This window comes from Ips typographus, linkage group LG3 (assembly GCF_016097725.1).
Source record: "Ips typographus isolate SLU linkage group LG3, UJ_Ityp_2.0, whole genome shotgun sequence".
NCBI classification, from domain to species: domain Eukaryota; kingdom Metazoa; phylum Arthropoda; class Insecta; order Coleoptera; family Curculionidae; genus Ips; species Ips typographus.
In genome coordinates, this window is record NC_138424.1 from 15,394,885 (window position 1) to 15,456,944 (window position 62,060).

Consider the following 62,060-nt stretch of genomic DNA (forward strand, 5'->3'; position numbering starts at 1 on the left):
AATTCATACTAAACTATCTTTATCTGTCAATAATTCAATTTTACGATACCGTGCAATTCAGTTAAAGTAAGACTTGTACTTTAATAAAAAGTTTCGCATTTAGTTCGGTAGTTTTGTATTTCTAGCTCGTCAAAACGTAAAAGTCATACTTCAATCCGAACTAGTATTAAGGTGACAGTCACCACTACACTGACATACACACAATCCTTGTGTAGTGATAGAAATGGAGAGCTGGCATTGTTTTGGCGGGATTACAAAACACGCTCGCCGCAATTTTACGTTTACAGTCCGCGATTTACCACCGCTGCGCAACTTAAACATATTATTAGCCGCGCTTATTACTACTCCTTTTTTCAAATCGCTTAAATCATATTTTTGTTAAATAGTGAACTATTTCATCACAGAAATCACTTTGGAATAATTGTGCCCAAAGCCTCGGTACATCCTCCAGTTTTCAAGTGGTCCAGATTTCGAGTAAACAAAACGAGGTAAGTTTGAAAATAGATTTTGTGTTTTCACTATCAATCCTTAAAAGTTTTTAGTTTACGATTTTGGGTAAACAAAACAATATTCACTAATAATAATTTTACATCAATACGTACGTCAGCATATTGTAATGATGGACGTAAATTGACCTGTTATTTCCCGGTAAGGACAGTGTGACAGGAAAACTTACCAATTTTACCAGTAAATTCCAGTTTGATCAATAAATTTATGGGTCTAATTGAAATTTGCTTTAAAAATATCATTTTACTTTCATGACTGTCGTTAACTTGAAAAGTCTTAAATCCGAATTACAATAATTGCGTACAGGATGGCCAAAAAATCTGAATCACTACACTTTTCATTTTCATTCATCATACCCCCTGTATAGCAGTGGTACTGACGGACTGTAAAATTTCTAGTAGGGCAGTTCTCTTCGAGGAGTTGAGCAGTTCTTTACGAACATTTTTGCTCTCTTTCAAAGTTTTCGCAACTTTCACCCTTTCTGAGTTATTTAGCAAAAACTGGTTTGATGCAACAAATTTTCAAATCAGTTGAAATTTGAGCACCCTGTAATTCGGTTATTTTTGGGAGTTCAGGGAGATTGATCTACTCAAATTAACCGTCTTAAGCTCCTTTTTCGCGTGGTGTAAAACAGAAAATTCTATCTAAAAAATTGCGTACAGAGTAACCAAAAACAGTCAATCACCATAATTTCATGCATAGTCTGTATACTGAAAGCAAAATCGGTCCCGCAAACTTACGGTGCTGAGTTAAAGAGTTAATTAGGAACATTTTTGATCTCTTTCAAAATGTTCGTAACTTTCACGGTTTTCGAGTTATTTAGCAAAAACCGGTTTGACTCAACAAATTTTCAATTCAGTTGAAATTGTGGTTTGAAATTTAAACATCCTGTAACTCAGTTATTTTTGGGAGTTCAGGGTGATTCAACCACTTAAAAAAACCGTTTTGAGCTTCTCTTTCCAGTGGTGTAAAGTAAACAATTCTATCCTAAAAATTAAGTACAGGGTGAGAAAAATAGTGAACCACCACAATTTTCTTGAACACCCTGTATACTGGAAGCAAAACCGGTCTTGCAAAGTTACGGTGTTGAGTTAAACAGTTGATAAGGAACATTTTTGGTCTCTTGCCATTTTTTTGCAAATTTCACCGTTTTCGAGTTATTTAGCAAAAACTGGTTTGATGCAACAAATTTTCATATCAGTTGAAATTGTGGTTTGAAATTTGAATACCCCGTAACTTAATTATTTTTGGAGGTTCAGGGTGGTTCAACCACTTAAAAGAATCATTCTGGGCCCTCGTTATAGTGGTGTAGAGTAAAAAATTCTATCTTAAAAATTGCTTACAGGGTGACCAAAAACAGTCAATTACCATACTTTTCATGCACAATCTGTATTCCGGAAGAAAAAAAAGGTTTCTGCAAACTTACGGTGCTGAGTTAAAGAGTTGATTGGAATCCTCATCAAATTTCTGATAACTAAAAAAAACTACAAAATTTGGTACAGCCAGGGAGAAAAGCGGTGTGACAGTTTGAACTGCCAGAAACAGTTTATAAGAACAGTCAGGGACAAAATCGCCAATAAAACCCACTTGAAGTAAGAAAATGATTGTTTTAAGCACATTTTTGGAATCCTCATCAAATTTCCTATCCGATAACCTAAAAAAACTACAAAATTTGGTACAGCCAGGGAGAAAAGCGGTTTGAAAATTTGAACTGCCAGAAACACAGTTTAAAAGAACAGCCAGGGAGAAAATCACCTATAAAACCCACGAAGTAAGAAAATGATTGTTTTAAGCACATTTTTGGAATCATCATCAAATTTCCTATCCAATAACCTAAAAAAAAAACTCCAAAATTTGGTACAGCCAGGGAGAAAAGCGGTTTGAAAATTTGAACTGCCAGAAACACAGTTTATAAGAACAGTCAGGGACAAAATCGCCTATAAAACCCACTTGATGCAAGAAAATGATTGTTTTAAGCACATTTTTGGAATCTTCATCAAATTTCCTATCCGATAACGTAAAAAAACTACAAAATTTGATACAGCCAAGGAGAATAGCGGTGTAAAAATTGGAACTGCCAGAAACACAGTTTATAAGAACAGTCACGGACAAAATTGCCTATAAAACCCACTTGAAGCAAGAAAATGATTGTTTAAAGCTCATCTTTGGAATCCTCTTCAAATTTCCTATCCAATAACCTAAAAAAACTACAAAATTTGGTACAGCCAGGGAGAAAAGCGGTTTGAAAATTTGAACTGTCAGAAACACAGTTTAAAAGAACAGCCAGGGAGAAAATCACCTATAAAACCCACTTTAAGCCAGAAAATGATTATTTTAAGCACATTTTTGGAATCCTCATCAAATTTCTTATTCGATAACCTAAAAAAAAAACTACAAAATTTGGTACAGCCAGGGAGAAAAGCGGTGTGAAAATTTGAACTGCCAGAAACACAGATTAAAAGAACAGTCAGCAAGAAAATCACCTATTAAACCCACTTGAAGTAAGAAAATGATTGTTTTAAGCGCATTTTTGGAATCCTCATCAAATTTCCTATCCAATAACCTAAAAAAAAAACTACAAAATTTAGTACAGCCAGGGAGAAAAGCGGTGTGAAAATTTGAACTGCCAGAAACACAGTTTATAAGAACAGTCAGGGACAAAATCGCCTATAAAACCTACTTGAAGTAAGAAAATTATTGTTTTAAGCATATTTTTGGAATCCTCATCAAATTTCCCATCGGATAACCTAAAAAAACTCCAAAATTTGGTACAATCAGGGAGAAAAGTGGTGTGAAAATTTGAACTGCCAGAAACACAGTTTATAAGAACAGTCAGGGACAAAATCGCTTATAAAACCCACTTGAAGCAAGAAAAATATTGTTTTAAACACATTTTTGGAATCCTTATCAAATTTCCTATCCAATAACCTAAAAAAAAACTCCAAAATTTGGTACAGCCAGGGAGAAAAGCGGTGTGAAAATTGGAACTGCCAGAAACAGTTTAAAAGAACACTCAGGGCAAAATCGCCTATAAAACCCACTTGAAGTAAGAAAATGATTGTTTTAAGCATATTTTTGGAATCCTCATCAAATTTCCTATCTGATAACATAAAAAAACTATAAAATTTGGTACAGACAGGGAGAAAAGCGGTGTGAAAATTTGAACTGCCAGAAACACAGTTTATAAGAACAGCCAGGGAGAAAATCACCTAAAAAACCCACTTGAAGTAAGAAAATGATTGTTTTAAGCACATTTTTGGAATCATCATCAAATTTCCTATCCAATAACCTAAAAAAAAACTCCAAAATTTGGTACAGCCAGGAAGAAAAGCGGTTTGAAAATTTGAACTGCCAGAAACAGTTTAAAAGAACAGTCAGGGACAAAATTGCCTATAAAACCCACTTGAAGCAAGAAAATGATTGTTTTAGGCACATTTTTGGAATCCTCATCAAATTTCCTATCCGATAACGTAAAAAAACTACAAAATTTGATACAGCCAAGGAGAATAGCGGTGTAAAAATTGGAACTGCCAGAAACACAGTTTAGAAGAACAGTCACGGACAAAATTGCCTATAAAACCCACTTGAAGCAAGATAATGATTGTTTAAAGCTCATCTTTGGAATCCTTTTCAAATTTCCTATCCAATAACCTAAAAAAACTACAAAATTTGGTAAAGCCAGGGAGAAAAGCGGTTTGAAAATTTGAACTGCCAGAAACACAGTTTAAAAGAACAGCCAGGGAGAAAATCACCTATAAAACCGACTTTAAGCCAGAAAATGATTGTTTTAAGCACATTTTTGGAATCCTCATCAAATTTCTTATTCGATAACCTAAAAAAAAAATTACAAAATTTGGTACAGCCAGGGAGAAAAGCGGTGTGAACATTTGAACTGCCAGAAACAGAGTTTAAAAGAACAGTCAGCAAGAAAATCATCTATTAAACCCACTTGAAGTAAGAAAATGATTGTTTTAAGCGCATTTTTGGAATCCTCATCAAATTTCCTATCCAATAACCTAAAAAAAACTACAAAATTTAGTACAGCCAGGGAGAAAAGCGGTGTGAAAATTTGAACTGCCAGAAACACAGTTTATAAGAACAGTCAGGGACAAAATCGCTTATAAAACCCACTTGAAGCAAGAAAAATATTGTTTTAAACACATTTTTGGAATCCTTATCAAATTTCCTATCCAATAACCTAAAAAAAAACTCCAAAATTTGGTACAGCCAGGGAGAAAAGCGGTGTGAAAATTTGAACTGCCAGAAACACAGTTTATAAGAACAGTCAGGGACAAAATCGCTTATAAAACCCACTTGAAGCAAGAAAAATATTGTTTTAAACACATTTTTGGAATCCTTATCAAATTTCCTATCCAATAACCTAAAAAAAAACTCCAAAATTTGATACAGCCAGGGAGAAAAGCGGTGTGAAAATTGGAACTGCCAGAAACAGTTTAAAAGAACACTCAGGGCAAAATCGCCTATAAAACCCACTTGAAGTAAGAAAATGATTGTTTTAAGCATATTTTTGGAATCCTCATCAAATTTCCTATCTGATAACATAAAAAAACTATAAAATTTGGTACAGACAGGGAGAAAAGCGGTGTGAAAATTTGAACTGCCAGAAACACAGTTTATAAGAACAGCCAGGGAGAAAATCACCTAAAAAACCCACTTGAAGTAAGAAAATGATTGTTTTAAGCACATTTTTGGAATCATCATCAAATTTCCTATCCAATAACCTAAAAAAAAACTCCAAAATTTGGTACAGCCAGGAAGAAAAGCGGTTTGAAAATTTGAACTGCCAGAAACAGTTTAAAAGAACAGTCAGGGACAAAATTGCCTATAAAACCCACTTGAAGCAAGAAAATTATTGTTTTAGGCACATTTTTGGAATCCTCATCAAATTTCCTATCCGATAACGTAAAAAAACTACAAAATTTGATACAGCCAAGGAGAATAGCGGTGTAAAAATTGGAACTGCCAGAAACACAGTTTATAAGAACAGTCAGGGACAAAATCGCCTATAAAACTTACTTGAAGTAAGAAAATTATTGTTTTAAGCATATTTTTGGAATCCTCATCAAATTTCCCATCGGATAACCTAAAAAAACTACAAAATTTGGTAGAGACAGGGAGAAAAGCGGTGTGAAAATTTGAACTGCCAGAAACACAGTTTATAAGAACAGCCAGGGAGAAAATCACCTATAAAACCCACTTTAAGTCAGAAAATGATTGTTTTAAGCACATTTTTGGAATCCTCATCAAATTTCCTATCCAATAACCTAAAAAAAACTACAAAATTTAGTACAGCCAGGGAGAAAAGCGGTGTGAAAATTTGAACTGCCAGAAACACAGTTTATAAGAACAGTCAGGGACAAAATCGCTTATAAAACCCACTTGAAGCAAGAAAAATATTGTTTTAAACACATTTTTGGAATCCTTATCAAATTTCCTATCCAATAACCTAAAAAAAAACTCCAAAATTTGGTACAGCCAGGGAGAAAAGCGGTGTGAAAATTGGAACTGCCAGAAACAGTTTAAAAGAACACTCAGGGCAAAATCGCCTATAAAACCCACTTGAAGTAAGAAAATGATTGTTTTAAGCATATTTTTGGAATCCTCATCAAATTTCCTATCTGATAACATAAAAAAACTATAAAATTTGGTACAGACAGGGAGAAAAGCGGTGTGAAAATTTGAACTGCCAGAAACACAGTTTATAAGAACAGCCAGGGAGAAAATCACCTAAAAAACCCACTTGAAGTAAGAAAATGATTGTTTTAAGCACATTTTTGGAATCATCATCAAATTTCCTATCCAATAACCTAAAAAAAAACTCCAAAATTTGGTACAGCCAGGAAGAAAAGCGGTTTGAAAATTTGAACTGCCAGAAACAGTTTAAAAGAACAGTCAGGGACAAAATTGCCTATAAATCCCACTTGAAGCAAGAAAATGATTGTTTTAGGCACATTTTTGGAATCCTCATCAAATTTCCTATCCGATAACGTAAAAAAACTACAAAATTTGATACAGCCAAGGAGAATAGCGGTGTAAAAATTGGAACTGCCAGAAACACAGTTTAGAAGAACAGTCACGGACAAAATTGCCTATAAAACCCACTTGAAGCAAGATAATGATTGTTTAAAGCTCATCTTTGGAATCCTCTTCAAATTTCCTATCCAATAACCTAAAAAAACTACAAAATTTGGTACAGCCAGGGAGAAAAGCGGTTTGAAAATTTGAACTGCCAGAAACACAGTTTAAAAGAACAGCCAGGGAGAAAATCACCTATAAAACCGACTTTAAGCCAGAAAATGATTGTTTTAAGCACATTTTTGGAATCCTCATCAAATTTCTTATTCGATAACCTAAAAAAAAAATTACAAAATTTGGTACAGCCAGGGAGAAAAGCGGTGTGAACATTTGAACTGCCAGAAACAGAGTTTAAAAGAACAGTCAGCAAGAAAATCATCTATTAAACCCACTTGAAGTAAGAAAATGATTGTTTTAAGCGCATTTTTGGAATCCTCATCAAATTTCCTATCCAATAACCTAAAAAAAACTACAAAATTTAGTACAGCCAGGGAGAAAAGCGGTGTGAAAATTTGAACTGCCAGAAACACAGTTTATAAGAACAGTCAGCGACAAAATCGCCTATAAAACCTACTTGAAGTAAGAAAATTATTGTTTTAAGCATATTTTGGGAATCCTCATCAAATTTCCCATCGGATAACCTAAAAAAACTCCAAAATTTGGTACAATCAGGGAGAAAAGTGGTGTGAAAATTTGAACTGCCAGAAACACAGTTTATAAGAACAGTCAGGGACAAAATCGCCTATAAAACTTACTTGAAGTAAGAAAATTATTGTTTTAAGCATATTTTTGGAATCCTCATCAAATTTCCCATCGGATAACCTAAAAAAACTACAAAATTTGGTAGAGACAGGGAGAAAAGCGGTGTGAAAATTTGAACTGCCAGAAACACAGTTTATAAGAACAGCCAGGGAGAAAATCACCTATAAAACCCACTTTAAGTCAGAAAATGATTGTTTTAAGCACATTTTTGGAATCCTCATCAAATTTCTTATTCGATAACCTAAAAAAAAAACTACAAAATTTGGTACAGCCAGGGAGAAAAGCGGTGTGAAAATTTGAACTGCCAGAAACACAGTTTATAAGAACAGTCAGGGACAAAATCGCTTATAAAAGCCACTTGAAGCAAGAAAATGATTGTTTTAAGCACATTTTTGGAATCGTTATCAAATTTCCTATACGATAACCTAAAAAAAACTACAAAATTTGGTACAGCCAGGGAGAAAAGCGGTGTGAAAATTTGAACTGCCAGAAACACAGTTTATAAGAACAGTCAGGGACAAAATCGCCTATAAGACCTACTTGAAGTAAGAAAATTATTGTTTTAAGCACATTTTTGGAATCCTCATCAAATTTCCTATCCGATAACCCAAAAAAAAACTACAAAATTTGGTACAGCCAAGGAGAAAAGCGGTTTGAAAATTTGAACTGCCAGAAACACAGTTTAAAAGAACAGCCAGGGAGAAAATCACCTATAAAACCCACTTTATGGGCCGAAAATGATTGTTTTAAGCACATTTTTGGAATCCTCATCAAATTTCTTATTCGATAACCTAAAAAAAAAACTACAAAATTTGGTACAGCCAGGGAGAAAAGCGGTGTGAAAATTTGAACTGCCAAAAACAGTTTAAAAGAACAGTCAGAGACAAAATCGCCTATAAAACCCACTTGAAGCAAGAAAAATATTGTTTTAAGCACATTTTTGGAATCATCATCAAATTTCCTATCCAATAACCTAAAAAAAAACTCCAAAATTTGGTACAGCCAGGGAGAAAAGCGGTGTGAAAATTTGAACTGCCAGAAACACAGTTTATAAGAACAGTCAGGAACAAAATCGCTTATAAAAGCCACTTGAAGCAAGAAAATGATTGTTTTAAGCACATTTTTGGAATCGTTATCAAATTTCCTATACGATAACCTAAAAAAAACTACAAAATTTGGAACAGCCAGGGAGAAAAGCGGTGTGAAAGTTTGAACTGGCAGAAACACTGTATTTGTATTTTACCAGAATTTACTGATCAAATGTTCCTAGTAAAGTAAAATATTTTCTTTACTGGTAATTAACTCATCACTAGTATATTGTTTAATATAAATTTAAAAAGAAGGAAAAAAGTTGCACATTTGTTTTGATTGGAAATTATGTATGTATCACATAATATGATTGGAAACTAAAACAAATCTGATTGATAAGCTATTTTCGACTATTGCAACCTTTAAAACTGAAAGATAATTTGAAATTGTATCGAGACAAGAGGTCCTCATAATTGTGGCGTAATTTTATTTTCGATAAGTACCTAAATATTTCATCAAATTGTAATTCCATGCTTTCTTATCCTTTGAACGTGGAATTTGTAGAACACTTGATTGTCCTTCATAAGGATAACAGCAGGATATCAGTCAGTGATAAGTGTCAGGTTTTTTGATATAATACAATAAGATTTGCGCTACATTTCGTCATTAATTGAGTGACTATCCTAGTCTTTATGTGTTAATCTTGACGCTATTTTTCTGTTTTTTCAGTGCAATAATGGGGAGATTGTTCCATAAAGTTGAGAAGTTTTGGGAGTTTGGCGGTGGCAGAATGGTAAGTACGATTTTTTAATACGTTTAATGGTATTAATAAGTTGTACTACAGAGCTAATAAGCTTCTGAAAGTAAAGTAAAATATCGATATAAATTAATCAATAATATACAAGATAGTGTGTGAAATTTAACTTCTCTACTAAAAGATGTAGATGTAGTTTATGAAATAAGTAACATTAAACTACAAAAATAGTAGATACTACAGTGTCCAACTTTTCGTCTAACTTTATAATTTAATTGTTATTTTTTACCTGTGGAAGTTTATACAGGGTGTCACAAACCGTAACTAGATATAGTACATAAAAGAAGATGAGAAATAATTTCTATAACTCTCGTAATTGCCCCTTTTTCAAGTTACAGGGTGTCAAAAAATATATTTTGCCCCTACGCCACTGAAAAAAATGAGTTCTTTATAAACGTTTCCCAAAAGCTTTGGAGTGTTCTACGTCAAAAATTACTTTTTCAAATAAACTTTAAAAGAATGGCATTTTATGATCAAAACCAAGCAAAGTTAGTCATTTATTGCGAGAAATACAAAAGTTTTAGACAATATTAAGATGTATAGTATACAGGGTGGTTCATAAAAAAACCCCCATATTTTTTATACAGTTTTAGATTCTCCATGAAATTCTAAAACTTTTTGGTTAATAATGTCATATACCTAAACCTAATAGTTTTTCTAATATTTTATTTTTTTCAAATAATTATTAGTATTTACTATGATGAACAATTGTCTGCAACGACATTAAAATTTAAAGGTAAAATGTTAATTTTACTAATAGACAACACACAAAATGTATGCAAATAAATTTGCTTTAGATGCTACAGGATTTTCAATTTTTTTAAAAAATATTTTGGGTAATTTAACTTAAGAAATTTCGACTTTTTTAAATGGAACACCCCGTGTATTATCTTTTTTCTGATTGCTTTTACGAAATACTCCAAGTTTTATGAAGTATTTCAGTCATTTTTAAAGTTGTCATGTGATACTAAAACACCATTTCCTTAGACATTTCCGTGTCAACTGTCAAATTATGGATCAGCAAGCTATAAAACTCATCTTGTGTCTAACAGTAAAAAAAAATGTACCAAACTTTGATTGTCGCAGCTTCATGTTTCATGTTGCATGCAAACTTTGACGTCTGTGACAGTAATCCCGTGATGCTGGAACAGTATTTAATTAGACAGTCACGTGGTAACTGTCAAAATAATGACCGTGAAGGTAAAAAACACGACTTGTCTCAAATACTGTGATTTTTAGAGCTTTATGCCCAACTGGGCAAAGTTTGTCAATTTATGAAGTTTCTGTCAGTTGTGACATGATACACTATTTACCTTGACAATGACGTGACCAAACAATAAACTGTCAAATTATAGATCAAGAAGCTATAAATCAGGTCTTTTGTCGAAAAGTATCAAGCAAATGTACCAAATTTTGATTTTTGCAGTTTCATGTTTTGGTTAAGCAAACTTTGGCATCTGTGACAGCAATTACGTTATACTGGTACACTATTTAATTAGATAGTCACGTGACAACTGCCAAAATAATGACCGAGAAGCTATAAACATGTCTTGTGTCGAACAGTATCAAAAATATACCAAATTTTGATTTTTGTGGATTCACGTTTTAGTTGAGTAAACTTTGACGTTTGGGACAGCAATCACGTGATACTGGTACACTACTTAATTAGACAGTCACGTGACAACTGTCAAAATAATGGCCGTGAAAGTAAAAACTTTGATATTTTCAGTTTTATGTTTTGCTTAAGCAGACTTTGACGTCTGTGACAGCAATCACATGATATTGGTAGGCTATTTAATTGGACACTAACGTGACAACTGTCAAAATAATGTCCAAGAAGCAAAAACCACGACTTGTCTCGAATATTTTAGAAAACTCTTTCATACTGTAATTTGTAGAGCTTCATGCCCAAATTGGGCAAAGTGTGTCAGTTTTAATGTTTCTGGCAGACGTAACGTAATACTGGTACACTACTAAATTAGACAGTCACATGACAACTGTCAAAATAATGGCCGTGAAGGTAAAAACCACACATTGTTTCGAATACTTCAAGAAAACTGTTCTATACTGTGACCTTTAGAGCTTCATGCCTAAACTGGGCATAGGTTGGTCAGTTTTGACGTTTCTGGCAGTGGTCACGTGATATTAGAACACTATTTACCTATACATTGATTCATTAACTGTCAAATTATAGATCAAGAAGCTATAAAACACGTCTTGTGTCGAACTGTATAATAAATTGACCGAATCGTCGAAGTATTGACTTATCTTAATATCTTAATTATTACTCTAACTTTGAACTTTTCATTAAAAACACACACACTCAAGGCAATGTTGATACGTTTCCATTGTCCTTTAGCAAAAGAAAATCAGGAAGAAAGTTAAAAATCAGCTTAACTACATTTATACACAGTGGAAAGCTTTACGCGTTGACCTTTACATTCAAAACGTTTACACACAGCCAATAAGGTCAACTTCTCTGTAAGGAGTATCACATCAGGGTTGTACCAATTTGTTGATGAATGATGTTGAATTAGTGACTCAGTTATTAAAACACTTTTGTTTGAGAGTTGTTTCAATTAGTGAAATTTGAGGTAGTTAAACGGGGGAATAAAATTGTTATTTAAAATGAACTTTATTTTTATAATTTTTAATTTAAAAAAAGTAATTATACAGTAATAGCCGGAGAATCAAACAAATTTCACTTTTTTGCACGCACTTATTTCACACCCTGTATAAGGCAGTTAGAATTCATTAAAGCAAACGTTTTTTACATCAGTAAAAAGCCAATAAACCAAGCCCAATGACAGTCCAAACCGCAAATCTGTTTATTCGTTTCGAAGAGGGACGTTCGAGCAGCCAAAAACTGTAATATTTCAATTTATAAAAATAGTACTGCAAGAAGTGGTTGTCCTTAAAATAGTTTAAAAAATAGTAGTTTTCCTAACAAGTGTGCAAAGTAAGTCTTGTACGCACGATGGCTGAAAATATGATCGACGATTGCACCAGACAAGTGTGGACAAGACACTTTGCACACGCGAGTAGAAAAAACAGGATTTTTGGACTAGTTTTTACTGGCATACAATTTTTTTAGACTATAAGTAGTGTAAAACTGAACATTTAAGACTTGTGAGAGTCCAAATTTCTACTGAATAGTCTAAAAACCTGTTATTTACTACTAGGAATAATCTATAATTCGTTTTTTCAGACTGCAATCTATGGTCGAATGTCTGAAACTGGATTGCAAGCACTAAAAACAGTCCGGAAATCAAGACAAAGATTGTTCTTTACTACTAAAAATATTCTAAAAGTTGACTTTTTGGACTAGAACTGACTTTACTGAGACTAAAGAGAGTCCAAAAGTATATTTTTAGAACTTTAATTGGTGTGCAACTCAATTTTCTGGACTGAAACAAGTTTAGAGTTCAATTAAACAATGGAAACAGTCCAAATTAAATTTTCAGATTAATTCATTTCTAAAAATTAGTTTTCAAGACTAATATTGTAGCCTTTAGTGCCAACATTTTTTACTTTCATTACTGAAGAGTCTGAAACTGAACTCCATTTTTCAGTCGTAAAGCACTAAAAACAGTACGAATTTCTCAGAAAGGCAACAATTTTTTTGCACTTATGAATGTAGAAGTCAATTTTATAGTGAATAAGCTTGAAATTACATTTTCAAGACTATGCACAGTGTACAAACTGGCTTAAACAGTTCAAATTAAATTTTCAGACTAATTCATTTCTAAAACTTGTTTTCAAGACTAATATTGTAGCCTTTAGTGGCCAAATATTATACTTTCATTACTGAAGAGTCTGAAACTTGACTTTTACTATTATAAATAGTCCTAAACTGCATTTTTCAGTCTTAAAGCACTAAAAACAGTGCGAATTTCTTAGAAATGCTACAAATTTTTGCACCTATGATTGTAGAAGTCAATTTTGTAGTGAAGAAGCTTGAAATTACATTTTCAAGACTATGCACAGTGTACAAACTAGCTTAAACAGTTCAAATTAAATTTTCAGACTAATTCATTTCTAAAAATTAGTTTTTAAGACTAATATTGTAGCCTTTAGTGGCCAAATATTATACTTTCATTACTGAAGAGACTGAAACTTGACTTTTACTATTATAAATAGTCTTAAACTCCATTTTTGAGTCTTAAAGCACTAAAAACAGTGCGAATTTCTCAGAAATGCTCCAATTTTTTGCACCTATGAGTGTAGAAGTCAATTTTATAGTGAAGAAGCTTGAAATCACATTTTCAAGACTATCCACAGTGTACAAACTGGCTTAAACAATAAAAATTAAATTTTCAGACTAATTCATTTCTAAAATGTGTTTTCAAGACTAATATTGTAGCCTTAGTGCCAAAATTTTTTACTTTCATTACTGAAGAGTCTGAAACTTGACTTTTATTATTATAAATAGCCCTAAACTCCATTTTTGAGTCTTAAAGCACAAAAAAAAGTGCGAATTTCTCAGAAATGCTCCAATTTTTTGCACCTATGAGTGTAGAAGTCAATTTTATAGTGAAGAAGCTTGAAATAACATTTTCAAGACTATGCACAGTGTACAAACTGGCTTAAACAGTCCAAATTAAATTTTCAGACTAATTCATTTCTAAAAATTTGTTTTCTAGACTAATATTGTAGCCTTTAGTGCCAACATTTTTTACTTTATAGATCGTAGTAGTTTACTTTCCTTACTGAAGAGTCTGAAACTTGACTTTTACTATTAGAAACAGCCCTAAACTCCATTTTTCAGTCTTAAATCACTAAAAACAGTTCGAATTTCTTAGAAATGCTACAACTTTTTGCACCTGTGGGTGTAGAAGTCAATTTTATAGTGAATAAGCTTGAAATGACATTTTCAAGACTATACACAGTGTACAAACTGACTTTCAGGCCAACAACTGTGAAGATGGTTGGTTAAATTCGATTTTTAGGCTACAAAGCACTCAAAAAAAGTATAATTTTTAAAAAATGCTTGAATTTTTAGCACTAAGGGGTGTAAGTGTAAGTCAAATTAATATTGACAAAGTTTTTGAGCCTATGGAGAATGTAAAAATTGTTTTTAACTGTGCTATGTCAAAAACTTGGTGCTCGATTTTCCAAGCTGAAAGCAGTTTTAAAGCACTAAAAATGACCCAGAAATCTAATAAATTGAAAAGCAAAGTAAAAAGAATTTGAATGTTAGTTTTTAAGTCAATTTTCATGAACCTAAATCAATATCCTGTATCTAAGACTAAAATATTGTAATTTGTCTTCAAATTATGAAAACGTAATTCAAATGCAAATTTTAAGCTTTTCATGTCACTTTTCATTAGTTCAGAGTCACTTTTTGGTGTCCAAGTCAATTTTCAATACTGTAATGTCTAAGTATTTCAATTTCTCTGAACACTATGAAAACTGTTGAAAAAATACATTGTATGTTATCTTTGTTTTAACCCGTTATAGTCATATTAATCGTAGATTAATGCAGTGTAATTACAAAACGATTAACATTACCCAAAATAATCTGTAACAAGTTTTCTATGTTGCTATAGGTATACCATTTTGATGAGTTAATTATAAAAAAATGTTAATTATCAAACACAATGTATTGTCTGATTTATGGCTTACTTTGATAATGTTAACAATTCTGTAATTAATTGTAATTACCATATAGGTTATTATACACGGTTTTAATAACTCAATAACGGTTACGCCTATAAATATAACATAGAAAATAGTGGTTTTTAAGTAAAAAATTGAAATTTTTTAACTTTTTTTGATCTAGTGCAACAGAGTTCTCGGGTACTATAAATTTTAAATAAGGTAACGCTATTTGATAATTATGACAGTTTATAAGTTACGTTAACGGAGAGACCTTATTGGATGGCACCAAAAAATTTAGTAGTAGAGTAACTTAATATTTTTATGGTTTAGCTGGTACTAGGACTTGCTTGCTTATTATGGACAGGTATTGAAGGAAAAAATCTGGAATTACCTATACAGAGTGATTAATGGTCGATGGTAGATTAGACGTTTAGGAAAAACGAAACGTTAAACAAAACTTCGAATGTTCGAAAAATATACCAAGAAACTAAAAAACAGAAGAGCCCCAGGAATCGACGAATTGAATAACGAACTGATAAAGTACGGAGGTAAAACACTAAGCGAACAACTAGCCAATCTTTACCAGAAGATCTTCAATGAAACATCTATACCAATCGACTGGCAGAAAAGCATCACTATCCCTATCTTCAAAAAAGGCGACAAAAAACAACCAGGAAACTACAGAGGAATAACTCTCCTAAGCGCCGTGATGAACGATTCACGAAAATCATATGCGCTATCATCTCAGAACAAATATCCAAAATGGAAGAACAACAGGGATTCAGGAAAAACAGGTCTACCACAGACGCCATATTCATCATTCGAGAAATCAATCGAATAGGAAAAAGCGGCGTATATGTGCTTCATAGATCTGAGCAAAGCGTTTGATCGAGTGAGGCTAAATGACATCACAACCATATTGAGATGGGGCAGCATTCCGGAAGAAATAGTTAGAACTATTGAAAACTTGAACACCAGTACAACGACGAGAATAGTTGTGAACAACAGCCTGACCCAAGAAGTGCCCATATGAACAGGAATAAGACAGGGAGACTCTCTAAGCCCGGTACTCTTTAACCTAATCATGAACGAAATAATAAAAGACGTTAAAAACGCGGGGCATGGTTACAGAACTAACAAAGAAGAAATACCAATACTGTGCTACGCGGATGACGCAGTAATTATATCAGTAAACGAAGATGAGCTGGAGAGACTACTTCATCAATTCTACCTGGCAGCAAAACGCTACAATATGTCGATTGCGGCAAACAAGACAAAATCACTAGTTGTAGCAAAAGAACCTAGAAGATGCAAACTAGCTGTTAACGACAAAATAGTAGAACATGTGATGTCCTTCAGATATTTAGGGGTAGAAATAACTGCCCATCAAGACAGGAGATCTGAGTTAAAGAATCAAATAGATAAGGCCTCTAGAATAGCCGGATGTTTGAAAGACATTATATGGAAAAACCAGTTCCTAAAATAGAAGCAAAGACCAGAATATAGAAATCATGTGTAAGGCAATCACATATGCCGCAGAAACCACGGCAGACACCAGCAGAACCAAGAGCATAACCCGAACGGCAGAGATGAGAACGAAATATCACGGGACACAATACCAATACCCAACCAAGAAATAAGACAAATCTGTGACATACAGGAGATTGTAAGATTGACGAGGCAGAGACGGCGAAAGTGGAATCAACACATCAACAGAATGGAAGACAATAGAATTGCTAAAATTGCGAGAGACGGAACACCACACTCTAGAAGACCGCCAGGCAGACCACCAAAGAGGTGGAAGGATAACTGGATGTCGACGTCGCATTGAACCCCTTAAAGCTGGAAAAACAGGCTGAAAGCCTATTTCAAGAAGAAGAAGAAGAAGAAGAGTACTTATTTGCTCATTTGATTCTAGACAAATTGGTATTTAAGACAGTAAGTTCTCAGTATTGTACCCTGTATAATCTGCTGCTCCTGGCAAATTTTAATTATAATGTGTAACTAGTGATTCCAGCAAATTGTGTGGTACATTACTAATTGTGTTTAAAAAAGCCAAATTAGCACCGTTTGTATCGTTGCGGGGCAAAGGTTTCTTCTTCTTTAAGTGTTAGCTCTTCTTACAAGGTTCTATTTCCTAACTTTTGATGCTGCTTTGAGCTCTAAGCAACTCAATGGAACTACAGTTGTACCAGTTTCTCAGGTTATTTAATCGGGAAATGCGTCTACTTCCACTGCTCTTCCCTATATCTTTTAATAGTCAGCAACAATACATTATTATCTTCCCTCATCACGTGGCTCAGATATTACAGCTTCCTTATTTTCCTTCTCATTTTTCTCAGTGCCTATTCATTTATTGACATATTTATCCAACTTAATCTTAACACCTTCTATATGACCACATCCCAAATGCGTCCAGTTAATCACTTTTTTCTTTAACGTCCAAGACTCGATCTCATAGCAACAACGAGAAAACGTACTCTTCTTCTTATAGTGCATTTCCTATTGGAGGTTTTCTATAATCACAGCAATCAGGACCTTTTTGACTGCAACTCTGAACAGTTGCACATTGCTACATATAAACCAGTCCTGTAGGTACTTTAGCCAGGACACACGTCGTCTGCAAATACCCCCCTTTCCACTAATCTTTCTTTGGACTTTGGAAAGTGTGTATTTTTGTCCGCTTAGTATTTGATCCAGGTATTAAAGCTTTCTTTTCTTTTGGTTATTAATTCTATCGGTTTAGGGAATACGCCACATTCTACGGTAACACCACACTTTCTAAAGCTTGTAGCTTGTCTATGTGATTCTTCGCCAATATTCTTTGGCAGGGGATGCGGCCTCATATAGATGGGTCAAGCAAGACTACTGTTTTTTACCCTCCCATCGCTGTAGACCAAAAGGATAGGTCTGGAATAGTCAAGTCGCGACAAGTCCAGGAATTTTTCCTCTCAGGAAGTTCCCAGAGTTGCATCGGCATCCTCTGTCCTGGGAGAAGGATGCCCCCGCTGACGAAGGGGCTCTTCTGGCGCTCTTCTTGTCCTACATTTCTTCTTTCTTCGTCAGCTCGTCCATCTCTGGTGGTCCTGCCAAACTATAGGATGTCCAACCAGCCGGCTTATAAATTAGATTCATTGAATTTTAACAGTTAAAACTACATTTTTATGTTCACGTGATTTTTTTTTTAATTGTAGACTGTAGTGTCACTTGGCCTGTACAGTGTTGCCAGCTCAAAAATTAAAATTTTTTGGTCAAGTGACTCTTATTTTACAGTTTTTACCTTCATAACTGTTTAAATCAGATTTTGCACATCTTCATAATTCTTTTTATAGTCACGTGACTGTTTTTGACTAGTGGCAATTGGCCAGTACAGTGTTGCCAGTATAAAATTACATTTCCAAAGTCACGTGACATGTAATTTATCATTAAAACTTTTGCCACTGCCTGACTGTTATTTAGCAAAATTTCACAGCCTAAATTACCATTTGACATACGTGATTGTTTATCACTAGTGATATTTTGCCTTTATAATGTTGCCAGCTCAACAATTGCATTCCCAAAGTCACGTGACATGTATTTTACCATTAAAACTTTTACCACTGCCTGACTGTTATTCAGCAAAATTTCACAGCCTAAATTACCTTTTTGACAGTCACGTGATTGTTTTTCACTAGTGACATTTTGCCTTTATAATGTTGCCAGCTCAAAAATTGTATTTTTAGTCACGTGACGTGTATTTTCAGCTTTTGCCACTGTCTAAATTAGATTTATTGAATTTTAACAGTTGAAACTACATTTTTATGTTCACGTGATTGTTTTTAACTGTAGACTGTAGTGTCACTTTGCCTGTACAGTGTTGCCAACTCAAAAATTACAATTTTTTGGTCAAGTGACTCTTATTTTACAGTTTTTACCTTCATAACTGTTTAAATCAGATTTTGCACATCTTCATAATTCTGACTACCTTTTTATAGTCACGTGACTGTTTTTGACTAGAGGCAATTGGCCAGTACAGTGTTGCCAGTTTAAAATTACATTTCCAAAGTCACGTGACATGTAATTTATCATTAAAACTTTTGCCACTGCCTGACTGTTATTCAGCAAAATTTCACAGCCTAAATTACCTATTGACAGTCACGTGATTGTTTTTCACTAATGACATTTTGCCTTTACAATGTTGCCAGCTAAAAAATTGCATTTTCAGTCACGTGACGTGTATTTTCAGCTTTTGCCATTGTCTAAATTAGATTTATTGAATTTTAACAGTGGAAGCTACATTTTTATGTTCACGTGATTGTTTTTAACTGTAGACTGTAGTGTCACTTTGCCTGTACAGGGTTGCCAGGTCAAAAATTACAATTTTTTGGTCAAGTGACTCTTATTTTACAGTTTTTGCCTTCATAACTGTTTACATCGGATTTTGCACATTTTCATAATTCTGACAACCTTTTTATAGTCACGTGACTGTTTTTGACTAGTGGCAATTGGGCAGTACAGTATTGCCAGTTCAAAATTGCATTCCCAGAGTCACGTGACGTGTATTATCATTAAAACTTTTACCACTGCCTGACTGTTATTCAACAAAATTTCACAGCTTAAATTACCTTTTTGAGTCACGTGAGTGTGTTTTTCCCTAATGAAATTTTGCCTTTACAATGTTGCCAGCTCAAAAAATGCATTTTTAGTCACGTGACGTGTATTTTCAGCTTTTACCACTGTCTAAATTAGATTTATTGAATTTTAATAGTGGAAACTACATTTTTATGTTCACGTGATTGTTTTTAACTGTAGACTGTAGTGTCACTTTGCCTGTACTGGGTTGCCAGCTCAAAAATTACAATTGTTTGGTCAAGTGACTTACAGTTTTTGCCTTCATAACTGTTTAAATCGGATTTTGAACATTTTCATAATTCTGACTCCCTTTTTATAGTCACGTGACTGTTTTTGACTAGTGACAATAGTAATGTTAGCAGCCTAAATATTAACAAGTGTTTACAACTTTGTAAGCAAACCTATTAATATTATTTGAAATATAAATAATTTTTAAGTTTCATGTAACTACTTTTTGTTTTTTGTATTTTTTTTATTTTTATTTTTTTTATTATGTAGAGCAGTAAATCTATTCTAAATCTAAATCTTAAAATTTGCTCACATAAGTAGTCAGTCAAGGAAGAAATACAAAAATTCGTTTATAAGCCCTGTCTAAATGATAAAAATTTGGATTTAAAATATTTATTTTGTTTGCAAAGACGAATGTCAATCAACTGGCTTAAACTACTAATCCACTATATTTATCGTCTTAGGAGTTAATACAATTTGCGTGGGAACTGCTTGTATAAAGTTTTAGAACAAAATGAAGATTGAGCAGTTTTCATGGGAATGTAAACATTAGTATAAGATTGGATTGTTGGCATTTCTATGTGAATATAACGTACCTTTATTGATATAAACTTTTATTTTATATTTGATATAAAATTTAATCGCTATAAGTTTGCTACTGAGCTGTTTTTTGAATGGTTTTTTTTGTTAAGAAAACTGCAAATTAAAGAATTTTCTGTTAATGTGGTAGACAAGTGATGTTTTCTTATTGAAAATCTATAGGTTTCCTAGCATTACAATTTTTATAATGTGAGTGTTTTTGACGATTCCCTGTATTTATTCAGAAAACATTTTTGCATCATATACGTAGTTCTTAAATAAAACGTTAATCAAGTAGAAATTCTGTTTATTTTTGGCCCTGTCCAATATCTAACTTTTGCGAGGTTTTTCCCAACAGTTTTGCTAATTATATACATATAGTATATCAATTTAAATTGGTTTCCTAAATAACTAAATTTTTTAAGAAATACCTATCTATAATCATTAAATGCTCGAAACGTACGTAACCTTGGTTTCAATAATTATATGTAATTTTTACCAAATTTATTAATTTGTACTTTTAATTAAACCAGTTTTGGACACTAATTTCTTTATTGAGGACGTGTGAAAATACAGATTTTCAAAAGAGAATAGAAAAAAGATAATTTATTATTACATCCTTCCTATTTCTAGAAAATAAATCTAGTTTCTATATCCGTGTTAGTTTTACATGGCAAAAATCAAAACAAAATAGAATAAGATTACAATGTAATATGTGACAAATAAAGAAACAAATTTCACGTTCAAAACATTTACCTTGTTTTGCAATCCTATTTTACAGTAATTTGTATTTTACTTATTTTCACAAAAATAATTGTATTTTAACAAAACTTGGTCAAATCATATTTTTTCAGTGTTAATCATAATTAATTAATAATAATTTTCAAATAAAAAAAAAATAAATCGCTTTCTAGACATTTATGTTTTTGTTCTTCGACTCGTCATTAATTTTGAATGACATCACGTAATTTTTGTTAAAATAATAAAAAAAATAATTTTCTTTTAAAAACATTCTTAAACATTGAAAAAAATAAACTTTGGCAACAATAGATTTTCCAAATAATTTTTTACTAACATTTTTTACAGGATGATTACATTTATCGATTCTACGGAAAATACAAAAATACAAAGTAAACCGATTTTTTTGACGTTCTACAAAAAATAATTTAAAAAAAAATTGTAGATTTTGCAAAAAATATGCTTTATTATTTTATTATATAACTTTTATGGAAATCAATTTACTACCATAACCTTAGTAAAATCTATGTTTTCTTTATTATTAATTGTTCAAATTTTGACAGCATTTTCCTCCCTGACTGAAACGAATTTTTATTTATTTTTTTAATTATTTGATAAGGGCTTTAATGAGAATTCCAAAAAATGTGCATAAAAGTATGATCCGGTCACTACACGTGAGTTTTACCGGCAATTTTGTCGCAGACTGTCCTTTAAACCGTGTTTATTGCATTTCAAATTTTGACAGCGCTTTCCTCCCTGACTTTACCAATTCCTTTTGTATTTTTTTACGTTATTGGATAGGAAATTTAATGAGGATTCTAAAAATGTGCTTAAAAATATGATCCGGTTACTAAAAGTGGGTTTTACGGGCGATTTTGTCGGAGACTGTCCTTTAAACCGTCATTGTTACGGTTTATTCAAAAATGTACCCTGTATATACAGAGTTAGTAAGAAAACTGAACAGCCCTTTAATAAACGTGTTTATTGCAGTTGAATTTTTGACCAAATTTTAAATCTAAGGAAATTTAATTCTAAGTCAGCTGGATTTGAACCAACGATTGCTACCTTTCTAGCTTTCTTACTCACTTTGTATATATAGGGCGAATTTTTGAAACTTGGGATACTAAGGCAACACACTTTTCGCTGTAAATTCTGAAAAATTTAGTTGTTTCACTCACTCTGTATATACAGGGTGAATTTTTAAATTTACCCTAGTGAAATTGAGAAAACTTCCTGATGTACATAGAGAGTGATTTTTTTAATAAACGTTACCAAAACGTGTTTCCTTTCATTTAATATAAATATTTACGGACATCAACAACTTTATTACTTTTGAATTTTGGTTTCATTTATTTGATAAAGTAACTGAAAATAAATGAGAGTGACATTTTACCATTGTCACATTTCCGTCTGTTCAACGTGGCAATATCGTATTTGAAATCTGACACACTCCCCAACCCTGTGGAGTTAAATTTAGCAGTTGGGACGTTAAATGACAGTTTAAGGCTTCAAATTTGACAGTTATGACAGTTATGTGGCTTATAGTCAGGTGACACTTGTTATAACTATTAAAACCGAGATTAAAACTCATTCAGCAGTGAGATGAAACTATCAAATGCAAAACAGGTTGTACCTTGTATTTACACCGCAATAAAGCCCCAAATTTTACATTTGTGGTGAGTGTGTGTTCGAAGTGACACTTTGATATGTTTCTTACACATCACTTGACAGCTGTCAACTGTCAAATCTAACATACAACTGAAATACGCAGATTTCTTTAAAAAATCACATTGCTAGTCGAATTTCCTCCATAGAACTAAATTTAACAGTTGTGACACTTTGATATTTTTTTATTTCGTCAGACAGCTGTCAAAAATCACGCAGCTGTGGCCAATCCAGAATAATTCCACCTCTTGAATAAATCACACTGTACATTGTATTTATAGTAGTATGGAGCAAAATGTGACAGTTGTGACATTGACGCAAGTATCACTGTTCCTTACAATGTCAGAACTGACAAATTTGGCTCCGTGGAGCTGTAAACACTACTTACAATGCAATTCTTCAAAGAAACATATATATTTGACATTTTATACTTTCAGGTCACTGGTGAGTGAGTTTTGACAGCTATCACGTGACGTAAGAAAAGTATAAAAGTGTTCCTTTACGTCAGAACTGTCAATTTGGTTTCATGAAGCTTTAAAGAGTACTTACAGTGTAATTCCCCCTAGAAACACATCTACTTGGCGTTTTATAACTTCCAAATTCCATTCCCTAAATAAACTACTAGAACCACGCCATTTCGAAAGGAATCACAGATTTTAATGCGGTTTGGACTGTCATTGGGCTTGGTTTATTGGCTTTTTACTAATGTAAAAACTTTTGCTTTAATGCACTCTAACTGTCTTATACAGGGTGTGAAAGGAGTGCGTGCAAAAAAGTGAAATTTTCAAGTAGTCCCCAATTAACCAAAATATTTTTTTTGGTTTTGTTTTAACATAAGAAAGTGTTGTTTAGGTCAATATTTCGGGACGTTTTTGGGCGTTTCCGAATTAACGTCCCATGTCACAAGAAATTATCCGAAAAAGACGACATTACAGTGCTCAAGCTCACATTTGGTAAAACCTTACAGGGTGTCCAGCGATAGTGAGTGAAACTTGAATTTGTTTACACAAGTTGTTCTTCCACTCTAACTATCTATAAACCACCTGTATGGTTCTATCGGTCAAAGGAATTGAATTAAAATGATGCACATAATATGGGACCTACACGTGACTTAAAATGAAAGTTAAAGCTACTGCCCTAGTAGTAATAATGCCTGGGATCCTAAAAGGTCCGGCGAGTAGGCCATGGGAGGGTTTGAGGCCATTTCCCCTCAAACCCTCCCCCCCTTACCACACCTGACCTACGCCACCCAGACGTCCCGTCTCCCTGACGAGGGCAAGGATCTGTCCCCACTCCAAGGAAGACCGTTCCCTGCAGGAGAGTGTGGAGGCCCCAAGAAAGCGCCTCCTGATAGACGACGAGCGATGGCAGACTCCTAATAGGTGATATGATGTCTCCTCCGCCGTTCCACATTGTGAACAACCGGGGCTATCACCAATTCCTAGTAGATGCAAATGTCTGTTTAGGCCACAGTGGCCTGTCAGACCAATTGTCACTCATCCGCCTTTCTCCACGTCTCTGTGGTACCTTCAAGCGCCCAGTCACTTAGTGCGCTTGCTACTTGTCTGTTGCTTAATCCTATGTGAGGTTCGGCAGTTATAGGACGTGACGTGAGCATTCAACCAACGAAACTTGACATTTACTGTTTCTGAGTTGGAAACCAGTCAGGGATTGCCTCTGCAAACAGACCTAGTAAATTAAGCTCAATGATCGCCCAAACCGCATCAAAATCTGTCGTTTCGTTTAGAAATGGCAAGGTTTCAAAAATAACCTAAAAAAATCACTGTCTCGGTTGAGATGGCGTACTTTAGTTGCTTTTGATATGCATTTATTAGCCTTTTCTTCACCATTCTCTTCAATTTCTTAAATTCTCTTGGTATGTTCTTCATAAATAAATTTCTGACAGATTCAGGTTGTTAAGAACACTATAACCTACACCGTTTCCAAGGTATTATTTGTTCATAATGTACCTCTAGGTGAAACATAAATAATCTAAGTAATATTCTTCCTTCCGCCCTCTATACGTAAATAACTGTTGCATATTCTTAAAAATAAAATATTGTATGTATGTTTTTGAAAATTAACCAAAATTATACATATAATTTCAAAATTAAATTGTATATCAGAACCAAAAGGAGAGACTAAGGTCGGCTCTTTTAGTGTCTAGAAATTGGTCTTTAGAATTCTCGTTATTTCAGAATTGCCGCTTGTAGATTTTTGTTCAAAAAGTTTTAAATTTTAGGAATAATTATGAATTAAAAATTCGTTTCTATACGTATAATTAGAAAATGATCTGTTTTTCCGGACTTACTGGTAAATAAGTGAATTAAATTTAATCATAATAATCAAGAATCAATCAATACTCGAATAGTAGCATTTTAATCGAATTTGAGTTCTAATTATCAGCGCAGTTTAAAACATCCGGAATAAGTTATTTTTTTCAACTTAAAGTATAATAGAACAAAATGCACGATTATCATAACCAATTTAATTCTTCTATTTTGAAAAGCTGATTGTAATTTTTATGTTTACAATAGTTCATTACTATCTCCGATTTATAATAGCATAATTGAATTGCAACGATGACACAACATCAATCAATTCTGAATCGTCCAGTTATTCGTAGTTGTTATAATGGGTTCGCTGGTACCACAGAATTACGTCGAATTGCCCGCTCGTAATATTTGATAATTAGAAAGTACGTGCGCATTTTTATATACACACAAAAAATGATACGTGTTTATTTAACCAATTATTGACGATTTTGAATTTGCTCTTCCGGTTTTCGTATTGAAAGCACAACAAACTTTCCACTAAAATATTATTAACACCACACCGACAGAGTCATTAACAAAACGTGTATCATTTTTTCTAATCTATAACATTCCGTTAGGATAACGATGATTTGGTTTAATTCAGCGAGGAGAAGTATCCGATATTCGTTGAAATGTTGGAAGGTTGAAGGAGACCAAATACAGGGTGATTAAGCGGTGTAAGCAGCTGTTAATTGCAAACTATTCATAATAGAGTTTCGTAAATTTATTTATTTATTTATCGTATGGCATAGCACATTCTTTCAGGATAAAAACTTAAAAAATACATGGACAGTGAGTAAAATTACTTATATACAACAAACATAACACAAAGTGAGGTCATAGACAAATGTCGAGATTATGTATAAAGTCTTTTCGCCATCAGGAAATACGAGAAACTCCCATCATAAGCCCTTTTCTCGCATGTTTCCACTATGTGACGAATAGTTTGTCTGCCGCCTGCACAGTCACAGCCGGGGGTTGGTATTTTACCCTATTTATGAAGAGAGCTGCACATCTTCCGTGGTTAGTGCGTATTCTATGAAGGGACATGGGAGGTCCTGAATATGTCCAGGGCACACCTCCTGCCATTGCTCCTTCCAGGACTGTGCGAGGTTAAAAATTCTGTTCTGTGTAGTTCCTGGGCTATAGCTATTGGCGGATGTCTGGATCTGAGTCTGTTTGTTTCCAAATCAGGCACGTCGCGATGGATAGGGAGCTGGGGGTTATTGGATATCGTCCCATATTCCCGAAGGAGAGCACTCCTTCTTCGCAGGCCAGTAGTTGGTATGTGGCTCAGAATAGGGAGCCAATATGTTGGGGTCGATCTGATAGTTCCACTGATAATTCGCATCGTGTTGTTTAGCTGCACATCAATTTTCTTCGTGTGAGCACTATTCATCCACACTGGAGCGCAGTATTCTGGGAATGAGTAGACCAGCCCCAGGGCTGAGGTGCGTAGAGTATCAGCCCATGTAGTGCCGCACAGCTTGTGGAGAATATTATTCCTTATTTTTAGCTTGGCTGCAGTATTCTCTAGGAGACGATTTCCCTATAAGTGTTGTTTTTGTGAAGTTCGGTTGCAGTCTCCATTTGCGAAAGTAAGTACCCAGGGATACCAGATCAGCAGGCAAGCATGCCATCAGTCGGGTAGTTCTCAGACATGGGATTATCTGAATTAATTTGTAGAGTAGGCCTTGTTTCCAGACTTGTCGTACGCAGCGGACAGGTCTATGAAACAGCTGATGTCTTTAGTCTTCTTCGGTAGCCAGCCTCTATGTGTGTTGTCAGGGACATGACTTGGTCTGCACAGCTGCGCTCAGGGCGGAACCCGGCCTGTTGTATAGGTACTACTTCCAATATTTTGGCAGCCACACTGTTGTAAAGAAGTCTCTCCAGGAGTTTGTAGAATGAACTCAGTAAGGTGATGGGACGATAGCTCTTCGGCTCATTGCTTGGCTACCCCGGTTTTAGCAGGGCAATTATTTTTGAACTCTTTATTTGCTGGGGGACTATGCCGTGTATCATAATATCTGCGAAGAATTCAGCCAGCCATCCTTTTGCGTATTTGCCACAGTGAAGGAGGAACTCCGGATGGACTGCGTCAAATCCAGATGGTTTCCCTGACTTTACGTCTTTAAGACCAGTAGTTATTTCGTCTGGTAAAAACGGTCGGAAATATTCTGTTTGATCATCACAGTCGGATTTTAATTCTTTGAGCTCATGTTTTATTTGAGTAGTGTAGGTTCTACCTCGCGGAGCTTCAGAGTTGATACAAAATGAGCAGCAATCTTACTTGGACTCATCAGATGTTTTAAAGTCTAGTGCTTAAATTGTCTTCACCCATTTTTCTCGTCGAGCCACGCCAAAGTTGTTCAGCAGTTCGTCCGCGATATCTTGGTCGTTACTGTTCAGAAATGCCTGATATTGATTTCAGTCTTCATTCCAGCCTGGTATGGGATTTTTTGCCGAGCTTATAACTGCTCCGACAAACCTCGTGTAGTTGTTTGCCTTAGGTGGAATCCATCCGAGACACCTATCCAAGTTGCTGGAAAAAGCTTCCCAGTTTGCTTTCTGAAAATTCCATTTCGGACGAGGGAAGGAAGTCACCAGGGGAATAGTCGTTCCGATCTCTATCAGAGCGGGTCGGTGCTGGCTGTGTGGAAAACCTGTTAGGATATTACGAGAAGTTCTGAGCAGAGTATGATCCTTGTCTGCAGTCACAAAGCAAAGGTCAGGATTATAACCCCGTCTCCATGCTGCAGAATAAAAGGAATCTTTATCCTTTGCATCAAATACAAGATACATGTTTTTTTCTTCTGCCCAGTCCACTGTCATCATTGCCTCTATTTCCATTGTGTGTGATGACTGTTAAAATTGCCTACGTACACAGAGGGATGTTGCAGTATCGGTAGGACTTGTGTTGACCATGAGGCTGCTGGGGGCTTGTATATGTTATGTATGGTCAATTCTCCGATTTGAACAGTCACCTCATGTATATTGTTGTCAGAAGAGGTTGAGCACAAATGAGCATTTTCAATATTGGACCTCACGTAAGTTGCCACACCGTAGGCGTGATGGTAGGTCATACCTATGGTATGACCTCCAACTAGGTCATAGCCAGATATCTTCCCTCTTTTATCAAGTTGTTTCTCATTTTCTGCATGTGTTTCCTGAATAGCGACGATGTCGATGTCATTGTGGCTTAAAACCCTCTGGAGCACGTCGCATTTTGATCTGCTTATTCCTTCTATGTTCAACTGGCAAATCTTGATACAGAGTCCAAGATTTCTTGTCGGGTAATTTCTAAGCGGTTTTATCAAAACTCAACCTCGAATTCAAACACATGGGTATCTGATAAATAAATAATTAATCAAAAAACATGTTTTTATTTAAATTCATTAATTTATCTCTTTTTTTTCTGGAAGCAATTAACCTAATTATTAAATTATATCAAACTAAATTATCTACTCATTCTGACAACATATTCATTTCAATTGCTTAATTTAGTTAAAAAACTAAAGTACCAAGTACGTAATACACTAGGTATATTTTTTTGACAAGTGTGACATCATTAGTTTTGGAAAAACGAAATAAAAAGTTCAGGTTTTTCAGGTTTTAGGTTCAGGTTTCGTATTTGAATATTTGAAGTTGATGATGGTATCTAAAAAACGAAACGCCGGAGCTGAAAGCTAAAACTATTTTATTGAAGAGCATAAAAAAATTCCTCCAGAAGGTGCCATTGATTTTCCAAAATCTGAATAATAAAGTGGTAAAAAAATTAAATTGAAATTTGACTTTCGGTTTTTCTCGGATATCTTCGGATGTAATAAAAAAAATATTTTTTTTTTAACCAAATTATTTATAAGTAAAATGCCCCCATTTAACTAAAGCTCTATCAACTATAGTTTCTGAGATAGCAATGCTAATGCATCGAATTTGTATCACCCTGTATGCAGAGATCGTTTGTAAACTTAAATAATATCTGTTTAATTTATCAAAAATATACAATAATACATAGATCTTTTTTCCATCAGATTAACGTCTCTTAATCTTCTTCATAGACTAAATATTTAAGAAATCTTCTTTGAACTTGTTCTAATGGTTTCGTACGTTTATCGTAAATGGGAGACCATATCAATGAACCGTATTCTAATTTACTTCTAACTAATGAACAATAGAGTGTTTTCAATGTTGCAATGTTATTAAAAGATTTACAATTTTGATAAATCAATCCTAATCTAATTTGTGAAGCTTTTGAAATTACTATATTAACATGGCTTGTGAAGCTTAATTTAGTGTCCAGTGTAATACCCAGATCATTTGTATTTTCCACTCTCTTTAGCTATAAGACAGACTTTTTTTGTAAATATTATTAAAGCGCATTTATCACAGTTAAGTTTTAACCTATTCAGTTTACACCATCTCGGAATGGAATCAAGAGCCCTCTGTAATCTAACACAATCCTCGCGAGCTTCAATAGACAGATACATTTTTAAATCAACAGCAAACATCTGATGTTCAACTTCTATTGACTCTGACATGTCATTAATAAAAACGAGGAAAAGAAGTGGCCCTAGGTTGGATCCCTGAGGTACTCCAGACGAGGCTACAATCGGTTTAGATTTAAAACCATTATATTGAACATATTGGGTACGATCCCCAAGATAAGACTCAAAAAAAACTGACATAATCGTCAAACAGACCAAAACTTCTGAGCTTCTCCATAAAACTAGCATGACTTATGCTATCAAATGCCTTTAAATAATCTGTAAAGATCTATATCTACTTGTCCTTTCTTATCAACAGTATCTGCCACAAACTGAGTAGAACATGCTAAGTTGGTCATGGTAGATCTGCCCTATAACGGCTCAATTTTGAAAACTTAGTTATCCAAAATTAACATTTTAAAGACCTTTGAGAAACTACAGACTAAAGAAATACGTCTATAATTTTCAATATTGACCTTAGTGCTCTTCTTGAAAACTGGGCAAACTTTTGCTGATTTTCAGCTTTCTGAAAACTCAAAGAAAGATTGAAGATCTTGCACAGGTAAGCTAGTACTCTAATGGTGTCATTAATTAGATTACTTGGAATTATATCAGGACCAGACGACAATTTTGGCTTAAGCTTCTTTGCTTTATTAATTATGTCAGTTTCAGTTAATACTGCTAAATTTATACAGTCAAAATTGATAGAGTCTACTGTTGGAATTACATTATTATCATCTGAGTAAAAGCCAGAGAAATAATCACGGAAACCGTTTAGAATATCTGATGGCTGATTTAGTCTTCTTCCTTGCCACAACATTTCAGAGGGTATAGCAGTAGTGCTTTTCTTTTGATTTACATATCAACATGCAATGCCGGATGATATGGATCTTCGACCACAAATGGACTCTTGATTCCTTCCTACAATTGGAAAATATTATATCAAAGTATCTTTTGAATAACATTTGGCACATTAGCATATTATTATTCTTGAACGTATGCTGGAGACAAATCAAATGAAAGGGTGTTATTCCTTATCAGCCATATGAATAGTTGGGGTGGTGTCTGGGAAACCCAGTTCTCCTTGGCTTCGTTGCGGCACTCTCTCTATAAACTCTTTGATAAAGTCATCTTTTTCGTAAGCTTTCGAAGCTAACATGGGTGACGTGTGGGAAGAAATGGAGGCTGCCATGACCAATGTTGCGGAGGCACAATTGGGACATAAACGAAAAGCACAAAAACACGATTAGATGAAAGATGAGATATTGGCGCTGTTTGAGGAACGAAGAGGGTACAAGAACAAAGGGAATGGTGATAACTACAAAAAAATCCAGAAAGAAAGAAGAAGAAGAAGAGAAGAGACATAGAACGAAGATAAGAACCGCTAAGAATGAGTGGCTGAAACAACAGTGTGAAGAACTAGAATAACTACAAAGAATACACGATATCTTCAACCTACACAGATAGATAAAAGAGACGGCAGGAGTATGACGATATTTAATCGAATCTATAACACAGACGAATATCCCGCCAAATGGTTAACATCGAATTTTGCCCCCTTGCCGAAAAAGAACAATGCAACAAAATGTGAGGATCACAGACTAATCAGCCTCATGAGTCACACACTGAAGATATTCCTTAAGATTATCCACTACAGAATATCAATAAAGTGCAAAAGAAACATCGATTTGGATTCAGACGAGGTTTAGGTACGAGAGAAGCATTAGTTGCGGCTCAAGTACTAATTCAGAACTGCAACGATCAAAGAAAGAACATAATGCTGTGTTTCATCGATTATGAAAAGGCGTTCGACAGAGTCCAACATCATAAACTGATCCTAATCCTAAATAGATTGAACATAGACCAAAAAGACATCCGCTACATTCAAAGCCTATACTGGAACCAAATGGCTGAAGTCAGAATTGGTAACGATCTCACAGAATCAAGACCAATTTGTAGAGGGGTCAGGCAAGGCTGTGTTCTCTCCCCACTTCTCTTCAATTTATATTCTGAAGCCATCTTTCAGGAAGCCCTAGAAAAACGTAACGTAGGTGTTAAAGTGAATGGTGTATGGGTCAACAGTATTTGTTATGCGGACGACACAGTTCTAATTGCAGATAACATGGAGGATTTGCGGGATATCCTTGGGACTGCCGGGGAATACAGTAAGAACATGGGCCTCAATATCAACACAACAAGAGGACTATATTCATGATAACTACACGAATACCACAAGAATTTCAAAACTCAAGATAATCAACCAAATAGAGCGAGTAAATAAATTTAAATATCTAGGAACGTAACTGTGTGAAAACTGGAAACCAGACCCAGAAATCAGATTGATTGATTGGTGTTCATGAAATTCAAAAAAGTGCTCACCAATACTGATTTCGATCGGCTTGAGAATTAGATTTGTCAAATGCTATGTCTGGACAGTGTTGCTTTATGGCATGGAGGGATGGACACTGAAGGTGAGCTCTATGAACAAGCTGGAAGCATTCGAGATAAGGGTTTATAGGCGTGTATTGAGGATTCCATGGACTGCAAGAAGAACCAACTATGAAGTCTTGAGAATAATCAATAAAGACCGCGAACTGTTAGACACCATTAAACGTCGGAAAACAGCATACCTGGGCCACGTAATACGCAACGAGAGGTACCAATTCCTGCAATTGATAATTGAGAGAAAGAGAGGAATCGGCAGGAAAAAGATGTCATGGCTCCGCAACGTTAGGGAGTGGACAGGACTGAGGACAATGCAAGAACTAATGCATACCATAGGTAATAAGGAAGACTGAACAAATGTAATCGCAAACATCCATTAATGGACACGCAGCAGAAGAAGAAAAATTCAATATATCTCTTCAAATAGCCGAGATCCCCATGGCGAGGCTCGTAAAACGAGCACCCTGTATACTATTTTCCCGTAAAAGAAATAAGTTTGACGCGGCATTTTTAAAAAGAAAAAGTTAAATTGTCAAGTGCAGTCAAAAATGTTTTGGGGATGACAATTAAAAAGTATCTGTACGTCGGCGTCAACAGGTAATATCGAGGAAATCTGACAAAAATGTCAAAATTTTAAGGTTATAACAAAAACAGTACCTACTACTTTATTTTCCACTTAGTTTTTGAGGTGAGGAGTTTTCGAATATTTTTTAATGCGTGATTTAGAAAGAGGAAAATTACTTCCAGCATTTTTTCGTGAATACATTTACTAAACAATTTTTTTTCTGAAGCGCTCTTATAGTTTCCGAGAAACATTTTTTAATAATTTTTGCAACAAATTTGATAATTAACTTTGTGGTTTGGTTGACTCCACTGGTACACGTGTACATTTTAAACAAATTACACTCAAAGAATCAAACAAGCAATTACCCATACGTGCGTTACAAAATGAACAGGAAGCTACACTGGTGAAGTGTAACCAGTTAAAATTTCTTGGGATGTTAGACAACTTTGTGGATATAAAAAGTGTGTCAAGTCCATTTCTTATTAAAAAAAAATTAATTTGTCAGAAATAAGCGTAATAACACCGCAAATCTATACGTAATTAATGCATAACTCATCCAAACCTAACGCGAAACAATCGATTTCGGAATTAAGCAAGTGTGATCTAATCATCATTAATTCAGCCGGTATTACGACAAGTAGTGAATTGGTTCTACGGAATGTGTCTCAGGTAGTGTGAGGGTTAATGTACTTAAAAAATTTGTATTAATCCCTGAATTTGGGTGCGTGTGTGTCGCATACAAGGGTAAACTTTTTAATCTCTCAATATCTTGAAGGTGCAAATAAAAAAACTAATCAATTTGCATGTAATTAAAGCGTCCATGCTGTCTAGGAAATTGTAGTGGCAACAAAGTCGACCACCTTCAATTTCAAGTCAAGATCAAGGCAAGTCAAGATTTTATTTTCATTAATCCTTTAGTCTATCAAGGTTCGGTGAATATTCGTATATACAGGGTGTGCTAATAAGGTCGCAAATCTATTTACAAAGTAGAATCCTGCAAATGTAAAGCTTCTGTTACAAGTTGCAAGGTCCACTGGAAAAAAAATTGCACCGGTCCACAAAAAATACACGGGGAGCTAGAAAGTAGGTTGTGATGAGTAGAAAGATATAATAAAATAAGTAAATAAAGTTTGTGGGTAACACACAATTTTATAAGAAAACACATGAGGATGTAAAAAGTAGGTCAGGACCGTGCAGTCAATGCCATGGTCAAAGTTATACCGGTGCCATTTAATTTTTGATGGTAAAATATAGACAGATGTTCATATTTTAGTTAATAGCTATCTCCGAGGGTTTCAGCAAAGTTGCACAGTTCCTGAATCGCCGGAATCTAATAACAAAATTGACATATCTCAATCATTTGTGAAAATGTTGATAAAGGGACCTAAGAAGACAGAACAACAAAGCGTCTGTCATGTCGGGCTGCTTAAGGCAGTTAATATGGGCAAATGAATACATGCGAAGGTCAGGTTCTATAAGACTTGTATCAGGCCAATCATGACATACGGAATAGAAACCAGAGAAGAGACCAACAAAACGAAAAGAATGCTTCGAGTAGCCGAAATGAAAACGCTCAGGACTATAATGGGAAAAGTGAGAAGAATGGAAGAGGAAAGACTGCTACACATCGCACTTGAAGGGAAACCAATTGGGAAAAGAGCACCCGGGAGACCATCTAAGAGATGGAAGGACAGCTGGCAGTCCACCTCCCAGGAACTGATCCAGAGGAACCTGTAAAACGAATAGATCGCGCGATCTTAAATATGAATAAGAAGAAGACCTAAAGTGGATCAATTGAAATGTAATTTTGCTAATCTCATTTTGCTGGTAAAAACGAACTTTCTTCTCTTGTTTTAAATTCAATAATTTCGAATTTAAAACAAGTGAATTAAAAATAACCGATTTTAAACTCCAAAGGAACTAAAGAAATTGTTAGAGAAAGACTCGATAAAGGTTACTGGGAAATCCAAAAAAATGTTTGGAAGAAATGGCCTTAGACCGAATTTTTTTACTACACCTCAGTCACACCCTGTTTACTCGGATCCATGACGATTTTCAAAAAGATCATTTAGGTCATCAGAAAGAGCAAGAAAATACCATTTAATCTTCAAAAAAATTATGAAAATCGAGTGAATCACTTTGAAGAAAAAAGACTAAACATTTTGCTGTCCTATTCTTTTTGCCAAGCAGTTTAGATGTCAACTGCTCGCATATTTTAAATGAAACACCCTGTATATTATTATATTTCTGAATACCTGATTTGGGATTATTTTTACGTATCATAACCTATATCAGTCTGCAACGGTTTTCGACATATTGACGTTTTAAAAAATAAATTTTTCATATTTTGAAGCACATACACTAATAAGCAGAATGATATAGAACAAAACTGCTTGCATTTTTCACTATTTGGAAGGCTGTAGCAGGCAAACGGTTGAAGATAAAGCAAAACAGTTCACATGTTCCTATCTTACTTTTTTTGAGATCTGTCTTACAATAGTATTTTCAAAATTTTCAAAAAAATTCAAATTTTGAGCATTTTTTTTTGAAAATGCAATTTTGCAGTGTGCGCAAAGTCGTAGCACATTCGTAAAAAAAATAATATTCCATTGAAAAGCTCTCACTGGGGACTGAATAACACCTTTCTTGGGACTCCCTGTACAGGGTGCTGCATTTTCGATGGTTTTACGGGGTACAGAGAAAACGGTAATAGATAGAAAAAAAAATAGCATACGTGTTCCGATCTCTTTTTCTGAGCTGAGATGACTGGCGAAGAGTGGGCTGCGCAAACTTCTTTTGTTTCAAAGATACGGGGGGCTTTTGAAAATTGGTCATTTTGGAACCTCCTCTGTATTTCATTGGCTATTAAAGTTATCAAAAAAGGAAAAACGGTTTCCGGTAGAAGTTTTGACGTAGAATCCAATGGCGTAGTCAGTTTTTTTCTATTACGTTTAGTTTCTGACATATGACAGTAAGTTATATTGTTTTAAATGGAACACCCTATATATTTTTAGTTCGTTTAATTCTGTTGATTTTTACTTTTTCAACGGTGTATTAAAACATATAAGTTTGTAAACGTTAATCTTGGTAATTTGAAAAAAAGCGTTTCCTTAACAAAAAAGTGCTAAATAATATGTATAAAAATACCCACAGTCGAAACAAAATTTGGCTATGTTCATATTAACATGTTACATGTCGTTTATAAACAGTTTTTTCAACTTCCACCTTAAAAATAGTAGAAAATAAAAATGGCCATTTTTCTTATTAAAGTGACGGTAGAACTGTTTGTAACTTAGATTTTTAATAAGATTTATTAAAAATATTTAATTTTCTGATGTGTTAGTTTATATGATTTCCGATTTTGTTTGGTATTTTAGATATTGGCCTTTTTTTAGCTTAGCAAAGGCCTTTTTTTAAAATAACAGGATTAACCTCTACAAACTTATATGTGGTAATATATATTTGAAAAGATAAAAATCAACAGAATTAAATGACGTAAAAATATATAGGATGTTCCATTTAAAAAAATGTAACTTACTGTCATATGTCAGAAACTGAACGGAATAGAAAAAAACTGACTACGCCATTGGATTCTACATGAAAACTTCTACCGGGAACCGTTCTTCCTTTTTTGATAACTTTAAGAGCAACTGAAATACTGAAGAGGTTCAAAAATTACCAGTTTTCCAAAACCCCCCGTATCTTTGAAACAAAAGGAGTTTGCGCCGCCCACTTTTCGCCAGTCATCTCAGCTCAGAAAAAGAGATCAGAACGCGTATGCTACTTTTTTTCTATCTATTACCGTTTTCTCTGAACCCCGTAAAACCATCGAAAATGCAGCACCCTGTACAAGTAAATAGAAAAACTGAAATAGCAAATTGAGGTAATTTAAAAAGTTGAATCCAAAAAATATTACCAAAATATTCTTATTATAAAATAATTAATGGTGTTTTTTCCATTTCGTGCGAAAAGTGTTTCTTACAGCACTAGTTACGTAATATACTATACCAACTGAACTTCATTACCCCAATAAATATTTACGAATTACGGTTTTTATTTACGAATAAATTTATTATTTCTTTTAGGTGATGGCAGCGATTTGTGCCCATTCGGTGGGCATATCCATTGGAATCACACAAGGTTACAGTGCTATATGGTTGCCTCAATTAAACGAAACTCAAGAATTCAATCTAACCGTAGATCAAAGCAGTTGGCTGGGTATGTAAATGATGCAAATTTATAGTATTTATTAAACGAAAAACTTAAAATAAAGGCAGTGTAGGGATGGGAAAACCCAGGGTGCATTTGTTTGCACCGAACTACCATGAATATGCATCCTGAATGGTGATTCCTGGGACCCATTGTGGTTTCACAATTCTATCCCTAAAAGACTGCAAAGTAAAACTTTAATTTAGTTGATTTTCAAATTTAATTTGAACAATAAGAACAAGTGTTTGAACTAATTTTACTGGGACGAGTATGACAATATTTTCATTGTTTTATTAACATCGTTAACTTTTTTAATATAACAATTTAAATAAACAGAAATCACTCCACATGTGCTGCTTATTAAATCAACTTTGGTTTTCCACTAGAAATTATTAGCTAAATTCAAGGTTAAATAAAAATAATTTGATATTTTGATAAGTTTCTATGTAACCAGGCCATATGACAAAGTACTGTACGGTTCTTCTATACTTATTTGTTTTAACTGTTTTCATGATTAACAATTTTTGGCCTTGTCATGTGTCTTAAATAAGTTTTAGTTAGCAGAAAATTTAAGTGATTTAAAGTAAATTTTCTATACTTTATTTATCCATGACACAATTTATTATAACATAGATTTTAAGGGTTCTCAAAAGTCGTAGATTATGAGGAGATAATAATTTTTCAATATAGAAAGTGCACCAAATCAGTCAAAAATATTAAGAAAGTTAGGGAAGTTTATAAGCTTTTCTGGGGGTGAAATGGGCTATATGTTCGTTTGCCCCGTTTAAGTCCCCGGGGACTGACGGTATCTTTCCGGTGCTCCTCCAGAGGAGCCCGGAGGAGCTGACCCTGGTCCTGCTGAGGATATTTAGGCGATCGCTCACTCTGGAGTACATCCCGGGTGCCTGGAGAAAAGTGAGAGTCGTGTTCATTCCCAAGCCGGTGATGCCCCCAATGGGGCGTTTTTTTGCCCACTCTTTGGTGCCTGGTTGTTGATACTCTGCTGTGGAGACTCAACTCCGCAGATGTCTACGCCCAGGCCTACGCGAACGATGTGGCCATTCTTTCGAGTGGTTGTGTCTTCGGGGGCCTGGCGAGGAATATCAACTGTCGGACTGTTGCCGGGCTTAAATCTGTTCAGCCACATTCTGGGGTACAAATACTTAGGGTTCATTCTAGATTCCACGCTGACCTGGAACGAGCACCTTGCAGTCAAAACCGGGAACTGGGACTCCAGCGAAGAATCCTTCGATGGATCTACTGCGCTATTGTTCGCCCGATGGTAACATACGGAGCGGTTGTTTGGTCCGTAGCTATGAATACGGCCAACTCACGAGCCTTGTTGGACAGGGTTCAAAGACTTGTCTGCGTCTGTATTACAGGTGCAATGAAAACTGCCCCAACAAGGGCACTGGAACCGCTATGTGGGCTCGAGCCGCTGCACCTGTTACAAATACAAAACCTGGCCAGCACGATCGCCAGGCTTGACACCACTCGACTTTTGGGCTCTATTTGGGGTTACATTAAAAACCAGGTTTACGTTCACCATTTTGGCACTGAAGACCAACTTTTGAGGGCAGTTACCGAAGTATTTAATTCCAGATCCTACTAGTTCCACGGGACGCAGCCCAACGCCGACAATCTGGTCATCCTGTGCAAGGGTGCCAGAAACGGTCTGCAGGGCCCCATGGCAAGAGCAAAGCGGATGGTAGATAGATGGTGCCGTTAGGCAGCACTGAGTATCAATCCAAAGAAGGCCCAGCTTATGCTATTCAGCAAGAAGCGGAACCTTGACACAAAACCCATGTTGTCCTGTCAGGGACGAATCTCGAATACCACCTCACGGTGAAATATATCTAAGATCGCACCAAACTATCATGGCGCGATCATGTTGCTTCCAGGGACAAGAAGGCCATGAATATATTATGGGCCTGCAAGAGGGCTGTTGGTGGCACCTGGGGTCTAAATCCCAGGGTGCTCTACTGGCTCTACTACACCGCAGTCAGGCCCATAATTACCTGCGGGGCCATAGTGTGGTGGCCCTGTGTAGAGCAAAGTTCAGCAACCGCTCAACTGGATAAAGTCCAAAGAGCAGCGTGACTGGCGGTGACAGGGGCAATGAGGACCACTCCTTCTAGGGCACTGGAGGTGATGTTAAACCAGCGTGAGAATTGAGGCCACGCGCGCAACTTACAGGCTTCACGTGGGCGGCCAACTACAAGCCTGCTCATTTTGGACGGCAGTATATGGGACTGGGCCACAGACCAGTGTCTGCTCCTACTGATGCCAAGCGATCATCAGATCTCCAAGCTTGTGCCCTCAAATCTCTTCAAAGTTATAGTTCCTGACAGAGAGGAGTGGGGGGCCGATTACGGACCGGAATTCCTCCGGAATAGCGACGTCTGGTACAGAGACGGATCGTTGGCAGAAGGACGCGCGGGGGCCGATATCTTTGCCAGTTCCAGACGCTTGTCACAGAGTATCGCTCTCGGCAGTTACAGTACAGTCTCTCAGGCTGAAGTATATGCCATCCTTGTCTGCGGTTCTGCAGAACAGTCGTCTGCCCCGACAGTAAGGCTGCCATCAGAGCCATTGAGGCCGATGAGGTGCGGTCTAAGCTGGTAATGAGATGCAAAAGTACCTTGGAGACCCTGTCTCAGGGCGGCGGGGTCTGCCTCGCGTGGGTGCCGGGACACACGGGCGTCTCCGGTAACCTAGAGGCTTGACAGATGAGTATGTAGGAACCGCCTTTCCTTATAAATTTAAACCGAAAACAATTAAAGAAGAAGTAATAGTCCATATTCTTTCAGTGGAGTTGTACAAGTACAAAAGGAAGAGAATAACTCGCAGTCGTCTCCACAAGTATTACAATACTAGTATTGTGGAGACGACTGCGTGTCATTCCCTTCCTTTTGTACGAAAACAATTAGTTGTAAAAAATAATATTTAACGATCACCTGTAAAAGGTAACTATTAAAATGAAAGTCCATTATCATCTATTGGCTATGACTGACAGAACGTTTCGCTGTGACGTAGTTTAACACTGATACACAACATAATTATTATTAATTTTATGAGTAACACCAAAAGTTGATAAAAAAACTACTTGTTAAGGTCGTATGCTCGTGTGTTATTTAATATTATGTTGCACTAAGAATACCTATTTATAGTTCTTTAAATATACAGGTATATACAGTCCGTTTTTATAGAAAATATTTTATAATTTCTACATTTCGAAATTGGACTGTTTTTTATCTTCTTCTTTTAAGTGCCGTGTCCTCCCAGAACATTGGCGATCAGCTGCATGATGAAATCAAAAGTGAGTTGTGGTGTTTACTCCATACCATTGGTGAGGATTCTTGAGCCTTGAAAATGTCAGTTTTCCAACTCATCCTGCCAGCGCGGAAGACTTAAGGCTAAATTATCAGTCTATGGCAAACTTCAAAACAAACGAAACTGGTCCCCGGTGGGTAAACAAAAATCCCACACCTTTGATAAGGTCAGCCTCATGGAATCTGGGGGAGGCAAAAATTCGCTAGCACGTAAACTACCTTTAAAGACCATAAATCTGTCAATTGGCACTTACAATATCACAACATTAAGAACTGAAGACCGCATGGAAGAAGAGCTAGGTCATATCAATTGGGATATAATTGGCCTGTGCGAGACACCATTGCCAGAAGAAGAAAAATGCACAGTTCTTAGGTCGGGCCATATGATCTATCAAAATAATAGTGAGACAAACCACAACATTGGAGGAGTAGCATTACTCATCAATAAAACGCTTAAAAATCAAGTAATCAAGATGAAATCAATTTTCGATAGGGTCATCTATATAATGATCTAAAAAAAAGAAATCTATATAAGTATGTCCACATACTTATGTCCACATAAGTACAGCAAATAGATCAACTTTATGAGGATATAACCACAGCAAGAAACTCTGAAAAGACGCACTATGCTATAATAATCGGCGACTTTAATTCCAAAATAGGAGATACGAACACAGACAACATTCCGAATACAGGAAAATTTGGGATAGGAGCCCCAAACCAAAGAGGTGAGAAGATAATTAATTATCTCCAACCAGAAAATCTTTTCTGCATGAACTCTTATTTCAAAAAGCCATTGTCCAATGATCTTTCGATTCTGCCAACCACTAGGTGAAGGGCCGAATCAGTCGACCTACCCGGAGTAAATGCATGCTGATTTGGATGAAGTGGGTTGTGAACCAGCACCTCATCTCTTATATACCGCTCGCAAAGCCTCTCTATTGTTTGTAAGTAGAACGATTTGAGACTAATTGGTCGGAATGCTTTTGGTAAGATGTAATCCATCTTACCTGGTTTGGGTATAAATACCACTCGTACTTCTCTCCACTTACTGGGAATATACCTCAGAGCTAAAGAGGCTCTGAATACTCCAACCAGGTGCGGCATAAGAATGTCCATTCCCCATTGAAGTAGGGCTGGTATTATACCGTCAGGTCCTGGTGGTAATATGGCCATACGCAAAAAAATGATCATGTGACGAAATCTGTGCAATGATGACACGGAATGCCCTCTGACTTGATCAGTTGTGATCCTATTCATAATATTGAGAAAATACAATAAAACACAATATTTGTAATCTTCGCTAAACTCAACAGGGTGTTAGTATTTAGTGTGTTTGGACAGGAAAACCCTATTTCCCGGCTAGATAAGAAAAAACTAGTATACATGTCTAGAGGTCGATTTTTGAGAAAAGATTAATTGCAAAAACCGTATTTCGATATCTTGTCAATTTACGGCGCTGGAAGGCGTTTTCACAACTTTTTTTTTAATTTCGTCCAATTTTTGCCATTTTCACTGACTTTTAACCTTGTCATCTGAAGAGAAAATCACAGAACTGGAAGAAGTAATAGAACATGTAAAATAGGATATAATAGGCTTGTGCGAGGTGAGACAGCTAGGAGAGTGTCTAAAAACTTTGAAATCAGGCCATAATCTATATTACCGCGGAGACAACGACAAAAAAGTAGGCGGTATTGGTTTCCTAGTACACAAGAGACACAAAGATAACATTATCACCACCAACTACATGCAGAAAGAGTAGGTTACGCAATATTAAGACTAAATTCCAGATATAACCTGAAAGTTACTATAGCTTATGCACCAACAATAGACCATGAAGATCAAGAAGTAGAAGCATTCTACGAAAACATTAAGACAGAACTAAGTCACACACTTCAACACAATCTGTGGTGGTTTAAATTCAGGAGTAAAATCAGAGAATACAGAAATAGTAAAGTATGGCATCGGCACTAGAAATTCCAGAGGCGAAATGGTGGTCAACTTCTTGCTAGAAAACAACCTCTACTTGATGAATAGCTGATAAGAAACCTAACAGAAAATGGACATGGACCAGTCCCGACGGCAAGACTTCATCATAACTGATAATAAATCGATAGTCCACGATGTAACAGTGTTGAACCAAGTTTCAATAGGAAGCGACCATCGCATGGTCAGGGCATTAGTGGTAATAGACACAGAAAAGGAAAGAGAAAGACTGATGATGAAGAAAAATAGAAACAAATGGAACGATCCAGAAAGCCCTGACAGATATAAAAACATGATTACCCAAGCATTGCATGATAATGATAACATAACAGACATAAACGTTACAAACAAAATAATAACAGATACATTACGTTTACGTTAATGCTGGAAGACAATATGAGCTTACCAGAACTAAGGAAGATAAATAAAGAAATGTCTAGGAATATCAGGTAAAATATAAGACACTACAATACGCAACAAATCCAGCAGACCATACAAGAAAACAAAAGCCTGAAAGTTCTTAGGAGAAAATTAGCTATTAGTAAAAACAAAATAACAAAACTGAAAAATAGTAAAGGAAACATAACATCTAACAGATCCGAGTTACTACAAATAGTAGAGGAATTTTACAGAGAACTGTATAAGGGCAGGGCAGACATTCAATCAGATGCTAAAGAAATAACTCAAAAATATGGGGTCCAAAATCAAGGTTCCGAAGAAATTCCCGAAATTGACGGTGAGGAGATTCAAAAAGCACTAACACAAATGAAGAACAATAGATCAGCAGGAACAGATTTTATAACGATAGAAGCAATTATAATGGAGGTATCATTCTTATCAATAAAATCAAAGAAATTTTTAACTTTTGCCTAACAAAAACCATCATACCAGGGGATTGGAACAACGTTTTGATGATACTGCTTCATAAAAAGGAGATGCTACAGACATAGCCAACTAGCTTACTCTCTTACTTATACAAGCTTTTCACAAAAATAATAACCAACAGACTGGAAAAAAAGCTTGATTTTTACCAATCAGTGGAACAGACAGGATTTGGAACTACAGATCATCTATTGGCCTTAAAAACCCTTATCGAAAGAACAGTGGAGTATAATAGACCATTGGTTCTGATCTTCGTGGACTTTCTGAAAGCATTTGACACTATAGAACCAGACGCAATTCTCAAAGCTCTTAGTCAAAGCCGCATTGACTACAGATATACTAGACTAATATACCTATATAAAGATACAACAGCATGCGTGAGGTTACACAAAAACACAATTAAATTTCCACTCGAAAGAGGAGTTAGGCAAGAAGACACGATGTCACCCAAACTTTTTATTACCGTCCTCGAATACGCGTTCAAACAGCTGGAATGGGAACAAAGAGGCATAAACATCGACGGTAAGAGATTAAACAACTTGCGTTTTGCCGACGACATCGTGCTGATCGCTGACGATATACAAGAAGCCAAAGAAATGCTGGCAGAACTAGCAAATGCCACCACAAAAGTAGGACTACAAATAAACACACAAAAGACAAAGATAATGATCAACCTAGTTCTCGGAGAAACTCTAACATTGGGAAGTCACAACATCGACGAGGTAAGGGAATATCTAGGCCATGACATAAAAATACACAGAGACAACCAAACGCAGGAGCTGCAAAGACGAGTGAAGCTTGGATGGGCAGCCTATGGTAAAGTGAACGTAGTATTCAAAAGCGATATCCCGATCTGTTTGAAGTGTAAAGTGTTTAATCAATGTGTGCTTCCTGTCATGACTTACGGAGCAGAGACATTCATGCTAACAAGAGCGAGTGCAGAAAAACATGGAGCGCTCTATGCTGGGAAAAATACTATCAGATCGTGTTAGGAACATAGATATCCGCAAAAGAACGAAAGTGGAAGACGTAATAACAAGAATTGCGAAACTGAAGTGGCAATATGCAGGACATGTAGCTAGACACAATGGTGATAGGTGGACGAGGAGATTATTGGAGTGGCGACCGCGAAACTACAAACGAAGTGCAGGAAGACCTCCCACAAGATGACGAGATGACATAAAAAATATGGAAAGTCAGTGGATGAGTGTGGCTTGGGGTCGTAAACGGTGGAAATGTAAAGGGGAGGCTTATGTCCAGCAGTGGACTACGATAGCTGGGTAAAGAAGAAAGAAGAAGTACTTTTTGGCACAATAACACTATTAAATTTAAAAAAATCATATCTTGGTAAGGAAGCATTTGCGGACCCATGTTTATAGGACATTTTTGACTCAAATTTATAGTGAAAGTTCCTGTACAAGCCGAATTACAATTTTCTTCAAGCGTTTGGTTAAAACACATTTAACAAGAAAAATCATTTGTAAATTTATTTTAACTTCCGTATTTGATCATAAAATATTAATTTTAATAAAGTCTGAAGGTTGTATTATTTATGCAGTGCCGATATGTTATACTTTCCAAGGGTTTTTGATGGGAATCGAATAGAAATTGAATTGTATATTACATGAATTATTCACGCTTGAGAATACTAATCTTCATTGCAGACAATATGGACTTTATTAATTTTGCGTAGGCAATTTTTAATTAATTGTGTATATTTCGTAACATTCTAGAATAAATAGTTTTACTATAATCAACATTATGCGCGTCAATGCAACATTTTGTGTTTGAACGAAAGTTTGTAATCAAAATCTGATTTAATTTGTTTACCTAAAAAAATTACAGGAAAATTAAATTTGACCGGATTCATTGATATTACTGTAATTTGAAATCGTGTAACGATAGGTAATTTTTTTTTTTGTATGTCGTGAGGATTGCGCAAAATACAAACAAATTTGTGTGCAGCCTTGAACTTGAACTTGAGTCCTGATTACAATGAAGCAATCAGTTTCAATGTGCCTCTGTGTGTTCCGTTGCATTTAAGTGCATGAAATTAAATTTAAAACCGCTGATTTTCCCGTAGATTTTCGTTATTCCGACTGTAAATACAGCTATTAGGCGGTTTAATATGTTTTGATTTATTAAGTTCATTTCCGAATGGTGTAAACAGGATAATAAGCGGCTTGTAAGACGCATGTGATACAATATAACGGAAGTAAACTGCTATCTAGGTGGTATCGGGTTATCCGACTTTTACAGGGTAAATTAATCAGATAAGTGTTCAAGGTAGTCTATGCCTTTGAGCTTTTAAACAAGTAATTGTTGCAATCGTGTCTTTGTAAACTACTTCAGGTACAAGGTATTATTGCATTCTTCCTTCCGTTATAGTTATAAAATGCTTCTTGTCAATTGTATGATTTATTAGTACGTTATTAGTATGATTATACAGGGTGTTTCAAAATACGTATTAAAAATTTGTAGGGCATGTAGCAACAATAAGAGGAAAATATTCTGTGTAAACATATACCGTTCGATCTTTAGTAGTAGTGATGGGTAAATTACCGGTAAAGTAAATATTTTACTACTTACTAGGAACATTTGACAAGTAAATTACCAGTAAATTACTGGAATATTACAATTCATCATTTTCTTACTCCCAGTGGATTTTACAGGCAATTTTGTCCCTGACTGTCTTTTCAACTTGTGTTTCTGGCAGTTCAAGCTTTGACACCGCTTTTCTCCTTGACTGTATGAAATTTTGTAGTGTTTTTTCAGGTTATTGGGTGGGAAATTTAAAGAGGAATCCAGAAATGTGCTTAAGACAGTTATTTTCTCAATCCAATTGAATTTACAAGTGGTTTTGTCCCTGACTGTCTTTTCAAACTGTGTTTCAAACTTTGACATCGCTTTTCTCCCTGACTATCAAATTTTGTAACGTTTTTTCATGATATTGGGTAGGAAATTTAAAGAGGATTTAAAAAATGTGCTGAAAACAGGTATTTTCTCACTCCAAGTGGGTTTTACTGGCAATTTTGTCCCTGGCTGTCGTTTCAAACTATGTTTCTAGTAGTTCAAACTTTGACATCCGTTTTCTCCGTGACTGTATCAATTTTTTTAGTGTTTTTCATGTTATTCGGTGGGAAATTCAAAGAGGAATCCAGAAATGTGCTTAAGACAGTTATTTTCTCACTCCCAGTGGGTTTTACAGACAATTTTGTCTCTGACTGTCCTTTCAAACTGTGTTTCTGTCAGTTCAAACTTTGACACCGCTTTTCTCCTTGCCTGTACCAAATTTTGAGTGTTTTTTTTAGGTTATTGAATAGGAAATTTAATGAGGATTCCAAAAATATGGTTAAAACAGTTATTTGCTCCCTCCAAGTGGGCTTTGCAGTTCATTTTGTCCCTGACTGTCCTTTCAAACTGTGTTTCTGACAGTTCGAATTTTGACACCGCCTTTCTCCCTGAATGTACCACATATTGTAGTGTTTCTTCAGGTTATTGGGTGGGAAATTTTAAGAGGATACCATAAATGTGCTTAAAACAGTTATTTTCTCACTCCAATTGAATTTACAAGTGATTTTATCCCTGACCGTCTCTTCAAACTGTGTTTCTGTCAGTTAAACTTTGGCATCGCTTCTCTCCCTGATTGTATCAAATTTTGTTGTGTTTGTTTAGGTTATTGGGTGGGAAATTTAAAGAGGATTCCAGAAATGTGCTGAAAACAGTTTTTTTCTCACTCCAAGGGGGTTCTACAGGCAATTTTGTTCTTGACTGTCCTTTTAACCTGTGTTTCTGGCAGTTCAAACTTGGACACCGCTTCTCTCCCTGACTGTATCAAATTTTGTAGTGTTTTTTCAGGTTATTGGATGGGAAATTTAAAGAGGATTCCAGAAATGTGCCGAAAACAGTTATTTTCTCGCTCCAAGTGGGTTTTACTGGCAATTTTGTCCCGGACTGTCGTTTCAAACTATGTTTCTAGTAGTTCAAACTTTGACATCGGTTTTCTCCCTGACTATATCAAATTTTTATTGCTTTTTCAGGTTAATGGGAGGGTAATTTAAAGGGGATTCCAGAAATGTGCTTTAGAGTTATTTTCTCACTCCAAGTGGGTTTTACAGGCAATTTTGTCGCTGACTGTTCTTTCAAACTGTGTTTCCGTCAGTTCAAACTTTGACACCGCTTTTCTCCTTGCCTGTTCCAAATTTTGAGTGTTTTTTCAGGTTATTGGGTGGGAAATTTAAAGAGGATTCCAGAAATGTGCTTAAATTTATTTTCTCACTTCAAGTGGGTTTTACAGGTAATTTTGTCGCTGACTGTTTTTTCAAACTGTGTTTCTGTCAGTTCAAACTTTGACACAGCTTTTCTCCTTGCCTGTACCAAATTTTGAGTGTTTTTTAGGTTATTGAATAGGAAAATTAATGAGGATTCCAAAAATATGGTTAAAACAGTTATTTGCTCACTCCAAGTGGGCTTTGCAGTTCATTTTGTCCCTGACTGTCCTTTCAAACTGTGTTTCTGGCAGTTCAAATTTTGACACCGCCTTTCTCCCTGAATGTACCACATATTGTAGTGTTTCTTCAGTTTATTGGGTGGTAAATTTAAAGAGGATACCAGAAATGTGCTTAAAACAGTTATTTTCTCACTCCAATTGAATTTACAAGTGATTTTATCCCTGACTGTCGTTTCAAACTGTGTTTCTGTCAATTCAAACTTTGACAACGTTTCTCTCCCTGACTGTATCAAATTTTGTAGTGTTTTTTCAGGTTATTGGGTGAGAAATTTAACGAGGATTCCAGAAATGTGCTGAAAACAGTTATTTTTTCACTCCAAGTGGGTTTTACAGGCGATTTTGTCCTTGACTGTCCTTTTAACCTGTGTTTCTGGCAGTTCAAATTTTGACACCGCTTCTCTCGCTGACTGTATCAAATTTTGTAGTGTTTTTTCAGGTTATTGAATAGGAAATTTAATGAGGATTCCAAAAATGTGCTTAATACAGTTATTTTTTTACTCCGAGTGGACTTTACAGTTGATTTTGTTCCTTACTGTCCTTTCAAACTGTGTTTCTGGCAGTTCAAATTTTGACACCGCCTTTCTCCCTGAATGTACCACATATTGTAGTGTTTTTTCAGGTTATTGAGTGGGAAATTTAATAAAGATTTCAAAAATGTGCTTCAAATAACACTAACGGAAACGTAACAGAAGAAAAAAGTGAGCTAATAAGTATTAAAATAATATAAATATCTAAAACCACTAGATTTGCATGACAGAAGAATTCTTAATGTGGGATCTGCGGAAATGCCCGGTATCAGCACCGAAGAAGTTCATCCCAAATGAAGAACACAAGAGCACGGAAAGATGACGGTTTCACAAGTGAAATGATTAAACTGGGCGGGACTGCAATTGAATTGAATCTGTAAAAATTCTCCTAAATAAATATCTGACACAAAGTATCATCCCAGAAATGTGGCAGAACGCTCAGATGATCCTATTACATAAAACGGAACATAACTTAAAAATTTAAAAATACCCACCCATAAGCCTGCTTCCACATCCATACAAACTGTTAACAAAAATAATAACAAATAGACTTACAAACAAATTAGACTCTTGCCACGCACCTGAACAAACTGGATTCCGCAAAGTCTTCATTCAGTACAAGCGATCATATTCAGTCAATCCGATCACTGATAGAAAAAATGCAATGAATACAACGAATCACTGCACCTAGCTTTTGTTGGCTGTAATAAACCGTTCGATTCCCTAGAACTGTAGGCTACTTTTGAAGCTTCAAGTAATGCAAGGGTTGACTCAAGGTATAAAGATTTTCTAAAAAATATCATCAATGATAAAATGAGACGAAGATATTAGAAACCAATAAAATCCTAATAAAAAGGGGAGTTAGACAGGGTGACACCATCTGTCCAAAGCTGCTCACTATTGCATTAGGAAATGTTTTTTAAGACACTGAAATGGAGTAGAAAAGGTCTAAAAATTGATGGAAAATATCTAAACCATCTTCGTTTTGCGGACGATGTGGTTCTCATAAGTCAGGATGTTGGAGAATTGCAATACATGATGGAAGATCTCAAGATGAACTCAGAGAAAACAGCCCATGAACCTGAGCAAGACAAAACTTATGACTAAAATTGAAAGTGTTCGAAGATCACGCCACAGAAAAATGTGAAGTGTATATTTATTTGGGACACATTATTAACTTGAGTAAATCAGGCCGATAAGTCTAACGAGCTTTCTACTGAAAGCTTTAGAACGACTTGTCGACCGCTACCTCAAAGAGGGATCACTAATAGCTAGACCCCTACATGAACATCAGTGCTTGTCAGAGCGACAAGTCAACGAAAACAGCTCTGCATCACCTAACACGCAGAATAGAAGAAGCTCTCGTCAGAAGGCGAGAATCTCTTCGAAGGAGCATTCGACAATACTCCCTTCAATGTCATTTACCGTGAGTTGACTGAACGCAACGTTGAGCTCTCTCTAAGAGAGTGGATTCGTTTCATGCTGTCCTGTCGCAGCATTCAAGCAGAAATGCACGGAGATCGGTCCATGGAGGTTTCAAGGGGCTGTCCTCAGGGAGGAGTACTCTCCCCTCTGCTGTGGAGCCTTGTAGTGGACGAACTACTGTGGAATCTGAACGATGCTGGCCTGTATGCACAGGCATATGCAGACGACATAGTTATTCTCTGTAACGGAACCAGAGACAGGCTTCGTGGCGCTGTAGCTAGAGCGCTGCGAATGGTCGGTAACTGGTGGGACCTAGTCGGGTTAAGAGTCAACCCGGCAAAAGCACAGCTTATGCTCTTCAGCAGAAAGCGTGACCAAGGAATACGCCCAGAGATAATTCTCTCTGGTGTAACACTAAACTACAGTCAGTCGATTAAGTATCTACCTGGGGGCCTATTCTTGAACGCAGGGAGTAGAATTGCCAAGTAAGGGGTTGATAGAATGTGACAGAAGAAGCTGACAATAGCGGGTTCCTGTCACATTCTACATGTCTTTCTCTTGATAATTCCCTTCCCTCGTTTCAAGAATACGCACCCTGGACGCTAAATTGTCATGGTGGGAGCATATAACCTGTAAAATCAGGAAAGCTTCGTTCGTTTCTTTCGGTGGCACCTAGGGATTACAACCGAAGGTTGCCCATTGGCTCTACTGCGCCATAGTCAGACCTATACTAACATATGGGGCCCTTGTGTGGTGGCCATGTGTCGAAAGAAGTGACGTGTGCACACAATTAGATAGGTTAAAAAGGCTCGCCAGCACTGCGATAACGGGAGGCATGAGAACTGCCCCCACGAGAGCACTTGAAGTGTTGCTCAACTTTGTGCCTTTGGACCTTCACATAAAAATGGAAACCATAATGGCAGCCTGCGCACTATGGATCAATCACAAGTTTGCACGTATGGACACTCTTGTATATGGGACTGGGGGCCACTGAACGGTGCCCAATACTTCTTATGAGTAGTGACCATATGCCTAGAAGGCTGCAGCCCTCAAACTTTCTCAAGGTTGTAATTACCGAGCGGGAGGAGGGTTTGGATGTCTGCGTTGAGACAGGCCAAACAGCGAAGCACTTTGCATTGGGTACACACGCTACTGTATTCCAGGCTGAGGTGCTTGCGATCCTGTATTGTGGGCTAAAACTACTATCGGGTCCGCGACAGGAAGACACAATTAACATTTGTTCTGACAGCCGAGCTGCCATTATGGCAAGTGCTGAGGTAGGCACTCCAAATTGGTTCTGGAGAGCAAAACAACCCTGGAAAAGCTGGCCCAAAAAAAACGACATCCGTATTGTCTGGGTTCCGGGACATGCTGCTATTCCGGGAAATGAAGAGGCGCATCGACGGGCACAACTGGGCACTCAGAAAGTGCCTGTTGGTCCAGAGCGGACTGTGGGGATCGCCAATAACAGGGTGATCCAGTCGCTAAAATCTTTAGCCCAGCAGCTGTTTCGCTGGGACTCCGCCATAGGTATGAGGCAGGCCAAAGAACTCATCAGTGGCCCCTCAGCCAAAAATACGAAATACCTGCTGGAACTAAGCAGAGAGAACTTAAGGACGGTGACCGGCCTACTGCCAGCTGAGATGGCATCAGTACTTGATGGGCATAACCGAGGATCCTACTTGTCGAGGATGCTTGGAAGAGAAAGAGTCGGCAGAACACATCTTAATGTGGTGTCCAGCCTTCACTCGTTCACGGACAACATTCCTGGGACAGTCAATAATGACGCCCAGGACAATCAAGGAGCTAAGACCTAGCAGACAGAAGCGACTTACGGAATGGAAACAATGGTCACTCTTACCATAAATTCTGCAAATCAACACATGATATTGAACGAATGATGTTCGGAATAAGGCTTGGAGATCATGTTGAGAAAGAGAAGAACACAAGTCGAGGATGTCATAGCAAGAATAGCTCGAATGATGTGGAGCTGGGTTGGACAAGTCGCACGCCAAAACGAGTCCAGGTGGACAAAGCGCATAATAGAATGGAGATAGCGTCTACGTAAAAGAAGTGCTGGTAGACCGCAGAAACAATGGTTGGATGATATTAGAGAGAAGGCTGGTAGAGACTCGCATCAGATGGTACACAACAAGGAAGACGGAAGGGGAGGCATCTCCAGGAGTGGACTACGAAAGGCTGTCTGTTGAAAGAATAAGTCGTCGTAGTTCAATCTCACTATCTGTAATTTTGCATATTTCTTTTTTGCTTTCGGATTCCCTAATACTTTCATTCCCTTATTCTTCTCTATTACCTTGAATATTTCTTCAGTGATGTATAGCCTTACATACCTTCAAATTGCTGTGGATTTGTTAAATTATCTTCTTTTTTCGCTTCCTTCATTGCTGGTGTTACTCTTAACTTAAAAAAATATATACAGGGTGCCACAAATTCATGTCTAATTATGGGGATCTCGAAAACGGTAAGAGATACATAATTGGTTAAATGAAGGCAAAGTTGCCCGGGCAAAGTCTCTGAGTTTTTGCTTTTTTCCTGTATCCAACCTGCATCAAAATTTCAGAAAGTTTTATTATTCCTATATTTGTTTTAATATCTTTATACAAATTAAATTTATGTACAAGTATTATTTTTTTGATGTGTATATTCAGTATTTCTAATATTTTTAATCGTAAATTTATCGACAACCATTATGATCAGGAATAGGACATAATACATGAAACCTATCTAGAATTTAAAGCAAAATTTCAAAACGTAATTAAAAATAGGTGTTTGTGTTTGAAAATATTAAATCAATGATCTTATCTTTGAGCTTTTTTGATACAACCAACATTTCAAATTAAAATAGAGATAGTGCATACGTTTGCATCAACAAAAAACATTATACCAAATACAAAGATTATTAGTAATAATTTTATTTTAGCTAGTTTTGGAGCGGTAACAAACCCGTTAGGAAGCATTCTTTCTGGTATATTGGCCGAAGTATTAGGTAGAAAACGTTCTATACAAATTAGCAGTCTTCCATTTATCATAGGATGGATCTTAATAGCCTTTGGACGTAACATTGGTTGGCTTTACAGCGGACGATTGATCACAGGAATAGCTGGAGGTATGTCTAATTAAATTTAATAATAAATTATTGTATTTCAAGAAGACGAATTTTAATACAGGAATGTCAACTGCCAGTTTCACATACGTTGGTGAAATTGCTACTCCCAATAGCAGAGGTTTCCTTCAAACGTTAAGTCCTATTTTTGCCAGTTTTGGCATTTTGCTCACCTACGTTCTGGGTTACCTTATATCATGGAAGATTATAGCATTAATCAGTATTTCTTTTGCAGTTTTTACAGTGGTAAGTTCATGACAGGACAGTATTTTCACTTTTCGGGTAATGAAATGTTGTCTTTTCAGTTTACCATGCAATTTTTGCCAGACAGTCCTCCTTATCTGGTGAAATCTAGCAGAGACAGTCTCAATTCGAAAAGTGATGCCTTCAAAGCTTACGTGTTTTTCAGTGGAAATGTAGCTGCTGCTGAACAGGAAATTCAGAAAGCAACTCGCAGTAAGTAGAATAATTACCGTTACACTATTAATAAACTAAGGCGTGGTTGTACAATAGTTTCTTAACTTTTAAACTCAGATCAAGAAGCTTGACAGTAATGTTTTGCCGAAAATATTTATTCTGCAAATTTAAGTTAGCAACATTTGCATATTTATTCAATAGTTACTCTCTCTTCAGTCCATTACCCTAGGGAGGATCTGGTGGTATCATGCGTAGTATGGTTAACCATTAGTCTCTGGGCCATGTGAACTGCTCTATGCAAGGTGGCCCTAATCAAGGGGTTTTGTTTGGTCAACCCCATTGTTTCGGTGATCTGCCTCGTGGACGACGTCCCTCGACCATTAGACGTTCGATTGAGTCGTCTTTTCGAACAATGTGGCCAAAGTATCGGAGGAAAGACTGGCTGACCTTTGTGGACAAACGCGTTTGAATGTTCAATATTGTTTGGTGTGTGGAGACATTGGTGCGATACAAGGTCCAGGTCACATTTCAAACGCATCTATTCTTCGCTTGTCTGTCCAGGTTTCTGAATCATAGCTGGTGATTGAAAAAATTAGGAAATTGAGTCAGTCAAGCTTGTAGTTAGGCTGAGGCTTGTAGTGAGTCAAGCTTGCAGCTAGCAACTCAGCTTTGTATTTTGGGTCATAACAGAGCCCCACCATATGTTGCTTAGCTTCGTTGTTGCTGTTCCGGCTATAGCTAGGCGTCTTCGTATCTCTGCTTCGCATTCTACAGTGTGATCGTCGCACAACTTTAAAGCCTGCTATCTTATCGATAACTATCATCATTTTTGCTTTTGGGGTGTTGAGCTCCAAACCGTAGTCTTTCCTAACTAAACAAACTTAGGGTAGCGTAGATTTCTGATTTTCTTTCCTCCTATTGCTACCTTGCCTTCCCATTCATCCAGTACGTGTCGTATTATACATATGTTTACTGTAGATTATAGGCTACAGGATGTCTCACACCAGCTTTCATTCCAAACTCCTTCTAAACTGTGCTATTTGTTTTGATCTTAGCTGTGTTAATATCATAGAGCTGTCTGATTAAGTTGACCAGATTCAGTGGTACTGCTATTTCACTAAGTATACACCACAGTGAGATCCACTTACCAGATTCGAAGGCCTTTGGTGTAGTCTACAAAGCAGGTTTACATTGGGACGTTAAATTCTCGTGATTTTTCAATTAGTAGGCGTACGTTGAGTATTTGTTCTCAAGTCCCTCTTCCCGGCATGAAACCAGCTTGTTCACCAGCTAATTGTGGGAGTAAAAATGGTTTAAGCCGGCTGTTAAGAATCTGGAGCACGATCTTGCTAGCATGAGGAACCAAAGCAATACTACGGTATTTACAGTCTGTGGGTGATCATTTTTTATGAATTGTGAATGTTTTTTAAATCTAGTTGCATAATGTGTGCATCACATTTACGATGCTGATGGATGGATGATGGTTATTTGGCATTATTTTCAGTAGATTTTCCATTCCCCAATCGGCTCACCGCCAGTTTTCGTCGTAGTTGGTGTATTTCATTCAATAATTTGATATAGTTGCTTTGACATCCATTGCTTCCGCTTGTCAGTTGGTGGTTTGTTATCCAGCTTTTTATTTGTGTTCAGAGTTGCTGCGGCTTGGAGGCAAGTATATGTGTAATCGTCCGCTGGTTCAGCCTGGAAACAGGCGGCTGGTGGAGTTGGAGTTGCGAGGAGACTTGTGGCTTTGACAGTCCTTCTCAGCTTAACTTATAGATTTGCCACTAGGATTTTGTGGTCAGAGCCACAGTGTGCAGATGGTTTTGTCCTAGAATCTCTTATCAATATTCTCCACCTGCTTCTAACCAGTATATAGTCAATATGGTTCTTGGTTCTCTTGTCTGGAGATGTCCACGTTAATAAGTGGCGGAGGTGGTGCTGGAATATTAAATTTGTGATACTCTATGGCGAATCGTGGAAACCTTTCTTTTCTATCATTACTAACACCAAGTACAAATCTGTCAACTGTTTTCCGAATATGCGTATGGAGTTACCACCTTCCACCATTGAAATCGCCTATTGAATGATAATAATACTTTCTTTTGGGGAATATTCGTTGTATGTGCTTTGCTGTATCAGTTCATATAAAGCTTCAATCTCGTCATCAGGTGTCAAAACACAAAATCTTTATTTTGTAGCTAAAAGCTGTCCAACCAACAAGTCTCACTTCTTGTCTTGCTGCCGCCATGACACCATGTCTTTGCCTCTATTTTTAGGAACTGGTTTTTCCATATAATGTCTTTCAAACATCCGGCTATTCTAGAGGCCTTATCTATTTGATTCTTTACCTCAGGTCTCTGAGTCTTGATCTCCTTTGGCAAGGTCTTCATTGTTTTGGTTCAAAAATAGCCAATACTTTTGTTTAGTTTAGTACTTTCGGTACTATCTTTTAGAATTCACAGTTTCTTTCCGCAAAAAGTGTCTAAGAACTTGTAACAGAGTTGTCTCAGCTCCTCTCAAAAACTCACTTCCCAGCTAGAACTTACTGCCTTTCCAAAGGGAGAAAACATTTCCAGAAATTGTTCAGCGCTAGGATACGTTTTAGAGTTTTGAATAATAAGGAACAAGAAGAGCACTGATCCCAAATTGTTTAGATCTGTTAGCCTAACACCTATTTTATTTAAAACAATAAAATAGGTAGTAGACAGTTACATGGATCATCTATACTGTCCTATCTATCATCATTATCTTATCACTTCTTTCATTTCTCGTTTTACTGATCTTTGACATCTGACTGATTGGATCTGAACAGAGCTGAAGTTAATTTGTATGCTATTTATTTGTAATTGAGTCGTTGCTAGAGTTAAAAATATGTATATTATAATAGTTAACTTTTTTTTCAGATTCCACCGACGAAAACAATGAATCAATCCAAAAATCTCTGAAGCAGCTGTACTTAAGTCCGGAAACGGTGAAACCTTTCTTAATCCTCGTTTTTCTGTTTCTGCTCCAGGAGTTAAGCGGCATCTACACCATTCTTTACTACGCAGTACAATTCATCGGAGAGACCCATCTCAAACTCAACGACTACGTGGCGAGCATTATTGTCGGCACAATTCGATTTGTAATGTCTTTAGTTTGCGCTATGTTAATCCAAAAGGTGGGACGGAAAACTTTGTGCACTTACTCCAGTTGCGGTATGGCGCTATCTGTACTCGTTTTGGGATTGTACATAAAATACTACGAAATTAACCCTGATAAAACCAAAATACTAACTTTGCTTCCTCTAATATGTATTGTGCTCAATGTTTTCTTTTCAATGATGGGAATGTTGCCCATCCCGTGGGTTTTGGTAGGGGAGATGTTTCCATTACGCGTGCGCCCAATAATGGCCGGAATCGTTATTTGTATGGCGCAGATTTTTATTTTTGTTTGTGTTAAATTGTATAACACTATGGTGACTTATATGGGTTTCAGCGGTACTATTTTCAGTTATTTTGCGGCTTCCGCCTGTGCTATGTTGTATTCTAAGTATATCCTACCTGAAACCAAAGGAAAGACTTTAGATGAAATTGAGAATTTGTTTAAAAAGAATGATAGAGTTAGTCGTGTCGCCGATGGAGTAACTAATGAAGGGTTTACAGTCAGTTCAGAAAATATTACAGTAGTAACACGGTGAGATTTATTGAGTTCCATTATTAATTTGCTCAAAAGTTATCCTGTTCAGAGTGTTTGATATTACTTGCAACTTTTGGTAAATGGATCAAATTAGGCGCTTCCTACTTAAAAAAAAACGTATTTAATTTCTCGAGAGACAAGTGCGCGATTATAGTTTAAGTAGTTACGTGGTCTAAACTCGTCACTGATGATAATGTAACCACTTTTTAGAAAATTACTGTGATACTTCTATTGTTTGATAATTTATAGTTACCTAGATATACTGCATTTTTATTTTAGGGTAAGTGAGTTATTGTTAGTTTGAAATATTTTTGCAAACCACTTTGATGATTTTATCACTGAGTACGTAATGATTCATTAAACAGATCTGATTCTGACAATTTGTGGTTGTTTACGTATAGTTATTATTACAAATTCTGGTCCATCTGTCTTAAGCTCTAGAAAGAAATGTAAATAAATGAATGTTAACGTTTGTTTTTATTTTGTTCTGACTATTACTACATTAAGTGAACAATTTATTGATTAAATTTGTGTTATTATACAGTGTGTCCAAAATAAGGATAAACTGCATGGAAATTTCCGAAACCAAAATACCTACTACTGTTTTACTCAGCAAAAACACCACTTCATACTTTTACTTCACACGCTAAATTTCGTTCGTTTAAAACTCCTGTACTAAAGCAATTTCCAGTGAGTAGGTAGGTACAAACAGATATTAAATGAAGACCCGGATCTAAAAACCATATACATACCTATACTGTATCAAAATAAGTGAAGCACCAGGTGATTCAAAAAAATCAAGTTTAGCATTCATCTTCTTTTGCTGCGTGTCCATAATGGATGTTTGCGATCACATTTGTCCACTCTTCCTTATTACGAATGGTATTAGTCCTTGCATTGTCCTCAGTTCTGCCCACTACCTAACTCCTCTCTTTCCCTCAATCTTCCCCTCAATTATCAATTGCAGGAATTGGTAGCTCTCGTTGCGTATTATGTGGTCTAGGTATGCTGTTTTTCGACGTTTAATGGTGTCTAACAGTTCGCGGTCTTATTGATTATTCTCAAGACCTCATCGTTGGTTCTTCTTGCAGTCCATGGTATCCTCAGTTCACTCCTATAGACCCACATATCGAATGGTTCCAGCTTGTTCATAGTGCTCACCTTCAGTGTCCATCCCTCCATGCCATAAAGCAACACTGTCCAGACATAGAATTTGACAAATCTAATTCTCAAACCAAGATCGAAATCAGTATTGGTGAGCACCTTTTTGAATTTCATAAACGCACTGCGGGAATTTTCAATCCTGATTCCCACTTTTCACAACAGTAATTCCCAGTTTTCACACAGCCACGTTCCTAGATATTTAAATTTATTTACTCGCTCTATTGGTTGAAATTCTTGTGGCTTTCGAGTAATTATCATGAATTTAGTCTTCTTATTGTTGATATTTAGGCCCAGGTTCTTACTGCATTCCCCGAGAGTCCCAAGCATATCCAGCAAATCCTCCATGTTATCTGCAATTAGAACTGTGTAGTCCGCATAACGAATATGGTTGACCCATAGACCATTCACCTAACGCCCACGTTGCGTTCTTCTAGGGCTTCCTGAAAGATGGCTTCAGAATATAAATTGAAGAGAAGTGGGGAGAAACACACAACCTTGTCTGACCTCTCTACAAATTGGTCTTGCTTCTGTGAGATCGTTACCAACTCTGACTTCAGCCATTTGGTTCCAGTATAGGTATCCTGTGAGTCAGGATTTACATTTAAGTCGGGACATGCTTTGGAGAAGTGATTGTTGAGCCTATTTAGTATACCACAGCTGTCCTTACCGTACTTACCAGCAAAACTCCCGATCACGTCAATATTTTTATATATGTGATTCTCTTGAGATGAGTAGTGAAGGTGGTATCCCGTTGCCTTCCTCCACTTTATACAGGGATTTAGTCCTGTATCTATGTTACTTATGGTATGGTTATACCGCCAATAATCAGTCGCCATTGCCTCGTTTGTTTTCTAGCATGGGTCACAACTCGAGCAGGTGAGCTTGGCATTTAGGTAGCATTGATGTTAATGCTACCTCTTACACCCTTAGTTAGCATTCTTATGTTTGTGTTTGTTAAATGTTACTAAATCTAGTAATTGTTAAATGAATACAAGACATAAAAACCTGTTGTAAATACAGATGCTTGAAGAATTTGTTTAATTTTTAAGTCTTGTCTCTCGTAGCGTTCTCATTATCAGCGAATCTGAATAACTTTTGCGATTAATTTTCAGATGATGTCATATTTGTGGGTTATTGTTATTCGTTATGGGGTACAAATATTGATGATGGTTCCGCAAAGACAAAATGTCGGGATGAAAAACTGATAATGCCACTTTAAAAAGCTTTAAAAGTTGCTGTGGAGAAGAGTTATTAGTTTTGATCTAAGTCCAATATTAATATCACAAAAAAATAAACGATAAATTCCAAAAATCTACTTTTTTCAAAATATCTCAAAAATCAAGAAAATTTCGACGTTTTCTAAATGTCATTTTCTTAAGGCCATAATTACCCAACTTTTCTCCCAGTTAATCTCTAACCGTTTCCAAGTTTCCCATAGTGACCCATCTTATCCTGAGCACACTGTATAAGCATTACAAAAATATCAGAAAAATGTTCTCTAGACATAATGCTGTTGGAGCCTTAGCTTTCGAGATACGGGGTGTTATAGTACATTATTAACCAAGGTTTAGACAGAAGGTTTTATTGACCTGTAAGACATAAGGTCAAAAAAAGCTGTCTAAACCGTGAATAATATAGCGTTATTTTCACTATATTTTTTATGGTCTTTATATTCAAAATTTATTATATTATATGAATGTAGTTTATTACCATAAAAATAGCTTCACTCACTCATAAGAACATAACCTACTCGATTTTTTGCATATTAGAAGTAATTACGGAGATTGAAATACGATTTGTTAATTGCGAGGGTGATGTACCCCGAAAGTGGTCGAGAGCCGGAATTATAAAATAAAAAATTATAAAACTTATAAAAAAATTATGATATCAACAAAACAATAACTTGAAGAGACAACCTAATTTATCTGTCTCGGTCAAATCAATTATATTTCATGTGTCATATGTCTTAATAGACATTGACATTATTATTTATCTAGGTCAATAATATTTCCTTTTTTCTTGTGTTTGTGTCAGACTAGAACTATATATTAGACTGTATTTTTCACTTCTTCTTCTTATTCATATTTAAGATCTTGCGATCTGTTAGTTTTGCAGGTTCCTTTGGATCACTTAGGTGGTCTTCCGGGTGCTCTTTTCCCTATTGGTTTCCCTTCAAGTGCGATGCGTGGCAGTCTTCCCTCTTCCATTCTTCTTATGTGAGCGTACGAATATCTTTTTCTTTGTCTCCCCCATATTACGATGTCTTGCACCCCACATTGTTTCCTAATGTCAGTATTCCTAATTCGGTCTATTCTTGTTTTTCCCATTATAGTCCTCAGCGTTTTCATTTTGGCTACTCGAAGCATTCTTTTTTTTTTTTTTTTCTTTTCTGGTTTTTATTCCATATGTTATGATTAGCCTGATACAAGTCTTATAGATCCTGACCTTGCTATCCTTTCGCATGTATTCGTTCGCCCATAAGCACCCCAACATGGCAGACGCTTTGTTGATCTGGCTTCTTAGGTCCTTCACTGAGTCGTGATAACTCGACAGATCCATACCCAGATATTTGAATTGTGAGACTTGCTCGATGATTTTGTCCTGAACTACCAGCTTACATTTTACGGGATCTTAATATATCTTAAGCAAAGGTTATGCTTTTCGTTTTTTCTATAAATATGGTCATGTTCATCGCTTGGCTGACCTGGCAGAATTTGTGTAGTTGTTTCTGTAAATCGTCCTCTGTTTCCGCGAAAATAGCTGCATCATCGGCGTAGCATACCATGGTGATTCTTTTATTCTGTCCCATTCGGTATCCCATATTTAGTGATGATACTTCCTCTATAATTTTGTCTATTAAGGGATTGAATAGCAGTACACATACCTTACTGTTGCAATAGCCATAAAGTTTATGTGAATGATGCTTTAGTTAGTTAAAGAACCTTCTATATTGAGAAAAGTGCCGACCGCTATTTCTTTACTCTCGAGGGACTTTTCAATCTTGGTGGACGACCATCTGTCAGGAGGAATTATTTGCAATCCTCGAGGTCGCCACAAGCAAGGAAGTTACAGAAGGACGAGAGGGAGTGATCGAGATCTACTCCGACAGTCAGGCACTCCTAAAGGCACTTTGTAGTGTCAGGATGGGCAACAGTCTGATTCAGGAATGCTAGGATGCTCTGAACTCCTAGTGTGGATTCCGGCACATACGGGGTTTGCGGGAAACGAGCGGGCCGATGCACTGGCCCGGCTCGGGTTTTCTGAAAGTCCAATAACTGCCGAACCTCACATAGGATTAAGCAACAGACAGGTAGCAAGCGCACTAAGTGACTGGGCGCTTGAAGGTACCACAGAGACGTGGAGAAAGGCGGAAGGATGCAGACAAGCCAAGGAATTGATTGGAATCCCAAGCGACGCCAAGGCAAAATCCAAATGGTTGATGTCAAGGAGACGCTGGGTCTTAAAAACAGTGGTTGCGGTTCTGACAGGCCACTGTGGCCTGAACACACATTTGCATCTACTAGGAATTGATGATAGCCCCGTTTGATCACAATGTGGAACGGCGGAGGAGACATCATATCACCTATTAGGAGTCTGCCATCGCTGGTCGTCTATCAGGAGGCGCTTTCTTGGGGCCTCCACACTCTCCTGCAGGAAACTGTCTTTCTTGGAGTGGGGACGGATTCTTGCCTTCGTCAGTGAGACGGGACGTCTGGGTGGCGTAGGTCAGGTGTGGTAAGGTGGGGAGGGTTTGAGGGGAAACGGCGAAAAGGGCGTTAAGGCCTATCCGCCGGACCTTTTAGGGTCCCCCCGCATTATTACTACTAACCTTCAACCGCTCGAAATTTTCGAATGAATTGTAGATACAATTTTTGCAAATCTCTGCTTTGAGGTATCGGTTAGAGCCATTTTTAAAAAATCTCTGGAGCTAGTGTATACATGAAAATTTATAAAATGAATAAAATTTTAAGAAATTTTATTTTTTCCGAGTAGAAAAACTTATTTGAATCGTTTTTGACCCGACCGTTTTCGACCAAATCATTTCGAAAAGTCAATAGTTTCTCTATATTTTTGAATAAATACGTTAACGAATGAATTATAACACTCTCGACTCTAAAATTCTTATCCCAAGTGTTAAATATTCTTAATAGTTATCTCCAGACATCAAACAAAAACTAGATATTGATAAGAAATTTTTTGGTATTTGGGGCTAATGTACGTTAACTTAAAATTATTATGGCCTAACACAGTCTGCCACAACTTTACTCATCAAAAAATACTGACAAAACATCTATTTTAGGTCAGTTTGAGGGCAAAAAAGCTCACTATTTCATAAAATATCAACTTTCTCAAAAACTGGA

General features: G+C 36.2%; 1 protein-coding gene across 1 annotated transcript; it reads left to right on the top strand.

Moving 5' to 3' along the window:
• Positions 1-210: 210 nt before the first annotated feature.
• LOC145727138 (facilitated trehalose transporter Tret1-like) lies at positions 211-57,007 on the top strand. The gene is made up of 7 exons (XM_081976608.1): positions 211-488; positions 9,124-9,187; positions 36,528-36,660; positions 52,255-52,440; positions 52,502-52,683; positions 52,743-52,893; positions 55,761-57,007. Exons 2-7 carry the CDS (start codon positions 9,131-9,133, stop codon positions 56,534-56,536), a joined length of 1,485 nt encoding a protein of 494 aa, XP_081832734.1. The 5' UTR covers positions 211-488; positions 9,124-9,130; the 3' UTR covers positions 56,537-57,007.
• The last annotated feature ends 5,053 nt before the right edge of the window (positions 57,008-62,060 follow it).

What these genes read in the sequence shown, in the direction of transcription:
- LOC145727138 (XM_081976608.1), top strand. Translation starts at nt 9,131, where the DNA reads ATGGGGAGATTGTTCCATAAAGTTGAGAAGTTTTGGGAGTTTGGCGGT. An exon ending in AGATCAAAGCAGTTGGCTGG is followed by an intron (nt 36,661 to 52,254) that starts GTATGTAAATGA and finishes ATTTTATTTTAG; the next exon opens with CTAGTTTTGGAGCGGTAACA. An exon ending in AATTCAGAAAGCAACTCGCA is followed by an intron (nt 52,894 to 55,760) that starts GTAAGTAGAATA and finishes CTTTTTTTTCAG; the next exon opens with ATTCCACCGACGAAAACAAT.